Source organism: Bacillus rossius, chromosome 2 (genome assembly GCF_032445375.1).
Source record: "Bacillus rossius redtenbacheri isolate Brsri chromosome 2, Brsri_v3, whole genome shotgun sequence".
Taxonomy (NCBI): domain Eukaryota; kingdom Metazoa; phylum Arthropoda; class Insecta; order Phasmatodea; family Bacillidae; genus Bacillus; species Bacillus rossius.
In genome coordinates, this window is record NC_086331.1 from 129736079 (window position 1) to 129808167 (window position 72089).

The 72089-nt window shown below is 36.5% G+C and overlaps 2 protein-coding genes across 2 annotated transcripts in view; one reads left to right on the forward strand and one right to left on the reverse strand.

Moving 5' to 3' along the window:
- Nucleotides 1-6265: 6265 nt before the first annotated feature.
- Nucleotides 6266-32498, forward strand: LOC134528993 (uncharacterized). The gene is made up of 8 exons (XM_063362661.1): nt 6266-6269; nt 8428-8597; nt 9640-9891; nt 13172-13398; nt 18189-18280; nt 20157-20386; nt 25268-25472; nt 29969-32498. Exons 1-8 carry the CDS (start codon nt 6266-6268, stop codon nt 31087-31089), a joined length of 2301 nt encoding a protein of 766 aa, XP_063218731.1. The 3' UTR covers nt 31090-32498.
- A 29270-nt stretch (nt 32499-61768) lies between these two features.
- LOC134528827 (uncharacterized) overlaps nt 61769-72089 on the reverse strand; it is an 11992-nt gene continuing 1671 nt past the window's right edge. Inside the window, exons 2-3 of the mRNA XM_063362492.1 lie at nt 67664-68718; nt 61769-61990 (exon numbers count right to left, since the gene is read on the reverse strand). Of these exons, the coding sequence (XP_063218562.1) occupies nt 61979-61990; nt 67664-68689 (1038 nt within the window). The 5' untranslated portion in view covers nt 68690-68718 and the 3' untranslated portion in view covers nt 61769-61978. The remainder of the gene's footprint in view (nt 61991-67663; nt 68719-72089) is intronic.

Genomic DNA, 72089 nt, shown 5'->3' on the forward strand with positions numbered 1-72089 from the left:
GAGCTAGCGTGAGCACCATCTCACAACAGTTGTGCATTGGCACAATATACTGTTACACGTGGAAATCCAATGGTTGCTAGAAACTCACAGTAAAGCAGAAAGACTCCATCCTTGGAACGACGATGAAATTACTCTTATAATCGTTGTGGGTTGTTACAATGACTGTGGCCAAAATTTCTAACTAAAGTTTCAAAAGATAAAAAAAAAGGTTAAGTATTGACTGTATAGCTCCGACCACAGCCGTGAAATTCTCTCTTCCACTACATTATTATATTAATTGTGAGCCATCATCTGACCACGACCTTTCGGTTCCACAGTCACATGCTGACTAACTGAATGACGTGATCACCTCTGTCAACGATGGAGGGGGGTTGCTACATGTCCCCCATAACCAATCACACATAAGCTCTCTTGTTCTCCAGTTTCTCTAAAAAGGCCTCTCCAACAATGCTTACATCCACATCTGTTAGCTTATTAGGCAATCGATCAACAAGCTTTTGCCCGTTGAAAGGGCAAATCCCACATTTTTCAAAGCCAGAGACTATATTTTGTTTATTTTTCTCATTCAAGCCATTCATAAGTTCTTTCAGCAATAATGGAAATAGATCTTTTGGGATGGTAGGAAACAGAACTTGACTTGGATTCTTTCCATTTTCTTAAGATCTCCCGCCAAAGTCTTTTCATTGGCCCAAAAAATGCTACATCTAACGGCTGTGTTAGATGAGTTGTGTTTGGGGGTAGACAAACAAATCTGATGTTTTTGTCTTCACACAGCTGTAAAACTCTCATTTTAATGTGAGAGGACAGATTGTCACCAATCATGACAACCGGTCCATCTTCATGCCTTAATTCAGAGAGGAATTGTGATTCAAACCAATCTTCAAATGTAGTTCCATCGAACCACCCACTTTTGGTCCGATTATAACGGGCATTTTCTGGACCATCTTCAGTCCAAGTTGACCAAATGTGCTCAGCTTTGTAGACAGTGTACAGTGCCAAGGTTTTCCCCGCAACATTGCCACAAATCATGATAGACGTGGAGCTTTTACTAAAGTTGCATATGTTTTGAATATATTTAGCTCCTCGTTTGCAAATGACTTTCTTATTGCCTGGATCGTAATTTAAATTAGTTTCGTCGTAGTTCCAAATACGACTTGGTGGAAAATCCTTTATGGCACTGGCTAGATTATCCATATAATCGTGAATATCAGCTTCATTCACTTGTGCTCCGATTTTTTTTATGTTCGAACTCATTCAAACTGAGAGGGCAGGATGGCGTTTCAAAAATTTTTTTACCCACTCATATCCTGGAAGATTGCCTTTAAACATAGAAATAGTGACTCCCTTTTTGTCTAAATAACCTTTGACTGATAGACGGAAATATAATTGAGTGACTGGGAATCCAAAATCACACAATTTGATGAGATGATCTTCAAAAGCAAGTTCTTCTTCATTGGTAAACAACTGTGCATGACCTACCTTTGCTGTATGTTTGCCACCCAACTTATGTTTGACAGTAGATCTTGGAATTCCATCATGTGCTGCTGCAACACGTTGAGACATTTGTTTAGAACGAATAGCTTCTAAACATTCTTGTAATTTGTCATCATTGTAATTTGCATAAGATCTGGTTCCCAGTTTCCTCTTGTAAGTCCTGGGCATTATCCCTATGAAATACAAAAAACATATTTGCATTAGGCCACAGTTTTCGTTTATGTCTGCAATGATAAGTTTTCATACTACATTACAAACATAACATACCCAAAACATCCAATAACATAAACACCACTGAAGTTAACCTAAAAACACTTGGGCCAAAATTACCCATAACCTATAAGAAAAACACACCCAGATAAATACCAACATATTATAAAAAATGAAATTATACATCAAATATGTGTTAATTATTGTGTGTTTCTACTGTAATAAAGGAATAACAAGCAGTACTCACCAAACTTCTGGTATATTATTCACACTTTGCAGAATATTAAGTTGGAAGACCTTATATTTACACTAACAGCTGATCATTCAGAGAAACTAGTGCTGCTGTAGTAGCAGAATTATGAACTGATAAAAACATACCAATTATTTGACCTAGTGCTGCTATATATTTAATAACATATGTATAATCACATCTAATAAATATTTGGAAGAGTTGTAACATGGTTTAACATTTTTTTTGTCTTGGGCCAAAGTTAGCCTCAAAGGGCCAATGTTACCCCAACTGACGGTAACTGTTCAGAAAATTTCATACATTTTTGAGGTTAGGTTTCCAGATATGAATTTAGGATAATTTTTGTCCTGGAACTTGTACCTGAGGTTCACCTTTACATGGTGCTCACAAACAGTCCCACACTGTTTCCATAGAACAACACAAATTAATTTTCTCTGCTCAAAAAATGAATATTGGTTAATTTCTATGATGATGAAAATGTTATTAAAGCTCACATTAAATCACATCACGCAAAAAGTCAGGCAGTCGTTTAGTTTCGACTTTACAACCAAGGACAAATGTGTCCTTGGGATGGCAGCTCAAAGAACATTATTAAATCCCCATCATGGGCAGGTTTCTGACAATTGTGGTCACTGAAATTCTAGTAAATTCTCATTAAAAGGTTGTATATTCGGCCCTGCCCGGATCACAGCAGTAAAGTACTTCTCTTAATACATAATTATTTGGCTTGAGCTACTGTCCAATGTGACCTATCTCTTGCATATTGAGCAGAGGACTGTCAAGATATTGAAACTGCCTATCACCACACAGCGAGGAGGAAGCAGCCTGACCAGTGGCGTAGCCAGGATTTGCATATGGGGGGTGTTAAGAAGCATGGCCCCCCACCCCCGTATTAAAGCGGGGGGTCCGGGGGTCCTCCCCCGGGAAAATTTGGATTTTAAGGTGTAAAATAGTGCTATTTTAGCAGTTTTCGGTACTTAAATTTAAATATTGTAATGGTAAAAATTTTATTAATTTTAATATGAAATTTGTTTGAGTGATGAATAAGAAATTAATTAAAGATTTGGTGCTAAGGGGGGGGTTCGAACCCCTAAAACCCCCCCCTGGCTACGCCCCTGAGCCTGACCTCACCAACCAATCACAGCACAGATGCTCCGTACAAGGACACTACACTATACAAATTACAGCATATGTACATCTCAGCTTTTCTGTAAATAACACACACACATAACTAAAAAGTTTTTTTCTGATTGGCTGGCATGAAAACCTGATAAATCTAAAGTCTCCCACGGGAGCAAACACCTGCAGATTTTCCCATCAAAAGAAAACATATAGAAAGCACCAGAACATCTCTGTAACTGATAAAAAGTCTGGACAATTGGCATTGCTGTGTCACGCACCTTTCCTTTGGTCTTTCCTTTATCTAGACATTTTCAATGTTCTATAAATTCATTAAAATCCATGCAAGTGAATGAACTTGCAGAAATACAGTTATAGAAACATTTAAGTGAAATAAAATATAAAAATTAGATTGCACAAAGAGTAACCCAACAAACCATGTGGAAACCAATAAAAATGTAGTTAAATGGCTTTTCTAAATGAAATATCATCTAATATTAAAAATTAATTACAATAATACTAAGAATGATACAATACAAGTATGAAAAATTAGATCACTATGACCTTGAAGCTATATAACCAGAGCTGATCCATCTAAATGACAAACACCCTATATTTATTCATCTCAAAGAACTACTTATAAGTTAGAGTGGGCAGGGTCCTGCAATGCTACAAGGTGTGACCAGTGGCAGAAGTTATGGAAAAAAATATTGGTGAAGACGGTGAGAAGCCACGTCGCCTACAGCTTTTACTATGTGCCCATGTGTCGGTGTGTTTTCGTCAATAGTAATGTAATTTTTTTGAATACACATGTCCAATTTTTTACATTTTTTCTATTATTTTTTTTTAAATCTCCCCTTTTTCTCCGAAATAAATTCCTGTATCCGCAACTGGGTTTTGACTGCATTAAACTGTATTTTATTTCTCGGAAAGTTTGTTGAGCAGCATCATTCCTCTGAAATTTTCTGGTTGTTTACCTTAGATCAGAAAGTGGTGCTTTTATTGTTGCAATGTCTGTGATGAAAGCCAATTTAAACAACTGTTTTCTCGTGTGGGGTATCTCATAGTCAGGGTCGCAACTAGAGGGAGCATACGGGGCTTGTGCCCTGGCACCTCATTTTTTTGGTGGGAAGGGGGGGAGCGACTGGCTGAGTAATTTCTACTATAGATATTTACTTGAATATCATATTATAAGAACACCAAAAAAAAAATGTCGGAGGGCAGATGAATTGAGTTATTTGTATTAAAAGATACCTACACGTATATCATCAAATATTTAAAAACTGTACTATCCAACTTGCGATGTATTAAAAACGAAATGACTACAAATAAATCTATTTATTTACGATATCTAAGTTGATTTAAAATTATTTTAAATAGTAGATATAATATGTGGTGGCGATAAGAGGTGTTTTAGTTTGGTTGGTTTGATAAAAAGGGGGGGAATAAGGGGGGGGGGGGGGCAATATTATTTCTTGCCCTGGGTGGAAACTAGTCTAGTTACGTCCCTGCTCATAGTCATTAATTAGCTGCAACTGAGACTTCATATGGCAATTGCTTTCAGCTCTAATGACATGGCCCAGTAACCTCAGATTGTATTATACAGTCTGACATTTGTGGGTAGCACATGTAATTCCATGCATTGCCAGCTTTTCTAACTCCACTGACAAGTGGTGCACATGATGTTCCCAAGTGTTTGACCAAACTAACGCATCAGCAATATAAACTGTGGCAAAGCCTCTATGATAGCATACAAAACCCTTCAAATTAATATTTGAAATGTTTCAGGTGCACATTTCAGCAAAAATGGAATGGCACAAAATGGAAACTTACTGTGCAGAAAATGTGGTTTTCAGCCGGTCCCAGAGTTTTAGTGACACTTGCCAACAACCTGAACATAAATCCAACTAGTAGAAGATTCGTGTACTGCCAAGGATATCTTGTGTATCCTGGATGTTTGTGAGTGGAGTCCTAGTTGTCCAGGACAAAAGTCCACACAGAACATCCATAAGGCATTCTTTTTGGACACATCGTATTTGACTATGATAGGTTCTTTTACACCATCACGTAAAATTTTTATAAATTTTCTTGTTAATGATGTGGCACTCTATGAAGCCATACTGACGTAACTTTACGTAAATAAGCTGCTTATGTATGGTGGGAATGTAATGTGCCATCACTGTTGTCTGCTTCAAGGGGTGGCAATAACCTCTCTGTGTTCTAACAGTTATGCCCTAAACATGTCTAGATGCTCGGGGTTACTTCGTTATCTCCTTTACTGAATTGCATTCCTGGTAGCTCGCAGTCCTGTGCATATAGTACACCATAAACTGCACAACTTCCATTGTTTCCTAGGTGAATACGTCCAAGCCTCACATGTTTTATTTCGTTTTATAAAAAGAAGTTTAGTTGAGTGGGAAACCACAAGGAGTTTTAAAATTAAATTAGCTTCCATGTATTTACAATATTAAAAAAAATTGTGGAAAATTGAGCCAAAATAAAGGAGTGGATTAAAACACTTTTTTTTTTGTAAATTTAGCTATTGAAACTTTAAACTCATAAATTTCATTGAATTCTTTTAATTTATTTAAAAATGAAGAGATTTATGCAGTACATGATACAACTGGTAGGTAAGTTTAAAACCTCACAAAAGGAAAATGTTTAATTATTCATGTGTTTAAAAATATTTACTTAATTTAATTTAAAGTAAAAATGTGATGTCAGTATCCATCACATTTAAAAACAAAATTTAGAGTTTGATATAATTATGTCAAAATCCAAGAGGAATAAGCATTTAAAAACACTAATATAACCTTTTGGACTCTGATGCCAGAGAAATACACCTAATTCCGTTGTTTAAATTTCTTGCTATTGGGTTATTTTTATGTTACTAAAATATTTACTTTATTTGAAAAAATGTTATTGTAAATGAAATCTTAGGATATTTATAGTGACCATCTCAAATGTTATTAGATATGAGTTCCTCATATACCAACACCATTATGTTGATTTCTTGATAATATTTTTTATGTACATTGCCTTTCTTCCTGCATGAAATAACTTTTACCAACTTTTCACAATTCAAACATTTGACTTATTGCCTATGTGAATTTGGTTTTCCGTTTTCAGGCCTGTGCAGTCCAGCCAAATCCGAACAAATTACCGAAGCGAATTCTCACACTCGTTGGAGCCATGGGTGGGCAAAGCAGCGCCAGCCCAGCCTCAGCAACATCAGCAGAACATCGGGGACCTTGGCCCATCTGCAGGTAAACCTGCCAAAGGCTAACCAGATTGACTACTTACTGAAGAAACTTGTTTAAACATGCCTTTTTGACGTGACGTCTAATAAATCGATGAATGCCGGCTGCACGCACAAAAAAGTGTCCCGTTACGCACATTGTCCCGTTACACACATTGTCCCGTTACGCTGTGTCCCGTTATACTCATTGCACGCTTGCGCCGCATCTATCTCTCTTCCACTCGATTGGAACAACCATCGATTTGACATTTTCGAGGCACATTAAACTTGAAACACTCCCATTCGTTTCCTACTTTTCCTATCATCGTCCTATCCTTAACAGAATAACACAGATTGGAAGAATTTAAATAGCAAACATGTATAAAAGTTATAGTAAAAATAATCTCTTCGTTAAAGTAATAAACATATTTGAATTAATGAGTGCAAATAAAAGTAAATTTATCAATTAAATTGTAGATTTCATTTCACTCCTTTGTATCCATACAAAATAGTAATAATTCAATAAAAATGATTCAATTTTATCCATAAAAGTATGCAATCATTTCATCAATGTTTTGTTATGACGTTGTCACGTTAAACTATCGTCGGTAAACCGACTTTACAGACTACCAATTTTTTTTTATTTTTCAAAATAGTCTCACCTGTAATGAGCCCATCACTGTTTTCTAATACATTTTATTCTTCAATCTTACACAGTCATGCTCCCTACTCCATTGTTCTGATCTTCCCATACTCCAACACACACTACCAACCTTACCTCACTCCACATCCCCTACATGCAACTTAGCTTCCCTTCTTTGATGATTAATATTCTACCAATAGTTAGTTACAATACAGTATTACCACACAGACAACTACCCTTTAAAAGTATTTTGAGTTTTTTCATAAATTCAATCTCTCTTTCCTTTTCACTTCCCTACCACACTTAGTCTTCACTGTTGTCTTCCTTGGTTTACACACTTGAATCTCTATGTTTGGCTAACCCTTCTACCTGTCTTCTTCGTCCTTGTCTTTTCCTTGCACTGCACTACTACCTTCTTGTTCCCCATCTGTGCTCTGTTCTTTCTGTTCTGTGCTAGATTCATTGTCCTGGTTTGTTCTCTTCCTGCCCTGCAACCTATTCCTCTTCTTGTCTTTGGATACTCTTCTGCCAAGCCAGCTGATGGTTACTCTTCTGCCATGCCAGCTGATGGTTACTCTTCTGCCAAGCCAGCTGATGGTTACTCTCCTGCCATCATGCCTGATCATCTTCGGTAGAGTTGGAGAGCCCTCTCTTTGTTCTCTTTTTCTGCAGTGTTGTACCGTTTTATCTCTGCTTGACCTGTCTTTCAGACAATTGTCAAATAATGTTTATTTCTTTGGATCACTCTCCCATGTGAAGAGATAAGGTAGGATCTTGGGGTATCTGCTTCTGATACTATCACTTTGTAACATTGTAAATCTGTTATCCAAACCTTATCCTTTTGGAGGACGTGTGCTTACTCGGTGTTGTCTGTCAAAATTGGTATTTTGACAGCCTTTCACTTCTTGATGCATTTTAGCAAACTCGTGTCTGTCCACCGTGAATGGTTGCAAGTTCTTTTGCGACACTGACAATGTGTCTTAAGTGATCTACCAATCAGGGGTTGAGCCGGTCTGTATTTTAGCCCTGACAGAGGTGTCTAATTTAAGCTGTTTCGGTTCTGGAATCAATTAAGAAGGTTTTTAAAATCATATTTTAATTTTTTAGGTCATCATCTTTGCCATATAAAGATTTAATGGTGGTGAATTCATCCGTGTTGGTGGCTTCGAACTTGAAAACTTCAGTTGATTGTTGGTAGATCTTGGTTTCCTGTCGCTTTGGAATCTGTTTTCTTTGATGGAAACCGAAACATATTGAGATGAGCTTTTTTTTTCTTGTATTATCGGGGTATTTTAAACCCCATAAAAAATTTTGTTGATCCATCAGTGATGAATTAATAATGATTGCTTTGCAGAACACGCGTAAAGAATCAAACCCGAACGTTTGAAACACGTCTGTCTGGTTCGAATGCACGGCCGCAACTGAACGATAAAAAGCGACGAAGTATGTGATCGGAAGTGACGTTATCGGCAGGTGGGGGTGCGTTTGACGGCAGCCAGTCGCAGCAGGGCAGCCAGCCCGGGGGAACGGCACACGTTCACGCCCCTGCTTCCAGGAGGCAGCAGTCTGCGCTGCGAGCGAAGGCTCTCGAGGGAGAGGGCCCTTTCTCCAACCACTGCCGTAGCTTCGACTCCCAGTTGAAAGTGAGTGAGCAACGTCTGTCGACATCACAACCGAGTGCTTGTAACTATGGTGTACAGTTTTATATTTTAAAAAGTTTTTAAAAAGTAATTTTATTTCATTTTTGATCTATTTTTAATTTTCTTCATGGTTGTCTAGGATATGTTCAGACAAAAACAATTGATATCACAAGGTAAATGTATGAGCGGGATGTGGGTGCACAATAAATTATTTAATAATTTAAAATGTTTTTTTTTTTGGTATTATTACAAATTTGAAAAAACAATTGATGTCGTGGTGAAATATTTGAAACACTAGAATAGTTTTATTTAAAAAAAAATGTTTTTTTTTTTAATAACTAAACAATTTTTTATACTTTTTTTTAAATTTTTATAGTCAAAAAAGTGTATGGTCGAGTAAAATGATAAATAACATTTAGTTTTTTAAATATTGCGTGTGTATTTTTTTTTTTTTTCAATTTTCTTCACATTTTTGGATCTTCAATCTTCTATGAGTAGGCCAAACGTAAGTGCTGCCAAGATGGTTAGTTCAATGAGGTGGATTTAATACAGCAGTCATATAATCATAAATTAAGTGCATTAGAAATGCACATACGTGGAGTGCATACTTGAAACATCACTTTTTTCAAGCTGTAGCCCCTGGTGCTCTGACTACTCAAGTGGTTTTTCAAAGTAATCAGAATCACTATAACCTTGGTGGTTAAGTGATAAATTCATTCACCTCCCACTAAGATGATTTGGGTTCGATCCTGGCGGGATTAAACCCAAACATCTGCCAAGTGGGAAACATGGTGGATTTTGCCATTAGCTTATGGGTTTTCTCAGGGTACTCCTGTTTCCTTGACAAAAGCATTCTGACACTGCTTCGTGGACATCACTTCACCCCTCATCGTCGGTGACGGCCTTGATTATCGACGAGATTTTAAGCCTCAGTCAATTCTTTCATTGACTTTGTGACATAAAATTATTAAAGCAGATGTGATGAGTAACCATTGTTTGTAGTACGTATGATGAGTATTTGTGTAATCATAAAAATGATCAACAGGAACTCACTCAACAACTGAGCGGTGTGAAGGAACGCTTAGGAGAACTCCATCGTGACGTCACACTTCTACGGCGAGCACACACGCCTCCGCTTTTTGCTCGTTTCGATCAAGTCACGAGGGAATGTGCCGTTCTGGAAGAGCAGCTGGAGAGGCATCAAGTGGAACTGGAACGACTGAAGAATGTGTTTGACACACTGTGGGAAGAACAGCTGTGTAGAATTCATGTGGAGCAGGATATTTTTCAGTCTCAGGTAAGAGCGAAAAATTGTGATCTACACCCGCCCCTGATTTCTTCCAGGAAAACCAAGCTATAATCAAGTATGTTTTATTTTTTTTATAAGAGTGTATGTTAGTCCAAATAATTTGTTTCCCAACCAGGGAAGTGTGCTTTTTAACTACCATTTTAATCAAGAATCTCTTAATAGTACAAATTTTTTGTTGTATGTACAGTAAACTCTCGATTATCCGTGTTAATTGGGACCTTCCGATGCCCGGATAATTGAATGCCCATAAAAAAACCCGGATAATCCGTTTCACCACTTAAAAATGGTGTATTTACTGGCAAAAGTTGGTCTCTTCAGTAGAATTATATGAGTACAAACAAAGGCTTTGTATACCGCGTCCCAGCTTATTGGACCGTAAACAATACTGACACTGTGTTGCCACCATCCTTCTCCTGTCCCCTTTATTGCTTCGGGAGGGAGAGCGGCGGCAGTCCCAACTCAGCATCTCCCTCCACCCTTTTAACGACCTAAACCAAACATACAAAGCATTGTCAACATCTGCGTGGGTAGATGTTTTCATGCTTTTACGTTTAGAAGGCCCTGCCACACTGTCTGATCTACTAGCAAACTGCAAAAGTTTTTCTTCACTTTTATTAATGTCTCGCACGGTTTGGATTCCAATTTCATATTCCTGTGCTAATTTCGCGGCAGTTTCTCCTTTTTTTAACCTGTCCACAACTTCTAACTTCTCTGCTATTGTCAGCACTTTACGTTTCCTTTTACCAGACATCATTAAAAAAACAAATGTGCCTGGGAGAACTGATGTTAATAACTGCGTGAAAAATGCCTCTAAGGAGTGTGGAAAAGTAAAAGAGGTAGAGGGACCTTTTTTTTTTTAGCGTGCCGGTGCGCTGTGAAAAGAAAATTTAAAAGGGGGGGTGGGGGAGAGAGTTGAGCCGGAAGCAGCAGTCACGGCATTCCTTTTTGGTTTAAAGTGTGACAAATTGACGGGTGCGGGTGGCGGGGGAACGAGGGTCTGAAGGGTCAGGTAAAAGGCTTTCTGACACAGCAGTAAAAAAAAAAAAGCGTGGCGTAGCCACACCCGGTCTTTTTTTTTTACAACTTCATAAAAAAATCAAGCACGGATAACCCGAAAACCGGATAATCCAGGCCCGGATAATCGAGAGTTTACTGTACTATCATTTGATTATCCAATTTAATAATGTGATATATTTACAATATCTTTATTTGAAATAACACCTAAGACATATCTGACATCACAAACAATTTATGCATAAAAAATTAACTAAATATGAAATATTTCACACGTCTAGGTTTATTAAGAAGTTACACTCTCCCATATACATTGTCCTTTAAAAAGTTAAAAAGCCTGAGGCACGAATCAGTTTATGTTGCAGTGTGGTCCACACACGTGGCCACAAGAATTATGTAAGCATGATTAAATACTTGCGGAGGGTAATACGAATAATTATTTAACCAGCCAGCCAGCCGAGAGTAGCCCCGAGGAGAAACGTAAAGGATTTATTAAGACTTAAGAACATGAATGTGAAACTACCCACCAGTGAATACAAGCGGTGAGGTCCCCGGGGTACTGGTGTGTCTGCTCTCGGGTGATGACGAAGCACTGAGGCGAGCGAATGCTCTGCACTGGCAACATGGCATCTTCCGCAACAAACCAAACTACCATTACGCTATTATGACTGCGTGCCAAGGGTTATTAAAAACAAGAGACACAAAACACTCGTATAAATATTGTGCTGCGTTCTCGCAGCTAGAGTGATTAAAACATGTAGTATTTTAAAAGTTAATAGTTAGATAAAGTTTGGCTTCGGCCGGACTTGGGTCCGCCTCGGGAATGTCCGGTGCCATCTTTATGTTACGCAAAATTACATATAAGATTTATTAAACAAAACCCTCCCGGCCGATCTTCCGTGACACAAAACCTTGGGGATAAATAATAAAGCTTACAATTTAATTTATAACTACAGCCATAAAACTTTTTTTTCTTATGATTGGCTCTTGCTGTTTCAAAAGAGGCAATGTAATCACTCTACTGACAGAACGTGGCACCAGAAAAGCTGTTAGTAAATATAATATAAATTAATTCAAATAAGTTTAAATTTCTTTGTGTTCTAATTGTGATTTTACACCCTAAATTATTTTTCATAAACTTACAACTTCAGATTCACATTATTTTTTAGGTAAATATGGTAATTCATTAAAGTGGAATTATATTACAATTCTTGTTTTCTAAAGTGTAGTATCTTTGTCCAATAATGCATTATGCAGGAATTTATTTTTTCTGTTGAGTGGTATGCAATCTTTTTTTGTGACGTAATTTTAATCTGGTATTGTAAAGGTATCCGCAAGGGACTTATTTTCAGGAAAAAATTGTCATCTTCTAGATGGTCAGAATTTTTAGAGCCAGTATCAAAATACAGGGAGTAGTCTAATGGACCAAGAAAATTGCCTTAAATATTGTTTCCAGAAAGTGTTGTTGTTGGTTTTTTTTTTTTTTTTTTTTTTTTTTTTTTTTTTTTTTTTTTTTTTTTTGAGAAATTGAACGAACGTCTTTGTCCATCCAGTTACAGTTAACATGTGTGTGTACTCGTAAACTGTTTGACAAGCTGTGGTTGCGTGAAGAGACCAGGGCCGGATTTAGGCGAGGGCAACCGGGGCAAAAGCCCCGGGGCCCCCACAAACGGAGGGCCCCCACAAACGGACTCATACAAAAAGGACTATGGAAAAGACCAATCTCCGGAACTATTTTACTACCAAATTCTCGCAGATCAAAAAATTTCAGAGCTACATTTTGAAACCTTGAAATTGCATTGAGAATGTATTTGGTTTTGATGGTTTCAAATTGCACTGGAGACCGCTCATTTTCAAAAATGAAAATTATAAAAAATAGGCTCCGAACCACGATGGGACAAAACCTTTTATCGAAGCTTTCTCTCCTGAGCATCGAAAGCAATTTACTCTGGGAATTGGATTTCAGCGAAATCATCAACGATTTTTCGGCGAAAAAACCTCGGAAGGTTCTGTTCATTAACACTAAAATTTAATTTGTCTCCGATTATATTTATGTATGTTTTTTTAAATACTAAGAGAATCTACTTGATTTCACAATAAATTATTTATTGGAAAACTCGACTGAAAAAAATTGTTCATTTTATTTGTAAAATAATTTGGGGCAAGGGGGCCTCCGCTCCTCTGTTACCCCGAGGCCTCCAGACCTCTAAATCCGGCCCTGGAAGAGACCCAGAAAACGTCTTCCTTGTTCCAGATGACTAACATTTTGACTCTGCGGTCGGAAGTGAAGCATCTGAGCGCGATAGCGCACCAGTTGGAGCCGTACGTGAAGTCTCTGTCTTCTTCCGACCGCGTGATGACTCAGCTGTCCGGAGAGCGGGCTGCCCAAGTAAGCGAGCCAGGCACTCAGGAAACCTCTCACCAACAACTGCAGTCGCTTCTCGAACATATCAGTTTGCTGCAAATGGACGCCGCAGCCTCGTACGTACAGAGTCATTCCAATAAGCCATTCTGATTGCAACCAATACCTGACTGTTGAATAGTGGATTAGCATGCATTATATGAAATTATTACATCTACACATTGTTTTATTATGATTCACTCTAGCAAGCTAACTAAACTGTGGGTTATTTTATTTACTTGCTCAAAATAATTTGGCCTTCCTAATATGCATCAGAAAATTTCCACAATGATTAATGATAATCGATCTTCCAGGATGGCACTGTAGCCATTTACTATCCTCTTCTGATTAATAATGACTTAGCAGTCTCATGACATACACTTCAAAATGCTGCAAATGGTATGTGTGCAATGTGGGGGAAAAAATAAAGAAATGACATAGTTATTGTATGCAATTTTAATGCCCTCAATGTAATTTTTTGTGTGTGACATGTTTATACAATAACAGTAAAATGGGTTTATCTTTGTTTAAAATGCTAATCAATGCTGGGAACCAAACCAAATATTATTTGACGTTATTGCTATAACTAGAAAAAGAGGATGTTGAATATAGTGCTTTCAAAGAAAAAATGAACACAACATAGGTTTAATTTTAGTTGTGAACTAAATGTGATATAAGATGAAGCCCACATTTTATATGTTAATATAATTTTGTATGAATATATTTTTTTTTAATTGGTGTGGGGTAAAATTTATAATACACCTGCAGTGAAAAAAGTATTATTAATTTTTCCCTGAACTATAGCACTCCTACATGTAAAAAACGTTCAATTATTTGATGTTTTCTATTTCCTTTGTGCACACAATGAATATCACCACACATCACTACTGCCAGACCTCAATAATGCAAATAAGGTGGTGTTAGTGGAAACAGCCATAAATCCTTCAGAGGAAATATTTCACTGGTTACGCTTAACACAACTGTTTCTTTCCACTCTATAAAAAAAACACATACTTATTGTTCGTTTAGAAATTAGTTATTCTATTAAGTTTTCCAAGAAACTAATCTACATGGCTCCAGCTTGGGGACGCACAACAAAGCCGAAATGCTAAATTGACCACAACACAGACAGCTAGAAAACTGCTGTGTACCACAACGCCGAAATACACTAATGCCGAAAAATGTCATTGCAGTACTGCCACAAAGGTTAGGTTAGGTTAGACTAGGTTAGGTTAGACTAGGTTAGGCTAGGTTAGGTTAGGTTAGGATAGGCTAGGTTAGGCTAGGTTAAGTTATGTTAGGTTATATTACACTAGGTTAGGTAAGGTTAGGTTTGATTGTGGTATTTCGGCGTTAAGGTACATTTAAGAAACACACACAAATTTATTCAGTTGTTATTTCGGCGTTGTGGTACACGGCAGTTTTCTAGCTGTCGGCGTTGTGGTCAATTTTGACATTCGGCGTTATGGTATTTCGGCGTTGTGGTAACGACCCCTCCAGCTTCTATCTTAAACATGAAACACCCAAAGCATTCCTACAGCAGTAGGTACCATTCTAAGTTGGTAAAAATCTACTATCCAGTAGACTTTATGACCAATTGACAATTTATATGTGGTATTGGAAATTACTCTTTGTAGTATTCTTTCCCAAAAATAAATATATTTTTTAATACTATGCAGAGAGCTGTGTTGTTCATATTATGTATTGAAGAAATACTGAGTGTATGTGTTGGTGTCAATGGAACCAGTGAACTCATTCAAACCATATGTTTGGAAGATTTTGAACACAAAATAATTACAGATAAGTTATACGAAGGAGAGAACAAATGTGAAGGAATGGTGTTGGCTAGAAGGCATCATAATTAGTTCATCAAAATACAAATATTTTTAGTTTTAATACTATGCATATGTTATATTTGTGAATTAATTTTCACAAAAAGTATCATCACCTGTCTTAGCCATCCTCAGATGTGGCACAGCCATGCCGGTTCTGGAAACTACCTCCAAGATGGCTGCTTTTATAAGAAATAAATGTGTTAGAAAAGATGGGAAATAAGATGGAATGCTAGGGCTAGAGAATTGGGAAATCTGAGTGGAATGTTGTAGAGGAAGGAGAATATAGATCAGAGGTGGAAGAATGAAAGAGTTTGGATGAAAGATAGTAGTGACATGAAAGATAAAAGTCATGGTCATTTCAAAAGTATTTTGAGATTATAATGAATCTTGATAAATATATCTTTAAGAATTTTTATCAAAGGCGTGTTATATCCAGTAGAATCAATGCATTACATTATAAGTATCGGTGTGATATTTTTTGTTCTGCTTGTTTGTTGAGTCCCAAATTGTTTAAAATGTAACTGTGCAAAAAAAATATGAAATGAATTTTTTAATATAATGAAAATTTTACTATCCAATGATTCTAAATTTAAAAAAAGCATTAAATTTAATAATATTTAGGAATGGATAAAGTTATCTTGTGTCAAAAAATAGCTTAATTTTTAAAACCATTATTTGCCATGGAACCGGTATGTAAAACATACAGTATTTTCCTCCTGAAAATTTATAGCTGATGTTTGCTGTGTATCTTGGGGAATTTTTAGAGTATGGTTGGGTACATTAATATGTGCCAAAGTGTTTGCGTAAAGTAACATGAACGGAAATACCAGAAACCATGTTTTCATGCTTGGGTTTAAACCTTTGATACCATTCAAATTTGTTTTTACAAAGTCATTACTATTAACTGTTATTACTTAATTAGAAATTATTTAATACCAAGCAGTAGTTATTAAAGTTCAAAAAACATTACTTGTGAATTTTTTGCAGGACTAAAATAGTTTGACATCATCCGAGGCTTCGCCCTGACAAAGCCTGATATGCCTTCACCTCTTACCCCTCCTATCCCCACGGAAATCTAAACCTCCTGCAAACGAGTGCATGTATACGTGCGTGTGTGTTGGAGTTAGTGCCACACATCCCTAATTACTTCATTCCATTAATTGTCTTTTTTATATTTATTATTTCAATCCCCCCAAGTGTACGTGTTTTCAGGTATGCTGTAAGGTCGGAGCCATGCCATGCGTAACCTTTCAGAACTCACCCTCACGCAGGCAGTTTCCATTTGAACGTAAATAATAAATATTTGAAATTATAAGTAAGCACTTAAAGGGATGAACTATATTATAACTATAAAACTCCGCTGCCTCCTGGCACCATGACGCCCGGATCACTGGCCAGTCTCTCGTGACCGCCACCCGGAGTAGGAGGACTTCACCGCTTGCATTCCTGGTCTCCTAACATTGACCACCCGAAAGTTATTTCTAAACATTTTTTTGTCCTCTTCGAGGCATATTCCGGAGGGGTTGACTGTTTTACATAATAATTTAAGCTCTTTTAAGGGCATTTTGTATCAACCACCGAGACTTTATTTTAGACCAGGTCATGCAGTGCCCTGGTCCACACGTAAGCCTGGGGAATTGCAGTTGGCGTGTTTTTTTTACAGTTGGCATGTTTTTTTTTACAGTTTTATTACATTTAGTGTTTGTGTAAATTGTTCTCTTGGGTAACAACCTGCAAATAAAACCTTTACCATGTAACGTTGCAAGACCCCTGCCCTCCTAGCTAAATATTTTTCTTTTAAACTATTTAAATGAATGTAAACATTTCTTAAAAAGTTTTGCTAAGAATATTTTTACAGTTTTTTATGTATTTTAGGGTTTATATTTGCACTTAGTGTGTTTTAAGAGTGTACTTTGTATTTTAACAAAAATTTTAAATCATTACTATTTTTTATGTAATTGTTCAAAAATAAGTCGTTGTACTGGATATTTACCTATTTTGGCCTACTTTTTCAGGTTTGTTTCTAAATAAGTTAAATTTTGTCAAGTAATTTGTATTATTATTGCTGTTAGCTAATGTTCTAGAACAACGGACTTGGTGTGGGATGTATTAGAAAGAGGCAGGTATATGAGACCTATGAGTGCGAGTTAGATAGAAACGGTGATTCCCCACCAAGAGAGAGACAGAATCGATGTATTGTCTCTGCGTGGGAACTGGAGGAGAACTACTCTCCCACAGTGTCGGAGAGAGAAGGAGAAAGTGAATCCCCTGTTTCTATGTGTGGAAATGGTTTTCAGTGTATATGTTCTGTATTCTGATTGGCTTGTAATTGTTAGTGTGAATGAAGAGTGTATGTGATTGGTCTGTGAGGTCATGTGACTGACCTTCCTGCGTGGAGGAACCAGTGCCATGTTCTCACCAGTCGTCTGCCGATCGCCGCACCAGGAGGGCGCGTTCGGTGGCTTCTCACAAGATATGTAGTTTTGAAAGTGATTGGATTCGTCTGTGCAGTTTTCTATTTTGAAAAATAAAACAAAAACTTCAATTGGCGCGTAACATCTTTTTATTTTTTGTATATAACGAACCGTTATAACCAGAGGCCGCTCGTACTTTGTTCGTGGTCCAATTGTGCTCTCTATTTAGGGACCGAGGCATTGGGACGCCCAGCGAGGCCACGGCATTGTAATAACATTTGCGCCGCTCAGAGCGGGCTGGTAGGGTGGGTTTCAAATCATAATGGGAAATCGAGCCTAGCTCCCACACGGGCGACATCACGACCCAGGACAGTCACAAGTCCATGTCGTGGCGCCTAAGAAGTTTGTGAACTATTGTGCTCTTAACTAACCATGCAAATTCCCTCCAAGTTTATTTTAATTTCTGACTTTTTTCAGATAGAGAACAGCGATTAGTTTATGTTTAAAACTCTATGAAAAAATTTTCCATGTGACAGATTAAGATGAGTTTGCTAGATTTAAATGATGTGATACTTATGAATCTTAGTGAAAATAACTTAATAAATGTAAGCGTGATATTAGTTACAGGATGGATGGCTCGCAGAAAGGAGAGTGCCGAATGCATCCCGGCCAAGCGGTCACTTCGCCTATAGAGAGCATGCTGTATGTGAAAGGTAGGCTATCTAATCATATCAAACTAAGGCAAATGTGCTTTGTTTACGAAATAGTTGTGTGCCTTTCACATGTGGCAAACATTGTGGTTACGAACACACAGTACGTTGAGATGAATCTCTCGAAAAGTTAGTTTTTTTGGTCATTTTTTCCCCCTCACATTTTAACAGAAGTCTCACCTAAAGTAATATAAGTTGTGTGAAAGGATTTTGAGCATCTGCACATTTTTTTCCTTGGATTGGTAGTTGATGGTGGTGACTAGGTCCCATTTGCTGAAACTTTCGCATCTAAATATGTAACACATAAAATCACACAACATATTCATGAATGACTAACACAATAGATTATACAATATTTGGTACAATGGAAAAAAATATTGATAGGAGTCATAATTAGGGACCTGAAAAATTCGCGGTTTCAATGACCTTCAGGATAGTCTACACAGTTCTCTGTACATTCGGGCAAATAACGCCAGTTCGTTGGCTGCTTACTTGTGAGACATCTCAACTGGTTTGTCCGTAATTAGATACTTCTTTGGTGGAGGGTTTCTCATTGGCCCAGAGTCGCCCAGACGAACCGTGAGCCAATAGCAAAAGCAGCTTGGAGGTATATGCATAGGAATTTCAGACTATCGCGAAATGAATCTGCGAATTTTTCCGGTCTCTAGTCATAATGTGTTCTCACGTCAGAACTGGATGTCCATATTGTCCCTGAGCTTGGTTCAATTAGCAGTCACTTTTGAAAGACCCTCGGCGAGCAAACTTGGAATCTCTACGCTAAAATTTCAAACAGTTTTATTTATTAGCAGACACAATCCTATGTTCACCTTTTGGTGTACAACAGCAATAGCAAAAATAATCAGAGAGAAAAGTCAGATTCACAATACCTGTGAATGCAGTGTGAACAGGAATGCCAAGCTATCTGGAGCAAGATGAGACTCGGTAGTAGCATTCACAACAAAACACTGTTGCAATATCAGTATACTTTTCTGTAAGTCTGAAAGGTCACTGTATCCAGGTTGATGCAAAGAGCTCCCAAATTGCACATCACTAGATAACAATTATGTTCAAAACATTCGCCTCTGTTCTACTACAGAGACATAGTGGGCAGGGGTGTTTCAGTTACCTACGTGTGCAATATAAGTAAGTATTAAAAGAAAATAATTAATTGTAAAATAACATTCGAAGGCAAACTTCGGAGCATTGATTAAGAAACATCATTAAGATCAGGGTCGTAACAACAGGGGGGGGGGGGGGGGCAAGCATATTTTTTCCCCCTCTGAAACCTTGAAGTGGGGGCAAACGGGGGCAAAGAAATTGCTGTGTAATCAATTTTTAGATAATAAAAGTGCTTAAATAGCACCATTTTCCACCTTGAAATACAAATTTTCCCGGGGGAGGACCCCCGGACCCCCCGCTTCAATAGGGGGGATCGATGATTCTTTATAAAAAGGTATATTGCCCCCCCTTTGGAAATTTAATTCTTGCGCCCCTGATTAAGATAATCATAGTTCAAGCTTTCAACAGACATGAGACAAACTTATATGTCTGACGTGAACTTACACAATTCTTATGGGCAAAATTATTAAAGATACCCAACATTAATAATGTACAAATAATTGGCAGTGAAGAAAAAAAATATATTTATATATATAAATATATTAGAAAACTTAAAATTACATAATGTTAACGCATTTTGCTAGCGTGACAAATTACCTCACAAATAGTACTTGAGCAAACAGGGCTTTATAAACCAAAAGACAATATTTAAAAGTGCTATTACACCAAACCTGTTTACGTATAAACATGTCCTAACTGTAAAATAAATGTAGGTTGATTGATATTGCAGCGGAACTAAGCGTGTGATTGTTATCAGTAGACGCGAAGGAGCCTCCGGTTCGAGAAGGCCCGCGGTCTCGTGTGAGTCGTGACCAGGTGTCGGCGTTGCTGGACGCCAGTGGCAACATTGTCTACACGTCGCGCCAGCAACAAACGCAACAGCAGCACTCCCACCAACAGCAGCAACAGACCATCGTTACTCAAAGTTTGCAACATGTGGAATCTGGTCGTGATGGAAAAAGAGGTGTCCTCAGTCAACTGATTGAGAAGGTACTGTTATATTCAAGGCATGTTTCAATGTGATGTTGATGTCTGGCAGGAACTTTAAAATCGGCTTAACAACTCGCTAAAATTTAAAATTTACGGCTATTTGGTACAAAAGGTGTAGCAAAAACGGGTTGTAAGGCAATCAAGTCAATATTTTACTTTCTGCTGCATTAGTACAATGATAAATAAGGGCTTAACGTAATGTCAAGGTCGTGGTCATTAGAGATAGTGACACGTTTTTGTGAACTGAAACGTAGCCATGTGCAACATTACTGTGTCCTGATGCGAGTACATCTTGGGTTATTAGTGGAAATGAAACAAAATGGTGTTCGAAACTACATAAACATAAATTAACACTTTATAGCATTTGAAAGTTAGCTGTGGAAAAGAATACAGTAGAACCTCTATTATCCTTTACATGATTAACCGGGCATTCGGTTAACCGGGTTCTCAATTTAAAATTAAATTTTTTTTGGCTAACTGTAACTCATTAGTAAAGGGACAAGAAAGGAGTAAAACTAAAAATTTACGTATTAACAAAAGTAGAAACAAACGGACAAAGAAGCGGACTAGAATTGCCTGAGTATAAATTACGTACAAATTTTTGCTATATTGTATAACCTAAATACAGTAAACTCTCGATTATCCGTGTTAATTGGGACCTTCCGATGCCCGGATAATTGAATTCCCATAAAAAAAACCCGGATAATCCGTTTCACCACTTAAAAATTGTGTATTTACTGGCAAAAGAGGGTCTCTTCAGTAGAATTCTATGAGTACAAGCAAAGGCTTTGTATACAGTGTCCCAGCTTATTGGACCGTAAACAATACTGACACTGTGTTGCCACCATCCTTCTCCTGTCCCCTTTATTGCTAGGGGAGGGAGAGGGCGGCAGTCCCAACTCAGCATCTCCCTCCACCCTTTTAACGACCTAAACCAAACATACAAAGCATTGTCAACATCTGCGTGGGTAGATGTTTTCATGCTTTTACATTTAGAAGGCCCTGCCACACTGTCTGATCTACTAGCAAACTGCAAAAGTTTTTCTTCACTTTTATTAATGTCTCGCACGGTATGGATTCCAATTTCATATTCCTGTGCTAATTTCGCGGCAGTTTCTCCTTTTTTTTTAACCTGTCCACAACTTCTAACTTCTCTGCTATTGTCAGCACTTTACGTTTCCTTTTACCAGACATGATTACAAAAACAAATGTGCCTGGGAGAACTGATGTAAATAACTGCGTTAAAAATGCCGCTTCCCGCCGTCAGGAGTGTGGGAAGGTAAAAGAGGTAGAGGGACCTTTTTTTTTTCTTCTTCTTTTTTTAGCGTGGCGGGGTGCTGTGAAAAGGACGCTTGAAAAGAAAATGAAAAAAAAAAGGGGGGGGGGGGGGGTTGAGCCGGAAGCAGCAATCAAGGCATTCATTCCTTTTTGGTTTAAAGTGTGACAAATTGACGGGTGCGGGTGGCGGGGGAACGAGGGTCTGAAGGGTCAGGTAAATAGCTTTCTGACATAGCAGTAAAAAAAAAAAAAAAAGCGCAGCGCAGTCGTAGCTACACCCCATCATTTTTTTACAACTTCATAAAAAAATCAAGCACGGATAACCCGAAAACCGGATAATCCAGGCCCGGATAATTGAGAGTTTACTGTACATTTGAATTTGATTATCCATTATTTTCGCTTATCCGTGTTGACCTTCCCTCCCCCGCGAGTGTTGCACCAAGGTGAAACCATCTTTGTCGATGCGTATTTTACTCTTGCTACTGACATTGATTGGGTGAATCGCGCTGTGTTGAAAGTGGTCACTGGTCGGGCGTGGTTGCCAGAGATACACTATGTTTCGTCACGGTCTGCTTTCTTGTTATTAGAGGCTCTTTTTAGCACTTCACTATATGAGCTATCATAATCTCTCATGATATTTAGACTTTGTTCGATTTGAAGCAGCTTACTTTTGATTTTGGTGGTTTCGGTTCGAGATTCCATGAGTAAGGTTTTTAAAACCATATTCTTGTTCTTCAAGTCACATAGCGATTTTACAGTTTTGATTAGTCCATCCTCGTTTGATTCTTCCAAATTAAAAACTTCACTGGATGATTTTTCCTGGTTTCCCCCAACTTTAGAAACTTTTTTTTTTGCGCTCTCAACATGTTCAGGTTCGTGTCTTGTTCTAATTCCCTAATAGTTGCATCATTAAGGGATAATGAAAACCTCAGTAAAACCGGTTGGACTATCAACACGGAATTAATGATGGTTAATTAACAATTTTTGCGATAAAAATCAAGGAGGTACACATAAATACCAAGGAGCATGTGCTTACACGTTTGTCGGCTTCAGACACTTGGCAAGCACTGATGAGATAATATATATGTATATATCTAAGATAATATATAATATATATAATATTTATATGTAATACAAGATAATATGCATCTGTGCATAGCCAGATTATATAAATGGGGAACCTGACTTTGTGTTTTGGATGCTGTTGTTGTATCTTCTTTAAAGTATGAAACCACCTTTGCTAAAAATTCCTGCTCGAAGACATCCATTATAAAAGTTTTACATTAATTTATTAAAACTCAACTTGTAAGTAATGCAACATCAACCTTACCTGCACAATGTAGACAAACACTAGCACACTTTAGGAACAAACACCAAACATGAATATGTAAATCACTAGCAGACTAAAACATGTTGTCAGCCTACAGCAGATAACAAATAGATGTTTGCAAAAAAAACCCTTCATCAACATACTATATGACTCCAAGAAAAAAATCATATAAACGGCTGGTTAATCTATCAATGGTTTTACTCCAATTAAACTATAGTTGTGCGTTCTTATCTTTGTTATAAACACATTCTGTGAAAATTTATCTATGTTCAACACTAATTATAGTTTAGATTGAATTACTGACCAATTAGAATTTCTAGTATTACTGATGAATATCTTGAATGTTAGTAAGATGTCATAGAGTCAAAACATACAACTTAAATACCAATCTTTATTAAAAAAAGTAGCTTAGGAAAAACACACGAGAATCTATTATTATAACAGACCGTTATTTTACAGGACTACTTGTTAGCTAGTTAATCATAATCAAACATCAAAATATTTAAAATTAGATTAATGCCATGATGATTAATTGCTACGATGATTAATTGCCATTAATATTGTCAACACATAAAATACTTCAAAGGTCAAATTAAAATTGGTAGTCACATTCCTACAACTAACAAATTACAAACAATACCAACACGTACAACTGGACTAATGCCTTAATTTTGTCAAAAGTTGTCGTCATCAGTTGTCCATCGTCAACTTACAACTATCATAGTCAGTGCAGGATCCTTGCAGGACATCAATTCTTAGATGGAATAGAAAAAAATTGGTTGTCTGTAAAGTCGGTTTACGGACAATAGTTTAACGTAACAACGTCATAACAAAACATTGATGAAATTATTGAATCATTTTTATTGAATTATCACTATTTGGTATGGATACAAAGAAGGAGTGAAATGAAATCTACAATTTAATTGATAAATTTACTTTTATTTGCACTCATTAATTCAAATATGTTTATTACTTTAACGAAGAGATTATTTTAACTATAACTATAATTTTTTACATGTTTGCTATTTAACTTCTTCCAATCTGTGTTATTCTGTTAAGGATAGGACGATGATAGGAGAAGTAGGAAACGAATGGGAGTGTTTCAAGTTTAACGTGCCTCGAAAAAGTCAAATCGATGGTTGTTCCAATCGAGTGGAAGAGAGATAGATGCGGCGCAAGCATACAATGAGCGTAACGGGTCACAGCGCAACGGGACAATGTGCGTAATGGGACACTTTTTCGTGCGTTCAGCCGGCGTTCATCGATTTATTAGACGTTGTCACATCAATAAACCGTGTTATTAGGGCACCTCAATCCAGTTTGCTGGAAACACATACCCTTGGGGATCAAATGGAAGACATAACACTTTACTTAATTACAAAAGGGGATGAAGCACTGCATAACCGGATGTCGTCTGCAGCTGTGGAGCACTGTTCGAACATACACACACTAATGTACTACGGAGGTACCAATGCCCGAAAAAGATTGGCGAAGGTCAGGAAAGGAACGGAGTCTTACCAAACACATGGGGGTGAAGCCCCGGTCTACGTCAACAATTATAAACACAGATTATAGTGTAGTACTCTGAGCAATTAAAACCAAAGAATAATTTTGACATCATTATCTATACAAAAGTGAAATTAAATAAAAAATTAATTAATTAAAATCTGTAACCACACAATAGTCACAAAAAGAAATAATCACAAATTTTGAAATACGTTATAATCCTGGGATTTTAATCTTGATAACTCAATATTTTCCACGCAATTTTATTTTGTCTGTTTAGCTCTATGGTTAAATTCTTGGTTTCAGACTTCAAGATCCCATTTTCAGTTCTTGTCAAAGGATAATATTTTTTTACTGTTTCTTACAAAACTTTTAATTGCATTTTAACACTATAGTTTAAGAAAATTAAATTATTACTTGTTATTAGTTTAATTTATTTTAATACCTTTAATACATAGGTTAGTTTGTTGGTTTGGTTATTTTACACTAACTAGGCATATGAAGTTTTATTCTTATTTATATTAAATTTAATCTTATAAACACAAACTAACTATTGGCAGCTATTTTTTTAATCATACTTTGCTAATGAATTGGTATGTAAATCAAATAATATGTCAAGAAGCTCTTATGTTGGATGCTTCTGGATGCTTTTTATAATTTCTTATATCTGAAAATCTTTTAGAATCACTTTAATTTAAAAATGGTTCTATTGAAATAGGTTGATTCTTTTGCCTGACACATTTATATTCTTACAATGTTGACTCTAGGTACGAACGAAAGAAGATCGGAAGAAATCTCCAGTTCAGGAAGAAGCTAGACTTATAATAGGTCGAGAGAGAAGTAAGTCAGATGGTCGCCCTTCAACCAGTGGATCAGATGTTACCCGAGTCAAAATTTCGAGTTCTCAGCAGTCAGATGACGGTAAACAAGCAACAGCTGTAACAGGAAGTAAATCTAGTGTATTTAGATCAGGTAAGTAACATTACAAATATATTTGCAATCATGTAGGTGTATTTAAATGAAACCTAAATTATCCCTTAATTTTTGACAAGCCGGATTACAATTGACTTTATATCTTATAATCATATTTTTTGATGTATGATATATTTTGGGTGTAAAAGGTGTTTTATTAAACCAATGTGCTGCATTGAAAACAATGAATCCAAATGAATTTATAAAATGAATATTGCAAAACCTAAATTGCATTATTCATCATGAGCTTGAAAACATACTATAGTCAGCAAGGTACCCTGATCTTGATATAAAAGAGATTTAATGTTGAACAGGTTATAAATATTATTTTAAACTATGATGTATGTGATCCAAGGAAGCTAAAGGTTTTCTCTTTGTCTTTCTCTCTCTTTCATTGTCTTTGTTTTCAATCTCCCCCCCCCCCCCCTCCTAGGGTCTGTTTTTTTAATAATTCTAGCATAGGTTTTATTTGTCATATTTAGTTCAAAAACAACTCATGTGACTCCTTATTCACGTGAAAATGCAGCAAAGCATGCTGCAACATCACAAAGTAATTGCTTCAACCCGGAAGCCTCAATACTATACTGTGTTACACGTTGTCCTATTTATTTTTTGTCTGCAAAAAATCAAGAGCTGAATAGGACTTAACAAATATCATGCAATTTCCATCAGTTTGCGGTAAAGTGTACATTATAACATTTTTGTGGTAAAACCTTAAAAATTTATAATTAGATAATGATTTAGACCATGTTCTAACTGGTTTGGCCCTTGGTATTTGTAATTTGTGTTTTGTATTTCATGACCTACCATTTTTTTAGTGCTCAGAAATAGTTTTATAGCACTAGCATGGGTTAGAGTCTTGTATGGAGTACGAAAGTAGTACCTGTCTCTCTTTCACTAAGCCTTCTTTCTCTAAATGTTCCAGACATTTGTAGGCAAATTTACATACCATTTCAATCATTGGCCATATTAAGGTCAATTTATGCCTACTAACCAAAAATAAAGGTAACCTATTAGCATTTGTATCCAGAGAGGTTCTGCAACTCAATATCACAAGATACGATACTTTCACACATGCCTCTTCAATTAAACTAGTTACGATAGCATACCCAGAAAACATTATTGCATGTTTATTTGCAGAGTGTTCCCAAGTCAATGTCTACTGATTGTAACAGCGTTTCTGTGAAGAGAGACATATATAAGTGATTTTTGATGTGTACACTTCATAGCTCGCGGTGTACAGCATTTGGTAGGAGTAATTTTGTGAAAATTAAACGGTGGTCGATAAACGTAAATGTGACACAAAGATGGTGCACCCACAGGTATTGATATAAACCAGTATATAGAAACTCTCATAAACATTAGGGTACATACCAAACCTATTGGTGTACCAAATAAAACTTTATGATAGTGAAATTACCCTGGAATATATTTGGTAAAATAAAATAGTCATAGTAAAAAGTAATCTCAAGTTTTAAAATACCTAAGAAAACTGGCATTACTATGATTATAATATATATTTTCCTTCTAAATTCTTAATTGGCTTAATAGCACAGCGGTTTTGCATGCGGTTGTTAACCTCAAAGGACGTGGTTTGAATTTTATCACTGAATTATTATTATTATTTTTACCTTTTTAATAACATTATAATATAATAATATTATATAATAATAATGCTGAATCAGCTCAGGTTAAAGTTTGTTTGTAGGAAATATTTACAGACTGATTTCAATCATTTAAGCAAAAACAAATATACAAACATATAAGCCTACTTACAGTTGTGTTTTAAAATGTTTCAGGTTAATATTTTAGTAATGCGATAGAAGTTTTTACGTCTGACGTTTGCGGAAACTTTATAATATTACTGTTCAGTAAGTTTTAACAAGATGGGCAGTATTTTAATAATAGGCGCCTGTATGTCATAGTTAAGCGGAATATGAGCTAGATTATATAAAATACGTATTTCATTCAGTCAGTAAAAATTTCTTCATAATTATGCAAATAATTTAGGTGCTCGGATCAAATTATATATAATTACATATGCAACTGTGACAAATATTATTTTTCCTTTGGAATGAAAAAAAAAAAGGGAACATTACAGTGCCAGTGTTAAAATCTCGCCATAATTATTTTGGCTGTAATAATTTTTTAGTCACTCTTTGCAATTGGAATATTGAATGATTGAAGAAACACCTTCATGCCCAATAACGGATAATGTTAATCATCTATATAATCAGTTATTCAATCTTTTCCATAATTTCCATAACTATTACCTATTGGAAAATAAAAATTTCTATCATCTCTAGCTGCTATCTGCGTTTAATGATGGCAAGCAATAATCACGATTTAGGCAGCGATTTCTAGTGGTGCGTGCAGAAAGTATGTGTGTGAATTGATACATAAATTTTGGTATTTGGAAAGCGAATATTTTATTTATCAGTTTATTTACTGCACTCAGTAGTGGCGTGAGCCACGGGCTTAGGGAGGGCGTAGCCCTGGTCAACGTCAATATTTTCACCAAAACCTTATTTCTTAACATATCTAACAGAGAATACAAGTATTGCTGTACCCCAATATTATTTCTAAAAAAATATATTTTAGGTTATGGAAAAACTGTGTACGCAAAGGGTACAATTGGCAAGACTGGACGATAATGATGGTGGCAGCTCAGCTCAGTTTTTCTCATTAATAAATTAATATTTTGTGACTTTTCATTGTGACATTATGAACACACATGTGATTGCATTATTACTTATCCTTATTGAGTGATAAATCGCACAGTAACTTCAAAGGCGCACCAGTTTTGGTGTACAGTGGCATAGTTTTAGTTGTAACAATAGCAATTGCAGCACATTTTCAGAAACACTGCTGATATACTTTGATTTTCTGACACTAGCAGAGTGATAGTTACAGTCAAAATCATTTTTATTTTACTATTATTAAGACAATTTATGTTGTTTTTTTTTGCCCAACAGTAGGCTTTACACTGACGTATAACCTGAAATATAAGTAATCATACTTTTATTCAATCCAAAGTTTATTATTCCAGTATTTTCATTGCACGAGGAGCATTAAAAAAGTTATATAAAAAAAGACACATCTTTTTTTAAACAGAAGAGAGACTAAATTACTTGTAATTTACTGCTTCTTAATGCTGGACACAATTTTGCTTGTTTTTTTTTCCATTAATTAAAGCTCTTAGAAGATAATAAATATGCAGCCATTTTGACCCTGACTTCGGCATTGATGGTCAGTGGATAGTTTTAAGGCTAACAGGGTACATTTGGTCCAAAAAAGCACCCCTTCTCCCATAACAGGCACCCTTAGAAATATATCCTGTTGTCACAGCTCGGTCAGAACTAGACTGAAGTCATACGTGGGCCTGCTTTCCTTACAACTTCTATCAACAAACATCTGCCCAAAAACTGTAACAACTGCATCCTAAAGTGTAATACTTTCTTATTTGAATAATTTTTTGCTATTTTCAACTAATAATTATAACAAAGAGAAAATTAGGTATTATTTAAGTATAATTTAATATTTTCCACAATATTTTTGGCAGTTCTTGCCTCTTTAATAAAGCAGAAGAGTGTTTCACACAGGTTGTTTACATTCTGGAAAGTCAGGGACGTTGGAATTTCTTCTAGGGGAAAGTCAAGAAATTTATTTGAAATCCTGGAAGAGTCATGGAAATTTCCCAATTATAATAATTTTAGGGGGGAATGCCATGCTCCAGTCTTCTGCCACCAACCAAATTGCGATAGCATTTTTTTTTCATTTGGTGTTTCATAGGTTATTTATGCATTGTATCAGGACCATTTTGACCCTTCACTTGCTTTTGTTTAACAAAAAATGTGATATATATATATATATATATATATATATATATATATATATATATATATATATATATATATATATATATATAAGAGCTGCATTTGCATGGCCCTTAGGATATTTATTAGGAAAAAAAGTCTGTTTATATATCCAGTTTTGGAACTTTTTCATATAGTTAGGTATACCATGATGAACATGTGTGTCAAACTAACAATAATTAAATCCAATGTTTTCACCTAAAGTTAGTCTTAAATAATTTGATTAGCCATGCACAAGCGTACTAGATCCTTTTAAATTGCATCCCAAATATGCGGAGATTAGATCAATGTATACAGCAATTTTTACTTAGGTGTTTTTTTTTTTAATTTCGTACATTTCCTACAATATCAGAAAGTAAAATGTTTTTTGTATTCAATTTATTCTTCAGCTGAATCTGTAGTGAAATGATCACCTAACTGGAATTCAAGCCTTACAATTGTTGGTTGGGCATTTGCGTAGTTAGTATTTGTTAATTTGCAAGCCGTCACCCAATAAGTTTTAATTTTTGGTTGAAAGTTTATTTTACTACTAAATTTAATACAGATTCTGCTGAACTTGATTGTAACAATTTTGTTCTCATAAAATAGAACTAAAATTGTGGGATTGTTTACATTTTTCAGGTAAAATTGATTCATCAGGTTCTCGATACACTTCGACTCGAGAGACCTCTTCGAAAGTTGCTTCACTGTATCACACGATCAGTGGCAAAGTGCTTGGTTCAAGAGATGTAGACCGATCTGAAACTTCGAGTTCTGGCATCGATGTAACCACTCAGGTTTCTGCTTCGAGTCACAGCCATCATCACATCCCCCCACCCCCTCCTCCCTCGATCATCCGTCGTCCCCAGTCGCACCACGAGAACTTGGCGTCCACAGCGGAACTCATCAGCTCTGCTGGCTGCATGGATGTTCGGGAGAGACTGGAGAACCACCTTAAAGAGAAGCTCCATGACATGATGGCTAGATCAGCGCTCGCTGGAAGAGTGATCAGGCCAACACCTGCCGCTGAGAAGGGAGATGAAAGCGGGATGGATGAAAGCGAATACCAGAGAATTTCGGAAGCGACTACGTCGCCAGTCGGCGATGGGTCGGCAGGTGCCCCCACCAAACAAGCAGTACGGGCTATGGTGCATCACGATCCGAACACTGTAGCAAGCACTCCAACGTCACCACATCGGCACAGAGACCAGTCTGGCAAAGTTGTCCGATTGTATCCTGCTTCAGATACAGAAGACAGTGTGTTTTATGCAAACAATGAGAGACCAACTGAGTCAGAAAAAACTAGGAAACAAAATAATTCATGTGAGAGTTTGACACTTAGTTCTGTTTCTGTTAATAGTAGAAGATCCTCGGTGGATTTAGGGGACAGAAAAACACTTGTGTTTGTAATTGGTTCTGGCAGTAAAGGAGCAAAATCTAAGTTAATGCAAAAACAAAGGTCGTGGGAAACTTTTCCTCCAAAAAAACGTGGTACTACTGAGGATCACAGAGACACCTATGGAAAATTTTGTCGCGACCCTGAATCATTTAGAGGGGGTTTCGATGTTCACACCAAATCTGATGGCGAAGGAGCCGAGGAAACGGCAGGGATATGCTCGGAAACAGGAACTCTGAAGAAAGCCGACAGCTTTGAGGGCCATGAGGAGGCAGTTCGGACTTTGGTAGCAGCGGTACAAGAAACCAGGTCGCAGCATTTACAGCAACAAAGAAAGCAGTCCCATTCTAAAGCAGGGCCAAGCTAAAGGCATAAATTAATAATAGGATGATATAGATTTTTCATCTATGATAAAATTATTAGATAGGCATTTTGACCGCAAATTAAAATTGTATGCAACAGAATAACTGCTTAACAGGTATGATTTTATTTATTTTATTCTTAGTGTTAATTATAATTTTTCTGGGGGAAAATCATTTAAATAGTACTTGTGGTACTATTCTGAGATAAATAACCATAGATGGTATTGAAATGGTTTGAATATTGCAAAATAGCTAAGTAACCTTTTGATGCAAAAGGAATTAGTTGGTTTTGCATGCTTGCCTCTAACTGCTGTGGCTCAAGTGAAGTTTTAACCAGATCCAACATGACGAATGTGGAAATGTTCTGATCAGTTTCCTCGAATAAACTCACAACTGACAAAACAGTTGTTTTCTTGATAGTTAATAAGCAGGCTAACACAGATGCACCTGTAGAGCTTTGACCGATAGATTGTTCTTAAGAACATCTCTTTTTTGTCCAAGGACTTCATATTAAAATGGTTTTTGAGCACCATTTTATATTTACTCTGGCAAACCACATCCAAAACATATGTTTTGAATGTGTTTATTTATTTGAGAAAATGTCAAAAATTTGTATTTAAGACTGGTTTTTTTTTACGCATATTCAGTTTGAGAGACGAAATATTCTAAGTAAATCTAGATTAACAATGATAATTTTTTTTAATAATAAAACTTTATTTTCACCACTCTTAGTTTCAAAGGAAAAATATTCCCTGGACTTCTGTGTTGTCCTGTTATAAAGCCTAGTGAGCAATACGCACGAGAAAATGTCGACCTCACCATTTTTCTTCACTCACACAAAAATACCTTTGACTAGGCAGGCTCCTTAAAGGTCCTTCTTTTGAATGCGATCGCATCCATGCAAGGCTGCAGTTTAAGAAAGAAAATTTTAGTTGTTTTTGTTTTCTTAATATTTTCTTTGGACTCTTGATTTTTTTCCCTACGTTTAAATGAACACTTTTGAATGGCCTGCTTCAAAATCATTGTGCAACCATCCACTTCAAGTAAAATTTAATTATGTTTTCATAATTTTGATAACTGAAATTTGTGTATCCATTCCATGAAACTGGTAAAATCTTAAGCATGGTATCATTACCGGAGTTATTTCTGAAATTAATGTGAAACAAAATAAACTGTTGTCCCACTGATCACCAATGTAAGCTTTGCATTGCGTTAAGACTTGAAAATAATTATTTCTTCTCGTTGCCAACCTCAGTGAATGTTTTAGTTGAATTAAATCATCTTATGGGAAGTATTTTATCTTAGGAGGGTTGCAAAAGTATTTTCAGTATTGCAAATCCACAATGAGAGATATTATTATTATTATGTAAGTTTCAGTAAATAAAAATCTTCCTGTGCATATTTATCAATCAAATAATATAACATTGATATTTTTTGGTGAGTTAAGTTTATTCAGAATGTATTCTTTGTACCTGAAGATTTTTTAGAAATTTTCTAAGGTATTTATTTTCAAGAAGTAATAATGGTATGTGCTTGAAGTATTTTAAGTATAGTTACTCATGGTTTAACCATTTATAAGTTTAGGATGGCAAGAGTTATGCATTTTTTTAGTGGACTTATACAGTAAACTCTCGCAAATCCGTGGGTGTCGGGGATTTATGACCTTCGGATTTTTGAAAACTTCGGATTTTTGAAAAATTTTCATTAAAATACAAAAAAAAATTCTAAAAGATAAGATGGTAGTCAATGAACATGTAATACTACCACAGGACGTCATAATAAACAAGACACTTGAGAAGTTAACAGAATGGTACGTAAGCAATACCAGTATAGTCCATTCATAGTAAATGAAGCACCCGAGAAATTTTTTTTCCTGAAAATTTACAGCCTGGCCTGATTAAATTTAACACACCCATTTGTTCAAGTTGGTAGTAAATTGTGTAAAAAGTAATTTAAAGTCATCTTAAATTAAATTAATGGCACCCGAAGTCGCACTTTGATGTGAAAGAGCTAGGCGTAGCAATGTGGCGTGCGCTGAAACGGGAAGCCCCTTGATAAGGGGAAGTGAATTTAGGAGGGGCGGGAGAGAGAAGCGATACGTAGCTGGCAAGAGACTCAAGGCCACTCCCTCACAGACACACGGCCAGTCCAGTTAAACTAAAGAGAAACGGGAGAAATAAAAAAAAAATCATTAGTTAATTGTACACTAGAACCATCAAAAAATCTGAAATTTTGGCACAAAACAAAAATAATCGGGGAAAAAATGGTAAAACTCACAATAAAAGCTTATACAAAGCTATTATTTAACATGCAGCATATATTTTGTGTTGGTTTATAGTGCACTTACTAATGTTCGTATAAGAAGAGAAAAAAAATTGGACAGTCCGTTTAAAAACACGGCAGCAGTAGCTTGTGCGACGTAAGTGGGAGTGCGAGAATCTCGTCTAGACAGGCTGGCGGCTGCAAAGGCAGCGGATGCATGACGTCATACGGCTTACCTCTCCCTCCCAGACAACAAACCATCTCTCTCCCTCTCTCCAGCCCTCTAGCCATTTTCTGCGTGTGAAACTGTCAACATCCTTCCTCCCCTACTCCACACTGCATGCGACGAAAGCCAGGTTGTATAGTCCATTCCCGGTAAAATGAACATTTTTTTAAGGCCCCCCACGGCAGCCATTTACCGTTAATTTTTTGATACAATTTGTTTGTTAGTTACAGAACATTATTTCTGCTGGAAAATCTCTGAAACTTCAAAATTTCTTTAATGGAAAAATTTAGCAGGGCGGTTAGAGTATTTATTTTTACCGCAAATGAACTATACTCACCTTCCCTCCGGCCAGCATTCCCGGCGTGTGACGCATGACAACTACAGTCGTGTGCCGCGCACAGCTAGGAAACTTGTCACTGGCAACATGTTTCACACACTGACACACGGTGCCCAGAGCTTCAGGAAAACCTACGCGATTTCCAACCTACTCTAAATATCCGACTGGAGTCTGTTTACGAAAAGCATTTAAGAATTTGCTAATGCCCAACTGTTTTTTTTATATCGGATTAAGAGGAGTTAAAATGGCTAAAAGGCATGGTTTTGAAGTTTTAGGTGTAAAAAACCGTTAAAAAATTTCTTGAAAGCACCAGAGGAAAAGGCATTACACCTTTATCTTTATTTTCCCGCCATATAATGTTACGGTCACCGCTCAAATTTCACAGTTATCTGACGGGAACGAGATGACTGCGCGCCAGTTCAGAGCCTTTTACCGCGCTATAAATATCAGTGAGCGTCGCTCTTATCATCCACTGAGAATAGTGATACATACATCTAAACAGTAACGATCATGTCACTTCGGAAATACCCCGGATTTCTGAGAACTTCGGATTCTCGGGCCACGGACTGGCGAGAGTTTACTGTAGTAAGATAAAACAATGTTTTGTTTGGACTTCAACTTTAATGATGTAAGAAATGGGGCCTTTAAAAATCATCCAGGTGTTATATAAAAACTTAATTTATTGAAATTATGTAACTTTTAGAAAGTAATAGATATTTAACATTTCATGAGTGGTTTACAGGTTCTAACTGGTGGTTTAAATACTTAATTAAAAAGTGTGACAGTTACATTGATTTTGCAAGTTGACAGTTTGAACTAGTGGTTCAAATATTACTTTAATTATATTATTCTTTCTTGGCCGATGTCATGCAATGTAGACACAGTATTCGTACAGTTAAACAACTCACGGTAGTTACCAGCTGCAAAGAAATATTAAAGACAGATTCTTTTAAATAGTTTTGTATTATGGTAACAAACTTGCGAACTACTATAGATATGTTTTGTCTTGGGTGAAATTCACTTATTTCCCAAACATTCACGATTGATACAACAATGTTCATAAGTCGATATAAGTATCTCAAGTATACATTGTCGTGGACTTGAGCATTGAACTATTTACAGTACAGTTGCGATGTAAGGGTTTTATAGGCCTGTGAAACAATAATTTTGTTTTTATAAAGAAAGGCGGAATTTGGATGCAATCACACACATGCCTCTAAAAACAGCTTAAAAATGCTTGGTCAGTACTTTTTTTTTTTGTGGTTCGTTAGTGGTTATAATTGTTTTTAGTTCAGTGGCATTTGTATCTGTGAATTTATTTTGAGAAACCCTTTGCAAAATGGCGTTCATAATACGTATGATATTTTCTTTGTAGGTTTCAAAACTTCTTAGAAAATTGAATGGAGTGACTTAAAAACTGTTGGTGATTTAATTAGACCCTAATTAATTTTATTGAAAATATTAAAAATAACTATGTACAACATGTACACTAAAATTATAAAAAATTCAAGTAATCAGTTCTCAATAAGGCAAGGGTCAAAATCAGTTTGCTGGTAGGTATACGAAATGATAATACCATAATAGTTTAAATATGCAATTATATAAAAGTCTTTGATAGGTAACACTTAGGGTGATATTCCAATGAGTGTGAAGTGAATAAGCACTGTAATGTTGGGTTGCATCGTGTCTCAACCAAATCCCAATAAGGTAACAAATTGGCAGCTTTTTTAATAAACGGGGCCCTGTGCGAGGCTAGATCGCAGAACAAGCACGCTACTCGATGTGCCTCTACACTTCATTTGTTAACGTTTACCTGAGCATAATGGAGGACAAAAAAAATAAGCATATCTGGTTTACATCTCATAGAAAATCGGTTTTAATTCATATCAAAATTTGGTAATACAATTTTTGTTATCAGAAAATATTTCATGGCAGAGAGGTTATAGAATTAAATATTTATATAGATATACTATCAATTCTATAGTTTTTACATGATAATTTTTTATATTAAGTAAAAAACCAAGGGTCACAGGCATACCTTGATATGAAATAAGATAACCAAACCAATGGACAGTTACTATAAAAGAAATTTAAAAAATTTATCTTTAATTTATATTTCATGAATTATGGTGTTCATAATGCAACAATAAGTTTTATAAAAAATTACAAATATTGAGTGACTGGTTTTTGAACTTGTTACAGTGCATTGCTTCGAATTCTACGCATTTTACCACTCTGCTGTAGAGAACCAATAGTATTTTCTAAAGAAACTATGGATTTTGAAGGCATCCATTCTAATTTTCTCAAGTATTTTTTGAGTAGCGATTATTTCGTATTATGACCATTAAAATGTACAAAATGTATTCCGGGATAGTTTCACTAACTTGAAGTTTCATTTGACATGCTTGATGCGTTTGGTATTTTCCCCATTGCTCACAAAAGCGAATATGTACGAGTTCACGGCACCAGACACGGATCCACCATCCGGATGAAATCACCGAAAAAGTGAGCTTTGCACATGTGCAGTAGTTCGGCACAGATCAGTTATGGATAAGATACCAAAATCTGTTCCCTAAAATTAAGGGACTGGCCGTGACTTATCTAAGGAAGTTGGAGTTGTTTTGGGCTCTAGGAATACGGTAAGGTTACAGGTATAGCAGATTGAACACCAAATCCTAATTTTTGCGTCTTGGAATACCACTCTTAATATTGTATGATTTGGAGAGGTGTTATTTGTCAAGAAAAATAGATGCTTAAACATTACTTTCTAAGTATCATTTCAGAAATTTACTGAAGTGATTTTAGGATACTGAAAATTATTTTTTTTAATAATCTTACCATTTTTGCTGCTATATATATATATATATATATATATATATATATATATATATATATATATATATATATATATATATATATATATATTTTTTTTTTTTTGTGGTGTGTATCTTGGTTAACAGACTGCCTGAATAGTCACTATTGGTAGAGTTGCAAAATAAATAACACTTAGCAATCTTTAAATAAATATATAAAAATATTCATATCCATCACCTGAAGCTGTAAGTGCAGATTAAGCCTGGGTGGAATTTATTTGTAAAGTACTCTAATAGTACTGCTTGATCAATTCATAATGGCTTTAAGTGCTCCAGTGTCTCTCTCACGATATAAATATATATATATACACACACACACATATATATACATACATATATATATACACACACACACACTGTGTGACCCATTACTAATGTTTTATTTATAGCAAAATCACTAAGTAATGCATTAATAACTGTAGTTTTAATCTTTAAAATATTCTCACAGTAAAACTTTTCTTGAAGATGTAATCATGTTTTCAAGTAAGCAAATTCCAGTCAATTATTTTGATGTTTGTGTATATGGAAGATAAAAAATCATTATGGTGGACTTCGGTTCATAAAATCTCACTGGTATATATCATATACAGCACCCTCATTTGGTAGCTTTCCCATGTGAACAAGTACTGTCTGTAATATGGTGTGGTCAGGGCAGCAGATATAGCTGTAAAATAAACTCATTTGAAGAGGGTGGTTTTCGATGCTGTTGCACACACAGTGAAAGAATACTGGAGCAGGGACAAAAAACCACTTTCACAAAATCTTAAACAATAAGGATATAATGATTGATTTTGACACAATCTATGACCAAGTGTGAGTAAATCAATACCTAGTATATAAATGTTTTTCGAGTCCTGTATCCCAGATGATTTGAAGAGATGTTGACGGCACATCTTGAACCATGTAACCTTGGCCACAATGGTGATCAATCTTGTCCTTAACTAATGACCATATCCGTGGCCTTGGGATGTGACCTTGATCTTCATGAGTTTAAATATTATCTTGAAACAAAAGCAAAATCAATGGTCATAAGCAACCAATATCGTGGATAGAAATATTTTCCTACAGTACTGGATAATATAAGCTTTATATCCACCATTTATTTCCATGCACCATCTTATAATAACAGATAATTTCTTCGTATTTTTTTTGTTACTGCACTTATGTTGAGAACCCATGACAGTAGAATTGATAATGTAACTAAAGTATTATTGTATAGGTAAAAAATAAACATTAACATAATTCACAAACAGGGAATCTTTCTAAAAGGCATGGCCGAAAATATAGTTCTTAAGTGAGTCAGTTTAATAGGGCACTTTCCTTTCATGCACTAAAATGTCCGTTGCAAAGTCACCAAATTTTATGTGCATACAAAGTATGATTTCTTTTCTTGAATGCAAAGTAATGTCACGTACAAGCAGGTACAAAAATACATTCACCAAAGAAAAAGTCAAACTTCGAAAAAGGAGCAAGCACTCAAAATCCTCAACTGGGCCGAGCACACTAAAATACTACTGGAGCTGATTTTACCTTTTTCATCACCGCGCAGAAGTTTTTGTAGCTTAGGAACACTAAAAGAAAAATGTTGCTGTAAGTAAAGGTTGCACCACACAGTTTAGCTTCGCCCCGTCACTGCTGCTCAGTCGCAGAACATGGTTATCCTACTCCAGCCCTTGGCATACGCAAAGATTTTCCGTCAGTGGTCAGACTATCAGTCCCCACTCGCCACTCACGTCAGCGACTAAACAGCCGCAAGTGTGATATAATTCCGCAGATTTTAACACCTATGTATTGTAAGATTTTAAGAAAATATATTTATAACTAAGTGCCATAAGTGTTACCATAAATATGCAAAGCTATACATTTTACAAAAACTGCTATTGAAATAAAAAGAACAAAATCCCTAGCTTAACAAAGAACTTTAAAGACAATTACCAACTTTGACAAAAACTTACCAGTTATGGAAAATTTAGTACAGAGGCTTTCCCTCTTTTTCTTTTAAAATTCTGTTTCTTGTAATAAAAGTCATATATAATTAAAATGGCAAGAAGCTGGCACTGGCCGCTTTGTGGCTTCTAACTCAGACTGATAGCTGATACTGGAATCACTTATTCAATCAATATTTTCATAAGCTGCTTATCCCACATTGGCTGTCTCTAATTCTAGCTTAATCTCAACCACACCCAACAACACACGACCATGTTGTTCACATGAGACGGATCCAGAAGATACTACTTCCGTCACCGAACTCAAACTAACTATCTTCAGCACCACCTAGCAGCTTGTATAAAGTTAATGTTTGCTGTAGGGAAATGACTATGTTATTCGGTAATGTAGCATTTAATACTTTATGATATTACAATTGGTTAACTAAATACATTGGTTTGTTAAAAGTTTCGGCTTCTTCTCGACTGTGGGGGCGAGAGACCGCAACCTTGACACATGACTGGGAGTTTCGTAAACACCAAAGACAATTCGTGCAAAACTATTAAAAATCTTATTAAAAAATTCTCTGCAAAAAACCCCCATCTCGTGGTGTCAAGAAACAAAAGTAGTTGCTTAAGTTTACCAAATTATGCAAATTATGAAGGAACAAATATCAAGCAAGTAGAAGAAATATTCAAATTACCATGACCTGTAAAAATTAACTAAAATTATTTTCTGCAATCCTTCTTAGCTACAGCGAACTCAGTGCATACAAAATCCACACAAAGATGTTCCAGCTATTTTTTATTGTCAACAGGCATTTATTATCTATCATTTGGATGAATATATTGGGCTTATTTTCATCAGTAACTTACAGTAAGAACAGGTGGTTCCAAAAAGAATCTTAAATTAATCCCAATATTGTCAGTCATAAGCACACACTATTTTTAAGACTCTGACATGACATTATTTTATAATCCAAAACTGAAATATCAACCCTTTAGTCGATTAAAAATTATTTCTCATAGTCGCTGATTCTTTTTTGCATTGCTACAATGAGAGAATTTAACATGTTTTAAATGAAGTTGAAACCTAACAAAAAGAGTAAAACAATTAAAAGAATAACCAAGAACTACTTAAAACTTCAAGCAAAAAGCAGTACCTAAAAAAATTTAATTTTCAAATCTTTACCATTGAGCAATGGTTACAGAGTTCACATTTTTTTTAATTTTCAAAATGCTGGCTACTTTTATTTCAAGTACTTATAAAACACTATCAATATTTTGACTGAGATTACTAAGATGTTTTCAAATTTTAAACCTTGCAATGCAGATGCATTATAGTAACTGAAGTAGCTGGTTAATACTATTCCAGTTTCAAGTAAAAATATGTCATACAAGCATTATAATAGCTTAGTGTAAATTATTTCTTATTCTGGGGTTACTGTGCTTATGCAATAAAAATGCTTTACTACAAGTAGAGCACTAAGAACGTGAAAGTGAGAACTTGTACCACAGTGACGATGGTTTCCTTCTTCATTTCGTAACTAGAGTACGTGACGTCTTCATCGTAGTTCCTGTCTTTGTATTATTGCTTGCATTATTGCTTTGAGAAGTTGGAAAAAAATCTTAATTGTCACATTTTCACGTTATACAGTACAGAACACTGCAATCATGCAGCGCAAAGTTCCTATTTCCAATTATTTTCCCATTATTTATTCTGATTAAATTTGGCCTTTTGCCAAAAGTTTTGCCTGTTATTTGAATGCCATTGCAACAAATGTATTTTTTCCCTTGTTTCAGCTCCGAATTGTAGAGATAAATAGTGATCGTGTGTGTGCATGATCACAGCTTTCTAACATTAATGCGATGAATATTTCACCATTGCTCGTAAACATACTATATAAATAAGGAAAATGTATAGATAACATAATAATATTACAAATCTTAGAAAAATGTAGTGGGAAAAAAATTGCAGTGAGTGTTTAATGATAACATTTGGCATTTATGTAGTAAAGAAAACTGTTTTAAACTTACCCTGTAAATGTTCTTACAAAACATCTTTGTATACCATGTTAAGATTTCCATATGTGTAAGGTACAGACAAGTAAGTGGCATTTACTGCCATGCATATGTGTGAAAGTTTTTCATAGGTCACATGTGCAAAAACATACTATATTCCACTTCTTTACCTCTCCAATATCCAAACTTAAAACTACCTCTGAAACTTAGAAATATGTGTTGTTAATGCACTATGTGTTGCTAAATTCTTTCCAGCTGTTTTTTATATGTAAAACTGTTATTTCATTTATAATGTATGTGGCATGAAACTACACCTGATTAGTTTCATTTGTTCATGTTCAACCATGTTTCCAAGGTTGAAAAAAATATATATTTTAATAAATGAAGTTTTATGTTTGACATAATTGCAATTTTTTTGTAAAATAGTGAGAAAATTAGCTCTGTTATTCACAAAGTTAACACTTCTACTAAAGAATAATTTCTTAGTTACAGTATTGATATTATTGGTTGATGTCCAAAATATATTAATTTAAATGTGAATGTAACTCAATTAACACATTTCATGAGAATTGTTTTATTTTAGGATTTTTGGTGCCAAATAAAGCATTTATACATATTAGATTGTCAGTCACCAGATTCAATATAGAATATGGCAATACAACTTGAATTTTTATGATGCCTTAGTACGTGTTACTTTTTTTTAAATAAATTTTAAATGCATAAAAACTAAATGTACATTTAAAGGGTTACATTCAGTTCATAAATACAGTTGCAGGCTTCACAAAATATTTCTTTCCTTAAATGTATTTGTTTTGGTCTAATTCATCATTCCACCAGAAGTGTATAGATTGGGTTTTAATTTTATTTATAATTTTATCTATCTTTTACAAGTATTTATCCTCATGACAATATATTGCCAAACTATTCCATTGATTTTGACCATTAAAAAATTGATTTATTAGTTTACTTTAAATATATTTTATGTGTTAATTATGTGTGTGGCTCTTTTATAGTTACACCAGATATGGGAATGAACGCAAATATTTGAAATCGGGTGTGAGATTACAATAATGTACCATTTTCTTCTTAGGCTAGAAAACTGTATAATAGTATTAAATTATTGCAAATAAATCCTTTCTACAAAGAAATTGCTAAATATTTAGCCAGTCAAGCTAAAATATTGTTAATAATTATATTTTGACTACGTTTAAGTGATGTTATATACAGATGTTGTACAAATGGTTAATATGTACAGTGATATATATGGTTATAAGGTATGACACCAATGTTATGTAGAGAGACAATTTCTTTTTATGTATTAGAGTAATCAAAAATTGCAATTTGTTGTTTGTTCTTAAATTTAATGTTTGTATGTACACAATTCTATAAGACTTTAGTGCTTTTGAAGCCATGTTACAAACCCTTACTAAACACATTTACTAGAATAGCATTTAGCATTAGTGTTTGAGAAAATAATGTAGGTAGTCAGTGTATAGATAAATTTGTAAAAACTTACTTCTCATATGATCTTAAAATAAGATGTTTATAAATTTATTTAATCTTAGGAATTTTCTTGCTTTTCTAATTCATTAAAACCTTTCTTTATGATTAAATGTTTTTTTTTTGTTTTTTTTTTTGCTTTAAAATTGCACTCTTTTAAATTGATTGGATATTTAAGAAACAGTGATATTTACTGTATCTGGTTTTCAGTTTGAACTAGAAAGATCAGTTTTAAAAATAATACATTTCATACAAATATCAAGTATATAATTCTTTTTATTTGTTTTCAGATCTTAACCTTTGTATTAATTTAATTGCAGGATGAAAATTAAATTTTCCTAGTGAATATACTGGAGATTCAGGGTGTAAGAATTAATTTTGTATTCTGTCTTCATAATTACCTTAAAAATTAAATATTTATTTTAACATTCAACTACTTGGAGTGACGACACTTAAAAAAGTAATAAATGCATTATAATTTAAATTACTTTGTGCGAACGTAAAATAAATATTTAATTAATATAGTAAAAAATCATTTTAATATACTTATGATAATGTTTTGGCAATTATTGAAATTTTAATAAGAACAAAAAAAAAATTTTCTTTTCTACATGATGTCATTTGCAATTTGATGTACTGTATTTCTTGTACAAAGTTGGTTTGAGACAATCAAAAGTGAGCATTAATACAGTATTTCATGATAACCAACACTGAAATATTTCAAAAAATAGTTTTTAATTACAGAATAAAACTTCAAACCATTAAATTATAACAGTTATACTTAATGTGAATAAATTACATTTTATAGTTTTACATCAAGTAGCAAAAAATCTGAAATTTAAACTTTTATAGATAAGAATTTAACTCTTTCGAGACATTCTTCGTTGAGATTTTTTTTAACTTTGGAAACTTTGTTATTGTGAAAAGTTTTCTATTAGAATTACAAATGACACACTTATTAATTTTTTTTTTTAAATTATGTATTTTCTTAAATTACGACAATTTAATTAATTGCTGGAAAGCTCATTCCCCTTACCAATACTCCAAATGCATTTTATAGTTCTTAGTTTACAAAAATATATATATTTTATAACCTACTCAATTTAATTTTTTTTTGCTATCACCTTTCAGATAGTATAATTTTAAAACAAAAGGAGAAGTTATTTATGTGAATGAAACACCAAAAATAGTTTAAAAGACTACACAACTATTTCTACAATGAAATGAAACACCAAAAATAGTTTAAAAGACTACATAACTATTTCTACAACTCGTTCTGTGAACAAAAGATAAAAGATGGCACTATGAAAATCAGCTCATAAGCAGCAATAACTCTTATCAAATGTTCATATTAAGCCTGACATCTAGCCCACAACCTATTGCACAGTTGTTGCAAACTTTAATTGTGTTGCATGTAAGTCAAAATCATCATCAGAATATTGTAACTGATGAATTCTTCATAACATGAGTAAAATGTTTATGATACAAGTTATCATAATTGTACTGAAATAATCGCTTACCAATTATCAGTGTAGAGGAAGACAAATAATGTTGATAAACAAACCTTTGAGTGTATTTATATCTCTGTTAAATGCTGTTGCTTATAATAAATAATACTAATGTTCAAATATATAATTGGATAGATGTCAATATATTGAGTTTGGTAGTTTGGATACTTCATGAGCAGCAATTTTTGTGTGTAAAATGCTACCATTTGTCATTGTTTAAGAACAACTTACAACTAAGTGTATGCTACCCCACTTCTCTCAATTGCATTCAAACCAATTACGCTTAATGAACTCGCAGATGTGCGGTATTTTCCATGTACTGTAGAAAGACATACTGCATTCAATACGTACAAACCAACATGATGCAAGTGTTTTGCTGTAATCCGTGAGGTTAGTGAGCCACTATATATTAAATTAATGTTACCAAAGCGTAAAAACCTACTGAGCAACTGATGTGTTCATCAAAAGGAGTAAAAATGGAATTTAGTTACGCTGGCAACTAAAACATTTTTTTTATATATTTTATATTTTGCTTATTTCCATTTCAATATTTGGATGACTTGTTTGATGATTATTTTAATTAAAATTGCAGTTCAAAATTTTGAGTTGTCATTGTGGTTAATCCTGTACAGTTCTGAGGCAAACATTCAACCATAGATTTACAAAATTAAATACTGTAGACCTGTGTATCTGATTACATTAACAGTCCATAACTTAAATACCTATGTAGTTCATGTTAAAGTTCAGTTTTGTTTATTTGGCTATGGAGACAAGAAAATTGTACATAAGTCAAAAATTAGTAGAAAACAATTAACAGCCATCAACCAGTATGTCATGTAAATAAATTGGCTAAAGGAAAAAATAACCAATCGCGATTCATGAAACATAAACTTTGATGTATATTTTTTCTACAGCTTAAATTGAGAGTACAAATAATAACAACTGCCATAGTTATGTAAATTTCATCTCGTAATGTAGCAGATACACAAAACTTCAGGGTGAATCTGATGATGTTTGATTATACGTATGCATATAATCAAACATACTCATTTACCTCATTTGACCCATTATTTTTCTTATAGGATACATTCAGACTTCCAGAAATCAACTTCTTCGCTCTGGCACTTAAAAATTAACAATATTTTAATCAATACTTATTCTACTGAGTGAAGTCTGCCAGAACTTTAAGCTAGCTCAATACTGGGTGTAACCACCAACTGCTTTTGTTTTAATGGCATGTCCATTGTTGATAGTAATAAATGTGAACCATTCTCTCTTCTGTTCTGCATGAATATACATTTTTAGTGTGATCCAAATAGCACCAAAATGCTGATCAAAATAACACTGCAATGTAGATTTTTAGTTATGTTGACCAAGGTGAAAATTTAAGTGAGCATTTAGAAAACAGAATAACTTGAGCAACTAAGTCTAAGTACAAGTTAAAGTTTTTGACTTTAACTGCCAGGCCTAATTTCCATATTTATTATTATTATAAAACAAATCTTTAATGATGTAATTTGCCTTGGCATTGTTTATTTTACTCACCAATGCCAACATATTTAGTGAAATTTTCTCTTGAACTGAATTCAGTGGCTCATAAGGGGCCCGCCTCGTCAAGGGTGTATGTGTGTCAGTGAGGCGGGATGATAAGTGCGACGCTCGCTGGTGCTTCTAGCGCGGTGTCTCCTCTGGACTGGCGCGCAGTCTTCTCCCAGTGCATATGAGCGGTGACCGTAACATTATATAGCTGAGAAATGAAGATAAAGACTTGATGTAAGTTTTTGGACATAAGCCATTGCTAAGAACTTTTTCTGTTGAAGAAAAAATAAAAAATAAATAAATAAATAAATAAAAATACCCAACAAAAGACAAAAAAACACAAAATTAAGCAAAAAATTGCTGTTGTCAACAAGGATATAAACACCACAAAATATTCCGTAACAGGAATATGGTCAACAAACAAAGAAAAACAAAGAAAAATGTACTAAGACAACGAAAAAAAAACCCACAAATGATGACGTAGATTTTTCTTTGTTTGTTGACCATATTTCTGTTACGGAATATTTTGTGGTGTTTATATACTTGTTGACAACAGCAATTTTTTGCTTAATTTTGTGTTTTTTTGTCTTTTTTTGGGTATTTTTATTTATTTATTTATTTATTTTTTATTTTTTAGTTTTTCTTCAACAGAAAAAGTTCTTAGCAATGGCGTATGTCCAAAAACTTACATCAAGTCATGCACTCCCATTGCACAAATCTTTCAAAGATAACAATGAAGATAAAGGTGTAATGCAAACCCCCTAATTGCTTTCAATAATCTATACTGTTGTACATCTGCCTTGCTCGTGATGGTTGGCATCACTGATAACAGGTGAATGTCAGTTCCGGTTATGGCGCCTGTATATGTACCACGGTAAACGGACAATAAAGAATATTAAGTGCTAACTACATGCACTTGCTTATCTACAACTTAAAACCTATGATCTCAAGTAAAACATGGCGCAGTCGTGTGGAATTGTGTTCATATTTCAGTTCGTCCATGTTCGTTGGATTTGTGTGCTATAGGTGATATAACCTGTAGGTGTGCGTTTGTTTGTCGACACGTGTTTGTCGGACGTCGGTGGTTAATAGTGAATATCGAACAATGTTGTTGACAGACTGAATCGTATAGTTTTTTTCTGTTTGTGCCATGGCAGGCCTCAATCTTGTAAAGCTCCCTGACTGTCGACTTGGAGAGTCCCACGGCCCGAAAAGACTGGGAAGTGTTTGAAGGAGATTTTGAAAATTATTTAATCGCAACGGGCCAGGATGAGGGCCCAGATAAGGTTAAGATCGCCCTACTCAAAAACATGTTAGGCTCCCAAGGACGAGCCCTTTTCGAAACTTTCGACATCCCACCGGAGGACAAGCTTGTGTATTCTAAAGTAAAGGAAGCGTATCGCGTGTTCGTGGCACCAAAAACAAATCCTTTGTATGAACGGTTTGTTTTTAACCAGCGTGTGCAACTTGAGGGTGAGACTTTTGATCATTTCTTGACTGATTGCCGCCGCCTGATTAAAACATGTGGCTATGAGCGCCCAGTTTCGCAGGAAGAGAATATGCTGGTTGACCGCATCGTACAGGGCATCAGAGATTCGTCCGTTCGGGAGTCTCTGCTGAGGTTAGACAATGCTACTCTTACTAAAGTTGCTGCACACTGCCGTCTGATGGAACAAAGTCAACAACAAGCAAAGGAGATTCAAGCTCGGAGTTCTACTCACGATAGTGTAAGTTGTGACTTTGTGTCCACTAAGGATAGGAAGTCGTCACGCCCAAGACAAAACAGCAAGTTTGGTGATAACGGTGAGTACAACTGCTCAAGGTGCCAGACACAGCACAAGGCCAGACAATGCCCAGCATATGGAAAAAAATGTGCCAAATGTGGCATTATGAATCACTTTGCTGCCTCGTGCAGAGTTCGGAAAGTTCGGGAGGTAAAAGCAAAGCATTCTTCTAGTGAGAGTCTATACTGTGATGCGGTGACAGTCAATTCTGTGTATCCTAGAGGGACTAGAACAACCCACATCAATGAGTGGAGGGAGCGTATACTGATTGAGGACAAAGCAGTGAACATAAAATTGGATCCCGGTTCTGAAATAAATATTTTGCCACTCAGTTTTTTCAGGATGGTTGACAAACAGTTCAAGGTCAGGCCAACATCCCTAAAAATTGAGGTTTGGGGTGGGACCATTCTTGCAGCAAAAGGAGTAGTTAATTTGTGTTGTTCTGTCAAAGGCCAAGAGTCTTATGTTGAATTTGTTATAGTTGACTCTGACAGCACTCCTTTGTTAGGGCTACAGTCTTGTGTTGACTTCAATCTTGTGAAAAGGGTTCACTCAGCTTGCCACGAGGCAAAGGACAGATTCATTAAAGAACACAATGAAGTATTCACTGGTTTTGGCTGTTTCCCCCAAGTATGTAGAATTAACATTCGCGACCATAGCAACCCTGTTTGTAAGCCTCCAAGAAGGGTCCCTAGAGCAATCAGACCTGCGTTAAAACAAGAACTGGACAGACTCGAACAGAAAGGCATTATATGTAAAGTTGACAAGCTCAGTGCTAGCGCTTGGGTGAGCAACCTAGTTGTTGTGGAAAAGTCAAGTGGGAAGTTGAGGTTATGTCTTGATCCGACTGACCTCAATAAGGTGGTGATTCGAGACTACCATGAAATACCGACATTGGAAGAAATGTCCGAGAAGCTCACAGGGAAAAAATTTTATTCAGTGTTTGATCTTAAGGAAGGGTTCCACCAAGTGCAACTAGATGAAGACTCGTCTCACAAGTGCTGCTTCTCGACACCATTTGGGTGCTATCGCTATCTACGCATGCCATACGGCATTGCCAATGCCCCAGAAAATTTCCAGAAGTTTATCGAAGAGAACTTTGCCTCTATTCCTGGAGTGGTGACATTCTTCGATGACATCCTCTGCACAGGCGAAACAGAAGGTGACCATGATACGTGTGCTCAGCAAGTGGTGGAGCGTGCAGCCAGCCTTGGCATCAAGTTCAACCCAGATAAGCTTCAATATAAGGTTTCCGAAGTAAGGTATGTGGGCCAGATCTTCTCCGTCGCAGGCATGTCACCTGATCCTGAGCGAATCCGAGCTCTAACTAGTCTACAGGCTCCCAGCAATCGCAAAGAACTTCAACGTACTTTGGGGATGTTCAATTTTGTTCGCTGTTATATTCCAGGTATGTCTAGTGTGTGTTCCCCATTGTATGAACTTCTTAAAGCAGATGTAGACTGGTTGTGGCTCCCGTGTCATGAAGAGGCTTTTTGTAAACTCAAGTCGCTCATCACTAGTGCCCCTGTTCTGGCAACTTTTGATCCCACAAACCAACTTGTTATACAGTGTGATGCATCACAGAGTGGGCTTGGTGCTACTTTGTTTCAGGAGGGCCCAAAGGGTCTCCACCCTGTGCACATTGCCTCCAGGTCCCTTACAGCAGCAGAAAAGAGCTACTCCCAGATTGAGAAGGAGCTCTTAGCAGTTTCTTTTGCCTCAGCTAAATTTCACTACTATATTTATGGTAAGCAGGTCCTAGTGCAATCTGATCATAAGCCACTTGTGAATGTTATGGTCAAACCAGTTCATCATATAGGCTCAGCACGCCTTCAGAGGTTACGTCTTAAACTGTTGAAGTATGACCTAAACGTTACTTACCTACCTGGTAAACTCATGTATTTCGCAGACCACCTGTCGCGGTCATATCTTGCAGACAAGGTATTCGACGATCCTGCAATGGTTGAGGTAGTACATTCCGTCAGTAAGCACTTGCCTATGTCAAACAAACGCTTGCTTCAGTTCCAGTTGGAAACAACTAAGGACGCGGCTCTCTGTCAAGTGTCCCAATTTTGTCAGTCAGATTGGCCCCCCTACAGTAGAGTTCCTCAAGTATGCAAACCTTATTACAAAATGCGGGATGACTTGTGTGCTGAAAGTGGTTTAGTCTTCCTCGGCGATAAGGTTGTTGTTCCTGAGGCTCTAAGACCATATGTTCTACAGCTGCTTCATGAAGGCCACTGTGGAGAATCGAAGACCAAGTCCAAGGGCCGTCAGTTGTTTTACTGGCCATCTATGTCAGTTGATATTGTGCAGTTCATTCAAAAATGCTCTGTGTGTGAGAAGTTTCGCCCAGCCAACTACAGACAGCCCCTCTGCCCACATCCCATTCCAAAGCTGCCATATGACACAGTAGGTGCAGACATTTTTGACTTCGCTGGGAAAGATTATTTGGTTCTTGTGGACAAATATTCCAAATGGATAGATGTGTGTGAACTTCCCAAAAAGACTTCCTCTGCCATCATCAGTGCCATGCAACAAGTATTCAGCACTCATGGCCTCCCACGAGTGCTGATGGCTGATAACATGCCATTCAATTCTCATGAATGCCGTCAGTATTATGCCCTGAGTGAAATTGAGCTACGAACTAGTAGTCCTCATTATCCACGCAGTAATGGGTTGGCAGAAATGGCAGTAAAGATTAGCAAAATGCTGCTACGCATAAGTCAGGGCACTGATTTCAGAAACTTACTTCGTGAATATAGAAACACCCCTCTTCCTGGCTTAGACTGGTCCCCCTCTCAGTTACTATTTAATAGGAGACTTCGGAGTAAACTGCCTGTCTCATATAACACCCTCAGACCTAGAGTCATCTCCCCAGAACACGTGGTGAGAGCATTAATGTCAAAGGAGAAGCAGATGAGAGACGTATACAACAAAACGGCCAGGCGACAGGAGATAACATTCGTTAAGGGGGAAACTGTGGTTGTCAAAACCCACAAACATGACAAGTGGGAGCCGGGAGTCATTGTGGGCAAACACTCATCACCTCGCTCCTATTGGGTGCGAGGATCAGGTGATAGGATAGTGCGTCGCAATGTGATCCATCTGAGAAAAACCACTACCTCGCAGAAGCCCCACCAGTCAGCTCCACGCCTGCTCGAGGTTCCCAACACCAAGACTGATGGCGAGGAGAGTAACCGCCTGAAGCAGACTCCACGCACCTCATCATTGGAGCCTGACTTCCGGGGGTTTGAGCCTCAAACTTCGACGAATGCAGTGACTGATGTGTCTACTGTGCAGGGTGATAAATCTCAAGAAGCAACAGACAGCAGTGGCCATACCTTGGCTACCAAAAGTGGAAGGGAGGTGAAGCCTGTGAAGCGCTTAAATTTGTAATGTTGTCTGCTTGTCAATTAGTGTGTTGTAAGTGAGTTGTGAATTGCACATGTGTGTTTCATGCAGTATACTTGTTTTCTGAATTATAGTGTGTACTGTTAATAAGCAATTGCACAACTTTGTATGTAAGTTTGGTCTCAACAAGTAAACCTTAGAACCCTAGCAAGTGGTCACATGTCTCGCAGTATAAAGGGGAAGGTGTTGTACATCTGCCTTGCTCGTGATGGTTGGCATCACTGATAACAGGTGAATGTCAGTTCCGGTTATGGCGCCTGTATATGTACCACGGTAAACGGACAATAAAGAATATTAAGTGCTAACTACATGCACTTGCTTATCTACAACTTAAAACCTATGATCTCAAGTAAAACATATACTGAATGTTTTATGCCTAAAAATTACTCTGAAAACTAGCCGTTTTAGCCATTTTAACTCTTCTAAAATTACAGTTTAAAAAAACTTCACTCTGAAACCAAACTACTTATCGGCCCTCAGTGAATTCTTAAATGCTTTTCATAAACAGACCCCACTCGTATATCTTGAGTAGTTTTCAAATCACGTTTTTCTTGAAGCTCTGCGCACCGCATGTATGCCCAGGAAAGCAGGGCCCTTAACAGGGAGAGATAGGAATTAAAAGTGCCATATTTTAACAGTTTAACAGTAATTTGTAACAGGTTATTATTGAAAATGTACCCTCATTCAAGCAGAGATCACACTTTTAAGATATTTACAAAGACCATAAAATTGTGTCTATTAGCAGTTCTAGTCATTTCTAAAAAATAAATTAAATACTAAACGCCAGTGACTTCACAGTGTAAACGATTTGTAGCAGCAAGTCACTAGTAACTTCAGACATTTCACTAAATTAAATACTTACCAAAGCCAAATTTTAAAAATCAAAGAATAGAAAATTGTCACGGCCAAAAATTTGTTGAAACAAGATGACTTCTTCTGGTTTCCTTCCCTTCCCCGTAATACACAACTGATGAATAAGATTGTGATTCGCTACTTGATCAGACAGTCCCATTCGTAATCTAGCCCAGACACCGAGGCGGACTGGAGTCGAAAATATGGATTGAAGGTTTACATAAACCACTCAGGATCATACTGGGAGTGAAACAAAAATGAAAGTTACAATTTTTAAAGTATCTAGTGTAAACAAGCAATAGGAAGTTGTCAGTAAAAATGGTTAAAAAATGACCAAAGGCATTTGAATAAACCATTGGCGAAAGGTGTAAAACTTGTCGAAATATTAAAATTTGATGATTCTTTACTCACCATTGTGAACTCTTATTCCGGATAACTGCGATAAAATAAAACGTAGCCTTTATCTGATTTTAAGTCTAGATTTTCCGCAACTGCGCTCTTGTTTACATTTAAAAATTAACAATCAAACACAGTTCAGTTCGTGTTGAATCAACTCCAAGTTTGGTTCACCACAAAATGTTATAATAAAAAATATATATGAGTATCCAAACAATCGAAAGAGTTTGGTTTTTTTGTGTGATAGTAGTAGTACTCTTGAGGCATAAGCAACCTATGTACCTTGTGCCAGTCCTGGAGCAGTATGGTTTTTAGAGTAAGATTTTAAATCATTATTCTGCAGTCAACTCCGAGTCAATCTGGATTGAAGTGTTACCATTAACAAAATGCCATTCTGTTCGCCACAAGAGAATAACAATTTAATCTGTACAGAGATAGAAAATCACACAATGGCAAACATTATATCTCGTGTTAATACTTTAAACAACTACACTTATTACATAATGCAACAGCAAATGAAAAAAGTGTAGGTGTTCTGTAATAAACAATTTTTTCTACCCTTTACCTATTTTTTAACATGCCATACCAGGCTAAAATGAACACCAGTGACCCTTCCAACCTCTCATTTTATTCATTCAAAATTTGAAGAATATAATGTTATTCAAATTTAATTACGTGTGGGATTTTTAATTTTATTTCTGTGCAGAAAACTAAGCAACAATGAAGGAACTTACATTACGTGATTTCAGGAGCAGCTGAAATTGTAGGTGTTTCATTTTCAAATAACAATTGTATTTCACCAGTACATGCTGATTTTTTTTTCCTTAAGTTATGTTTATAGTTCAAGTCACTGAATTAAAAAAAGCAATATTATGTGATTGATATTGAATTTTTAATATTTTGGTGTGCAAGCATCAGGGGCTAAGGTTAGTTTTAAAATTTTGGAAACAAACATTTAATTTATCAAAATTTGTGTGCCAGTAAATGCTCTTTAAACTGTAAGATACATAAGTTAATGGTTTTTAAATTATTATCCTTCTAAATAATCTTTTATCAATAAACATTAACTGTGCAAAAGTCTAATTATTACAATCAAGCATAGAAGTACTTTTTGAATGTTGTGTAATATGTGCATATACATACACACAATCATACACAAAAACACACACGGAGACACACAACTAAGCTGTATTCAAATTTAAAACCTTGCATTGAAGATGCATTATAGTAACTGAAGTAGCTGGTTAATACTATTCCAGTTTCAAGTAAAAAAATGTCATACAAGCATTATAATAACTTAGTGTAAATTAGTTTTTATTCTGGGGTTACTGTGCCCATGCAATAAAAAATTGGTTGTCTGTAAAGTCGGTTTACGGACGATAGTTTAACGTGACGTCATAACAAAACATTGATGAAATGATTGCATACTTTTATGAATAAAATTGAATCATTTTTATTGAATTATCACTATTTTGTATGGACACAAAGAAGGAGTGAAATGAAATCTACAATTTAATTGATAAATTTACTTTTATTTGCACTCATTAATTCAAATATGTTTATTACTTTAACGAAGAAATTATTTTAACTATAACTTTTATAAATGTTTGCTATTTAACTTCTTCCAATCTGTGTTATTCTGTTAAGGATAGGACGATGATAGGAAAAGTAGGAAACTAATGGGAGTGTTTCAAGTTAAATGCGCCTCGAAAAAGTCAAATCGATGGTTGTTCCAATCGAGTGGAAGAGAGATAGATGTGGCGCATGCGTACAATGAGCGTAACGGGACACGGTGTAACGGGACAATGTGCGTAACGGGACACTTTTTCGTGTGTGCAGCCGGCGTTCATCGATTTATTAGACGTCACGTCAAAAATGCTTTACTACAAGTAGCACTAAGAATTCCGTTGGAAGGATTTGGTCAAAAAAATATATCGTGGCACAGACGAACAAAGTGGGCTGACAACAAGGAGATGGTTGTAAAGAGAACAGAAAAAACAAACAACCCCCTTGGACAAAACAGATGGTTCCAATGATGATACAAAAACCTTATAGGGACATCACAGCGATGCACAGGCAAACACAGTAGGCTTTTTTTTTGTCCATTCTTGTGGTTTCTCTATACCAGTAGTGGCATATGTCCATAAAAATGTTTTAATCATAAATGTCTGAAGTTAGTCTTCAATGTAAAATAAATTCAAAACGTTTAGAGAGAAAATTTTCGAACACAACTCCACAGCTTTGTCTTTGTCTAGAGACTTATATTTTTTTTCCTCCTGTCCGCATGCACTGTTTCCCTTCTCTGCCACTCAATGTTTTCTTACCAGCTTTCCCTTCACTCCTTCAATTGCCTTGGTTCCCTTGCAGAGTGTAACTGGCATAGAACTACCAAGGAACGAGTTTATATTTTTATCTACATTTAAACAATCTGTTTTGCTTGCGTATTGAGGATATTAAAGATGTTTGCTTAAATTAGTTATTATAAAGTCAGTGCTTTTTACCAAATACCGTTATTTCACAATGTCTTGAATTGTAATGTGCACACGTTTATTGTAAGTGTGAAAGAAGCAGAGCAAAGATAGTCGAGCTCTGGGTCTTAGGGTAAGAAGCAGACAACAGACACTTTATTGCAACATTAAACAGAAGATTGAAGAATGTTGTCTCATAAATTTAGAGCATTTGTTTGAAATTTGTCTGCGATACTGAAGTAATGTATTTGAACAACACATTCAGAATCTGATTAAATAGGCTTTTTATCCTATCTTGAAAATAGAGGAACAGATGGTTTCCTTGGTCCCATGGAATATTCGCCCCTTCGTTTGGATTTACTTATTTCAATTAATTAAACACAATGAAGTTGTAATACTTGTAATTAAATTATTAAAAAAAAATTCCTTAATCCTGTACTGCTTAATGTTACATTTGATATTTTTGACTTATCACAGATTTAAACAATGCTGTATGCTATTCTTATTATATGTTAAAGAAACATGTTAATTGAATATTTTAGTGGGTACAGAGCATTGCTAATGAAAAAAGTCAAATTGTTTAAAAAGCTTGTAATTACCATTACCTAACATGGGCAAAAGCAGTTGGCTCACCAGAACATAGGAATTATTAGGAAGTACTAAAATGTCTTAAATGTTTCATGAATGTAAAACATCAATGAATGAATAAGTAAGTGTTGGGTTGGTAATGGGCATTTTCTTCATGCATTTATAAGTTAATGAAACTTATAAATTAAAACTGATGTAAGTATTATTTGTTAAAAATGTAACTAGATTGTTAATATATGTTGAATATATATAACTATAGTGTTAATATATGTTGAATATATATGACTAGATTGTTAATATATGTTGAATATAAAATCCTGTGTTTGAGGTAACACTGTTGTAGAATTTTTATGTTAAGATGTTATACTATTTTCCTTGTATTTTAATTTTAATTTTATAGAAGAGGAGAAAAATTGTCACTGCCACAATGAATCAAGATATTAGAACAGTATTGTTAAATGACTATTAATATACTTCATAGCATACAAGTAATAATATAAGAATATCTGTAACATAGTAGAGACTAAATAGTATTTACTGTATACAAAGCAGTCAAAAGATTGTTAGGAAAAAATAGTGAATATTTGTTTTATGTTAAAGTATAATAATGCCACAATCAAATAAAACTTAAGTGAACAGCAAAAGACAATTTTATTGTTTGGTTTTGCATTATAGATCAGAGAGAAACATTTTGATGTTCTTGTATTCAATGCCTTTTAATGGCTGAGCTGAAGATCTGAAGGAATCTCACTCTTGCTAGTAACTTGATGCTGATCATGTTTACATGAAGCTGTAACCGACCATGTTATGTACGATGTTACTATGCAAGAAAATGTATGAAACAGATATGGTTTTTAGATGTGGCAGTGGAGATTCAATAAAATAATGGATTTGAAGACTTTTTTCGTGGTGTATTAGTATTATTGTATTGGTGTATTATTATTATGCAAATATAATTTAACACACACTTAAACTTTGCTTCTCACATTGGTTCCAACAGTGGTGGCTCTAGACTTTGCAGGGCCCTAATATTTTGTAATATCCCCGAGGGTAAAGAGGGGCGTGAAGACTCTCCCTGGAAGATTAGAAAAATAAACTCCATTAAAAAATGGTTTTAATCCAATCAGGAACTTTAATCCCGATGATGGTTCTGCTCATTTATCTCGAGAAATGTTGATACTATAGGTGTGTTGGTAATAAAGATGTTATAGCATCCATTTTCTACTTATTTAATAAAATTAATTTGCCAGCACTTTAAAGAGCTAGAAAATTTTTTTTTTTTTTCCAAAATATTTTTAAATATACATGCCTAAGAGAGATTTCTACAATTGAATTCTAATGCAATTTAATTTATTGTGTTAAACGAATGTCCACAGTGCGTTGCATGTTATCCTCGACATCTTGACCCTCCATCAGCAAACTATTTTATACTGTGACGTGACTTAACAGTTGATAGCCACGAGCCGATACAGTAATCCTGGAATCCTTTAGGCTGTGCACACACACACAGATGTATGATGTGTTCTGGGCCCCGGGCACAATATTTCAAACCACAAACAAAAGAGATTTTATACAAAGAATATGTTCGCTGACAGGGGCGCAACAAATAAATTTCCAAAGGGGGGGTAATATACCTGTTTTTATAAAGAATCATCGATCCCCCCTATTGAAGCGGGGGGTCCGGGGGTCCTACCCAGGGAAAATTTGTATTTCAAGGTGGAAAATGGTGCTATTTAAGCAGTTATACTATCTAAAAATTAATTACACAGCACTTTCTTTGCCCCCGTTTGCCCACACTTCAAGGTTTCAGAAGGGGGGGGGGGGGAAATACTTTTGCCCCCCCTGTTGTTGCGCCCCTGTTCGCTGAGTAAATGCCAGTAAGTGCAAACGCAATTGGTAATTGGCATCGACAGTTTCACCTGGCGCACTGCGATCGCTGGTTTCCGGGGCCTGTTTTCAGTGACACCGTCCGTGCTGTGGACACTGGTTTTCTCGTGCCGGCGAAGCAGTGCTCCGCAGGGAACCAGCACCAAGTACAATGCAACTTCAACTCCGGTTCCGTGCTGAATTCCTGTTTCCTTGTTTCAAGCACTGCCCAAAACCTGATACCACTGGCGTCTGATAGTATGTATGTTTTGTTCAAGTTATCTGTATTCACATTATTGGGTGTAGAACCTCACGGGAGAGAGGTAGATAAAAGGGTTCTGGCTATCCCGGGAATTAAATGGCCCCTGACAACGCAGAACAATCGTACTGCAGGAAAATTGGGCGAGGACTATTTGAAAAAATACAATACTCTACTTGATTTTAATTACAGTAAAACCTTTTTGTTGCAACCCCATTTATTGCGACCACCTCTCTATTACAACCCGATTCCGAGGAACCGTGAAAAAATTGCCGAAAATCCGAAGAAAATCGGACAGAAAATAAGTTTCTTGTGGTGAGTACAGTAGAATCCCGCTGATGGGACCCCTCACGGTTTCCGGGAAAACGGACTTAAAAACGAAATGGTCGCAATAGAGTATTCGGGCCAAATTTTACCCCACCCCCAAATATATCCAAATACATAAATACTTACGCTAAATCAATTCGCGTCACGCGAGTTCGGCTATGCTAGCCGGCTGGTGGTTATTTTCGTTCAAAACGTGGCGAAGGAACTTGTGTGGATCAGGTAGAAAACATTCGGCTATAAACGAAAGATATAAGAACAATGCTATCCTGAAATGCTGTGACATGTTTTTGGAGTAGATAATCACAGCGACAGACTGACAGGATGCGCTCCTGCCCTTGCCGTCAGCGATGTTTATTTTGACAGCTCAAGCAATTATCTTTCCCACGTCCCTTCGCAGTGTAAAAAAGAGAAGAATAAAACACGTCGGAATGCAGATGGAAAAGTAACTATGGAGTAAAATAAATATATTTACGGCCCTGCTAAATTTTTCTATTCAATAAAATTCGAGGTATTAGTGATTTTTCAGCAGAAACTGCTGTGTGGCTAATAAACCAATTGTATCATAATAACTTAAACTTATAAAGTATTTATTAACGGCGAAGGACAGTCGTATAAGCCCATAAAAATATTTATTTTACCGAGAAGTGACTATACAACCTGGCTTTTGTCGCACGCGGTGTGGGAGGGGAGGAGGATGCTGACAGTTTCTCACGCAGAAGGTTGAAATAAGGGAGGGAATGTGTTGAAATTTTAGTTTTTAAGGGGGGGGGGGGTGTTTTTACATGGTTTGTGGCTCTGGGAGGGATGAGCGATGAGTCTTGAAGAATTAGCAGGGGATGGAGAGGTAAGCGTCACGTCAAGTTTGACGTCAAGCCGCCGCTACCGCCAGCCTGACCGGACGAGTTTCTTAAGCTCTCGCAGAAGCTACCACAGTGGCTTTTCGAGGGGGGGGGGGGGGGGGGGGGGAGAAATAACATGACAGCTGAGACTGCTTTTCGTGCGATAGTGGATGCGCCGAGCTCGGCTAGACACTGCCGCGTGGATAGCCTAGAGGGGTGGTATCTAATTTTAGCAGTCTTTTGTATGCCTGCCTGCTTACCAGGGACTGGAAGTAACGCGCTACTAGTAACGACGTTATTTGTAACAGTTACTTTTTTTGGTAACGATCGTGGTAACGCAATATATTAAGTTTTCAGTAACTGTAACTGTAGCTGAATTACATTTTTCTGCCTTAAAGTAACGATACATTTTGCGTTACATTTTTTAGTGTATTTCTTATTGAACGAACAACAATTTGTTGATTTTTTCAATCCCAGAACGAAAATCCCGACAAACATATTATTTGCGATGGTATTTCTTGTACCTACTTGTAAAACTGCTCTTGGCTAGCCTGCGCTCGTATTTTGATTGTCATTTATTTAATATTTGTGACATGCGGGTTTATTGCTGTGCTGTTTAGTTAATTAACCTACCTGTGCACATGCGCGAAAGCAATGACAGAATCTAATGAAGCGAGAAGCCGAGAAAGCAGTTCAGAATTTTCGTTGCCGTGGCCTTCATATTCTAATTTTTTCGAAGTTCGATCGAGTGATAAAAATAACCTTATTGTGAAGTGCTTGTTGTGTGGTGCTGCAAACAATTTTGTAGTGTGAACTAATTACTCAAAGTAATTTAAGACCTATTTAAAAATTTTCAGTTTAAATAAACATATATCTTTACTAAACACAATATGTTTTATTAGCTTTTAATTATAACAATATTACGTAGCCTATCCCGTTTTTAGTTTTCCACAAAGTAACTGTTAAAGTAACTTACAGTTACTTTTCTCAGAACTGTAACTGTAACTGGTTTATTTTCAGTAGTGTAAATTGTAGTTGTAACAGGGTTACATTTCCAATGGAGTATTTGTAACTGTATCTAAGTTACTTTTTAAAAGTAACTTTCCGGTCCCTGCTGCTTACAGTACAGCTCCCGCCAAGATAAACGTGAACACATAGCGCCCAACAAAATGTAACAGACTTGTTTTTCAGCCGATTTTACTCAAATTTTCGACTTTCTCTGCTTAAATTTTTCACGGTTTCTCAAAAAACGGTCGTATAAACGGAATGGATGCATCAGAGGGGGGTCGCATCAGCGGGATTCTACTGTAGCGTGTTACTGCGTTTCTCTTGCCCAGTGCTGTACTGCCGTAGCCAGCGCATATCTAAAAATAGATACCACTTCCTGTTGACCGCTGTCAGCGCTTGACAAGCCCCATTCCATGTCTCTTTCCCAGCAGGGTGCAGATAAAGGTTTTTGTGGCAACGTGTTTACGATTAGCTTTTTGCGAGTGTCTAGTGTGGTACGCAGTTAAGGCAAAGCTACCTGCTGGATTTCTCTTGATTTTGATTACTATCGGTTGACAATACACAGCGACCGACTGGATGCACGCCCGCCTCGACTCGTTTTAACTGCCGCAGCGATGTTTATTTTGACAGCTCAAGCAATTATCTTTTCCCGTGAGTTGATAGAAAAAGGTCGCTTCACCCAGCATAAAAAAAGGCTACGCCACTTATTCCCCACGCAGGAAACACACTGGCTGCCGTCTGTCTCCCCCGCATTTATCTTTCTTATAACATTCCATGTCTCACCTCTTGTGCGAGCAATAACGAAGCGACCACGCATTGGACCGTTTTATGCTTTGTTTGGTGACAGCAGTTTGATTTTATTCGGTATATTCCTTTTCATAGGACCCTTGCTATTAAAATACATTTATATTTAAGTTTGAAAGCTTGTAAATTCCTTGCCAGAGATGACTAAACTCGAACTTGGTGTGAAAAGTGACATATTTTGACCCCTCCCTCACCGCTTTAGTACCCCATTCATAATAGCCCAATTTTATGGGAGAAGGGAGGGTGAAGTGAGCATTTTCAAAGGGGAGCGAAGTTGGGGTGTTATAAGGGAGGACACTAGATGGTTTGTGTGTCTGGGAGGGATGAGCTAGCCTTGAAGAATGTTACCAAGGGGAGGGAGGGTGAGCTTATGTGTTATGCGTCATGATGCAGCTGCCGCCAGCCAGCCGGGCGAGCTTAGTGTGCGCCCACTCACGTTGCAGAACCTACAGCTGCCATATTTTTACAGGAAATGTCCCATTACTTTTTTGTTATTCTTACATGAACATTTTTGGAGGTATTAAAGCTGACACAAAAATACACTGTTTTTTTTAAATAAATAGATTTAAGGATCTTTTATTTCTTTTTTTTTTAATTTTTTTTTCTGATTTTTACATTATGGTCAAAATGTCCAATTTTTTGACGGTTCCCGAGAATGTATTCGTAAAATCGCTGCTTCGTTAAATCCGGGGTTCGCGAAATCAGGGTTCTAGTGTATTTAACTACGGCAAGCAGAAAACGTACATGTAAACTAACCAGTAAAAATAAACTGTGTTTTGACATATTTTCTTTAGAGTGGCCTGTTGGGCGACGGACTTGTCATGAAGGTTGAAGTGGATTTAAAGCAAAGCCGTCTAGCATTGTGAGTGACAGCATCCTGCCATTGTACGGCTGGTTTCTTAGCGAGTAGCGGTTTGGGAAAAAAAAAGGGAGGGGGGGGGGGTTCAAATGAACTGAAAATTTCGGAAAACATCTATTTTACGACCCCCCCTCTATTACGACCCTATTTCTGGGAACCGTGAGGGGTCGTTTCAGAGAGGTTTGACTGTATATATATTAAAAATAACTCTGTGATTTTAGGAAATTATCTCACTATTTCAATTGGGGTAATAGTTGCATTAGCCTAATTACTTCTATAAGAAAAAAACACCCTAACTGTTAATGGAGTGTCTGTACCTAAACAGAAAATCCAAAAAAATGTGCCACTTCCAATCCCTCTCCATATTCCTTAAGAATCATAAACAAAACTGCATTCGCAGACAGTACAAAACGCACATGTAGAGACTTTTCAAATCCGTTACGAACAAAAACTCCAATTTATAAGTCTTCTTGTAGGTAGCTTTGTATTACTTTGACATTTTGTATACTACTGTTTTAATAAACACTGTTACTAGTGAACATGCCTGAACACCATGAAGGAAGCAATTTTACTAGTGAACTACACAATTAAAAAAGTAGACAATGCAACAAGACCTATTTACATTGATCAACCATGAGTGTATATAACATAATCTATTGCAAAAACCAGTCACTCAACCAGCGATCACAGCCTTGTGGTGTGTACAAATTTTTTTTATATGAGAATTTATAAATCTCAGGTATGTAAAAAAGTGCATAGTATAAGAACCAGTGTGATAAAATCCCTCTTTTATGTCTTATTATAAAAAAAATTGTCTGGTCTAAGCATCAAAATGCAAACATAAATAACTTTGTATGGATTACAAATTACTGCAGTTTTTAACTATCTGCAGAATGTAAACACAAACAATCATTTAAGCAAAAAATTCAATCATAAATATATTGTCTTGATTGTTCATGCCCTTTCTTGGTATTTCAATACATGCTTTGTTTAGTGGGAAAAAGGTTAACTAAATGCATTATCATGTTTCAACTTTTTAATTCAAAACAACTTTAATTACAGCTCAATATATTACATTATTTAAAATAGGTCCTAAAACCCAAAAAAACAGCACTACTAACTTCCATTGCTTAGTAATTATCCACACAGGTACATTTTGTTACAAAAATTTACTTAAATACTTGGCTTTATTCAAAAATCTTCTTCCTTCAGTCTTCTTTTTCAGTCTTCAAGGAAGATCAACATAGGATCTATAACAAAAACACATTGATCCATGGAGGTGAGTTACTGTTCTTAAGTTATCTAGGCACACATGGATTACATTAAAAAGCATCATCTGGTAATTGCTCTCCCACATTTCAACTACCCCGAGTCCTGAAATCACAACAGTGGTCCATCCCCACTACTGCATCTCCTGCCATCACCATCACTGCCGCCATCACCACCGCCAACACTGCCTCCATATCACCACCGCCACTGCCATCACCACCGCCATAAAACCTGGACAAACCTCAAAGACAGCACATCACCCAACAAGGGCTTCAGGCCTGGACTGGACGAGGATTCTTTCCGCAGCATTCTTGTCCGACAATTCCGAGCTTCTTAACGGCTCCTACATAAGGAACTAAAAAAAATAGAAGTTTCAGTTGAGAAGACTTATTATTATTAAAGTAAAAATTGCCTAGATTTTAAGGAACTTACGCAGTATTATTTTTACATTTCTGAAAAAAAAAACTTCTAAAATATAGTCTTAAAATATTGATGAATCCATGCTTGAACCCAATTAAAATGGTACGATGATTATATTAGACGTAAATCTTTCCCATGCCGCTGTGTGTTCAGCTTATGTTTATGTTACACAGTCCCACAAGTCAGCAGCAGCTCTGGTGAGAAAGGCCAGAAGTTTTCAGCGCAAATTTACCTCGCACCTACCGAGCTTCTCTAGTACCAGGCAAAGTGGTGTAGTTCGCTGACATGCAATTAGTAAGTTAAATAACCTTTCTTGTTCAAAGAAAATATAAGTTTATGTTTCTTTAATCTTGCTATACAGTAGTATCTATGTTAAAAGGATAGGAAAGGACACATCATACACAAATTATGAGAATATATAACAATAATAGAAGATGAACAACTTGGCAGAATTCAATGGAGTTTGTTTTGTCAGATAAATATTTTTATTACAGAGACCTGAATGTACAGAAGCAGACATTAACATACTTGAATGGTTGGATAACTCATTATTTTGATTTACAGATTCTCTGCATGGGAAAAATGTATTTAATTAGTGCTCTGATCCTGGAACAGATGTTATTTCGAGGGACGGGTGTCTATAATTGTTGTAAGTAAAATTGTACTGGTAATTGTTTTTGCATTCTTTACACTATGAATTTCGAGGCCAGCCATTGCTTAAACCCTCATCTACTTATATAAATTCATCAACATAACGTTAATGCAAGATACATTACAAGTTTTACATGTATTTACTTAAATGTGTACACTATATGGAGTATATAACCCATGTTATGTCTTTTCAATCTAAATATTTATTGAATAAAAAAATCTGTTAATGAATAATTTCTTACTTTCTTAGAAACTCTAAAGATATATAGGGTACCAGTGACTTCACATTGTCGCCTACCTCAAGAGAATCCTTGGTAGGGACACCATTTGTTCTTATCTCCGTCGCAGGTTCTGCAGCTTCCTTTGATGGGGATACGCCATTGTACGCTTCAAATTATTTTAATGTAATTCTCATATGCCTTATTTTGAATTAAAGGACCTTGCCTGCACTACATAGACTGTGAAAAATAACTTGAACCGGAAATTTTATGAAAGTGTATTAGAGTTAAATAATTTTAGGTTATACATGTCCAATAACTTAAAGTCAAGCTGAGAACAACTAATAGGCCAGTAAAATAAGATTCAAAATCTAAAAACAAAAATTCAAAAAGTGTCGTAGCTTTTGAGCTATACACATTTTTTGAAAAGTTCAGGAATTTCCACACAACTTCAAATTATATGATGACATGTTAAAAAATTTTTGCTAGACAAAACTTATGTAACTGAATCAAACAACTAAAATTTAAGAAGTTCGGTAGGTTTTGAGTCATAGGCATTTTTTAAAAAGTTTTTAAATCTTCATCCTACACCAAATTATTAGATACTGTGACAAAAACATTTTGTTACACAATTATAAATAACAGTACTATTGATGATTCAAAATAAAATCAAAAACCATGGAAATGATTACCCTCTGTGTCACCACGACATATTTCCAGTTCAAGGATATTTTCTACAAACAGTTTGATGGCATGGCAATGGGCTTTTCTCTTTCACCATTTATGGCCAATATATTTACGGAAAACTTTGAGCAAGAAGCACTTAGCAAAAGTAATAGCCCTCCTAAAATCTGGCTCCGTTACGTAGACGACACCTTCACTGTCTGGCAACATGGACTTGAAACTTTGGAGGAATTTGTGAACCACCTTAACTCTCTGAGGCCATCAATAAAGTTCACCTATGAAAAAGAAACCAATGGTAGCATTCCTTTCCTGGATGTACTAGTCAGCAGAAAAAACAACAGTCTGGAAACCAAAGTATACAGGAAACCTACGCACACAGGCCAATACCTTAATTTTGCATCCAACCATCCCAAAACAAAAAAAAACTGGCATAATTCACACACTAACCAACCGAGCTGAGATTATTTGTTCTGATGAGAAATCTATTGTGGTTGAACACAATCATATAAAAAAGGAATTCATAGCCAATGGTTACCCTGCTAACACCATCAAACAGCATATGAAATCCAACAAAACACTCAAACCCACAGAAACCGATAAACCGGCAGGAACTCTAGTCATTCCGTATGTTCAAGGGCTTTCAGAAAAAATAAGACGCCTGGGAAACAAATATGGACTCAAAACAGCATTCCGTTCTAAATCTACTATTAAAAGCATTGTTACAAAGGTGAAACCAGCCACAGAAAAATTACAAACCCACAACTGTGTGTATCAGATCCCCTGTGAATGTGGCCACGTGTACATATGTGAAACTGGCAGAGCTCTATCCACCCGAATCAAAGAACACAAAAACAACTGCAAGAAGGGTGAAACCCTAAAATCCAGACTTGCTGAACATACATGGGAAAATAGCCACAAAATTCTCTGGGAAGACTCCACACCACTCATACAGGAACCCGATAAAATAAAAAGGAAAATCAAAGAATCAGCTTTCATTATTAGCAATAAAAATATTTTCAGCCAGCAGAGCATTGAATTAAAAAATATGTGGATCCCTTTGATTAAGAGAGAAACATCCCTGCGGCACAAAACAATAACCATAACCAATCCGCTTTAACTCCATGGTGCACAGCCAATGGGGAGTCAGCTTGTCTGCCATTGGCTGAGCAAGATGTAGTCCATTCTCTGACAAATACCCTCATTTTTCCAGGTGCGTCTCTGCCTGAGGACGGGAGCAGATAGCAGTTCCCGAAACGTTGCTTGTTTCTGTTTCAGAAAACTGTTGTGTTTGTTTCGTCTTTTCGTTTAGTCGTGTTTTTGTCTCGTTCCAACTATTGTGCTGAATTTTTTGGGTTCGGTATTTTTGTGCTGTCATCATTTGTGGGCGTTTTTTCGTTCTGTTAGTCCATTTTTCTTTGTTTTTCTTTGTTTGTTGACCCTATTCCTGTTGTGGAGTATTGTTTGGTGTTAATATCCTGACAACAGCAATTTTTTACTTCATTTGTGTTTTTTTGTATTTTTCTTCTACAGACATACATGTGCTTAGCAATGGCATATGTCCAAAAGCTTACATCAAATCAAAATCAAAAACCATTTACTTTATGGGAAAAAAAAATTGTTTGCACGACTTATGCAGCAACAATTTTTAATCATTGTAACTTAGACTATTCACATGAAAAAAAATTACTTTGCTAACTTGGCAAGTTATTTAATTTAATATGCCTCTTTAAATAACTTCCCAAGTTAGAAAAGTAATTTTTTTACATGTGAATAGTCAAAGTTACGATGATTAAAAATTGTTGCAACATTAAGTAGTGCAAAGAATTTTTTTTCCTCAAAAGTATAGCATGTTTGATTTTATTCTGCTTATTCTCAATAGTAGGGTTGTGTATGATTCCATAGCAAAAATTATTAGTCACAGTCTCTAATAATTTGGTGCAGGGTGAAGTTTAAAAACTTTTGAAAAAACACTTAATGCTAAAACTACAAAATGTTTTGAATTTTAGTTTTTCTGATTCAGATCTGTAATTTACAGGCCTATCAACTGTTAGGGTAGCTAGAATTTTTTCTCACTGATTCTAATAATTTGTGCAGGGTGAATATTTAAATACTTTCAAAAAAATATGCATAGCACTTTGAAACCAAAACCGTTTTTAAATTTTGGTTTTTTGATTAAAAACCATAATTTACTGGCCTATCAACTGTTCTCAGCTTAACGTTGAGTAATGGGACTTCTTGTATACAGATAAAACTAGAGTAGTGCGAATGTCAAATACAATATTGTTACGATTTACAGGGTTCGTAGAGGATAGCCCAATTGAAGATTTTTATCACTACACAGTTTTATTGATGGACACTACTTATGTCACTTACAAATAATCTTCTGAAATGGCAAAAAAATCAATTGCACTTAAAAATGTTTATTCACCAGTCACTCGTTTTCACACACCGCACACCTCGCTGGGCCGCACCTCTGGCGCAACTCTCGCCGCAGCACCCCTAGCAAACCTCCGTCGCCGTCGCACCTCCCTTCGTCGAGGACAGACTCGACGCTTCGCCCGAAACTCCGCCGCGCCCGCGACACTATCGCCCGGAACTGAATTCTCCGCCCTGGAACCTTCGTCCAGGGACTTCGCTGCTCTATCGCCCGGAAAATCCGCCGCGGGAAAACTCCCGACTCCACTGAACTCACTCCCTGCCCTGGAACCTTCGTCCAAGAACTTCGGCATTCTGCCGCACCCGCGGCACTATCGCCCCGGAAACTCCCGCCTGAACTCTCACTCCCTGAGGCCGGCATCCTCGTCTTATATATCAGCCTAGGCGCCTTCCAGAAATCACGAGCGCGGCCGGGGCCAGTCGCGTCATTCCGTGCCGACCCGACGGCAGAAATCTCTCGAAACACGTGTCGGCGGCTCGCGTAACTCCACAGCTGGCAGGTTTCGGATGTCAAACCAACAGCGCCGCGCGGGGAGCGGAGGGCTGGAGGGAGGGGAAGCGGCGACCCAGGTGCGCGCGGAACGTCCCATGTTGCGCGGCCACATGATGTCAGCCTGCTGTTCACCTGCACGTGTCGCGGCCTTGCTCACATTCGTAACAATATTTAAAAAATATCACAAATGCAGAAAAACAGTTATTGACTGCCTACATTGCATACCTTGAAATTTGTGATCAACATTACCCATTCATAATTTTAACAATACCAATATTAGCAATACATCACCACTTTTGTTTGTTTTCGCACCAATATGGCTTCAACGTATCATAAAGATACTAAACGGGTGATATTGCAACAAAAGAATTCCGTTAAAAACAGAAAGAAAAAACACAGACCAGTCAGAAACCGAAAACGAAACTTAAAGTTTAAAGTAAACACAAACTGTTTCAAAGGAACATGGTGTAACAGAAATAAGCTAGCAAATCATAAATATACCACTTCACTTGTGCATGCGCAATGAATCAATATGGCATGTTTCCAAACAAAGCATTTTATAGGCACAACAATAAACAGTTATTATTTAAAAAATTAACATTATTCCACAACAAAATTTAGTAATATGCTAATTAATAAAATTACCTGTATCAATTACAGTTACTGACTTTAACTACTCCCTACTTTAAAACAGGATTTTAAAAATGTTTATTTCCTACTGCATGCAGGAAACACCAGGTATGTTAGCTCACCTCAAACGGGACCACCACGCCCGTGGCCACGTGGACGACCACGACCACCGCGTCCACGAAAAAGACCAAGGGCACGGCCGCGTCCAAGGCCACCATCATCACCAGATGCCCACGGAATATGCACTTGTTCATGAAAATGAGCACCGAACACAGGGGGGTTGTCCAGGATGTGTGGCCACAGCGGAACAACTGGGTCGTTGACCGGTCCACCTGCAGCAGCCTGCGGTTGGCCGTCCACCTGTTGAGCGCCTGGACCACCCTGCGGTTGGCCTGCTGCCGGTTGAGCGCCTGGACCACCCTGCGGTTGGCCTGCTGCCGGTTGAGCGCCCGGGCCACCCTGCGGTTGACCGTCCACCTGTTGAGCGCCTGGACCACCCTGCGGTTGGCCCGCTGCCGGTTGAGCGCCTGGACCACCCTGCGGTTGGCCCGCCGCCGGTTGAGCGCCTGGACCACCCTGCGGTTGGCCCGCTGCCGGTTGAGCGCCTGGACCACCCTGCGGTTGGCCCGCCGCCGGTTGAGCGCCTGGACCACCCTGCGGTTGGCCCGCCGCCGGTTGAGCGCCTGCGCCACCCTGCGGTTGGCCCGCAGCCGGTTGAGCGCCTGGACCACCCTGCGGTTGGCCCGCCGCCGGTTGAGCGCCTGGACCACCCTGCGGTTGGCCCGCCGCCGGTTGAGCGCCTGGACCACCCTGCGGTTGGCCCGCCGCCGGTTGAGCGCCTGGACCACCCTGCGGTTGGCCCGCCGCCGGTTGAGCGCCTGCGCCAACCTGGGGTTGGCCCGCCGCCGGTTGAGCGCCTGGACCACCCTGCGGTTGGCCCGCCGCCGGTTGAGCACCTGGACCACCCTGCGGTTGGCCCGCTGCCGGTTGAGCGCCTGGACCACCCTGCGGTAGGCCCGCCGCCGGTTGAGCGCCTGGGCCACCCTGTGGTTGACCCTGCACCTGTTGAGCGCCCGGGCCATCCTGCGGTTGACCAGCAACCGGTTGAGCGCCCGGAGCATGACCTGGCTCTTGGACAACTTCCACATGTCCAGGGTTGATCAGTTGATCACCTTGTCTGTAAGAAACCCAGAAAATGCATTTAAATTCACAATAATTGTTAATGATATGAGGTAAAAAAATTTCCATTCACAAAGGTCCGTCTTTCCTAAAAATTTGAGTGAGAAAAATATACTTCAAAGTCATTATCAATGAAAACTTTGCAGTAGAATTTTGGTTACCTAGTGACTATAATGTAACAGGTGAATGTTAAAGAGTATAACTTTAAGGTAGTTAGCTGCATTTTAGTAACAGTCAAACGAAGGCAAAATTTCAGAAGATGAAAAATGAATAGGCTTTATACTGTAATAACTTGGTAATATCCCATTGGTTTGAGTAGAAATAATAAGTTCATAATAGTAAATGCAAAAACATGTTTGCCAATCATTTTAATTTACTTACTATAGAAAAAATAAAAGCCACAAAATCATCCAAAAAATTTAGGTTATGAATTATATTAAAATAATATATTTCTCCAAGGTTTTTATCTGGTAACATATTTTAACAATTGGGTTAATTCACAAACTTAACTAAAAATAATTCTAATATTATGTTTTTAAGATCTAACAATGTTGTTTTATCATCACAAAGCATAATTTTCTAAATGGATTCCATTATGTGAAAATATTACATGATTAACATGCAGCTATTTTCTTACATTTTTCTTGTAAGAAAACCTGACAGTGAAAGCAAGCCAAAGATACTAATGTGGGACAGCCTATAAAGAAAGAAGTAATTGTGAGGTAAAGTATAAAAAACAGTAATTGTAGGGTTAGAAACTTTTCTAGAAAAATTAATATAAAATCACAAAAAAAAATAGTTTAGGTGTTGACAATCTTTCTTAATCACGAAATGGAAAATCAACCCATTTCTAAATCCAACAATTTTTTTTTTCTACATTTTTCAAATCTCCAAACAACACACACTGATTCTCAAAGCAAGAGTGGAGAGATTGTGAGGGCATATTCAACTACTTGCAGCAGCAAATAATTTGTTAAAAAAAAAAAAAAAAAAAAAAAAAAACTAACCAAACAACAAGAAATAATATGCAGCAGTTAGATGGGTGTGTCCTTTGCACTCACTCTACATGTGCTTCAAGAAGCAGTTTTGAAATTAAAATGGGAAAAAGTTTCAGCATGAGTTTGAAAATGTGCTTTTGCTGTATAATTAAAAAAGAATCTGCATAATACAAAAACCATTGTTTTCAGAATTTATTCTACATTTTCAAAAAATTCCAATCAACAGAACACCACTTGGAACTAAAACACTAAACTAACAAAACCAATGACCTGAAGCACCATCACTGGCACATGATATTAAAATAACACAAAAAACACAAGTGTTCCAACTGTTGAAAACAATAAGTGAGCATAACCTAACCAACTCAGTTGCCAGCCACAGTAATACAAGTTCACAAACTAAATAAACTTCTTAGATGTCCAACAATGTACTTAACATATTATGTTACACCAAAATGTTCATGAACATAATTTATTTCTGCCCAATAATGTATTTTGATCACAGAAGTTGAAAAAAAATTAATTAATTAAAAAAAAAAGACATTTTGAGAAATACTTAATTGTCTTCATAATGTTATGTGGCATTCTGCTAGTGCAGAAATTGCAATTTATTATAGAAAACACAACTGTAAGTGGTTACAAATCTAATGCTAAACACAACTACTGAAAGAGAGACATTATCACATTGTTACGAGGTTGCTAGCCGGATTACTAGGGAACCCCTCCCCCAGAGCAAGTGTGACACAGGTACAAGGACCTTGTATTAGTAGCTGCTATAAACTAGTAAGAATAGCTGGGTAGGTTAAGTTAGGTACATTTGGACTTGAGTGATTTGTGATAATTGTGTCAATGTACGGTTAGGTTTGGATAACTGCATTAAAAACCTATAAAATAGTAACAATAGTTAAATTTTAAATTGATAATTCTCAACCAACTATTCAAAAGATTTTACAGTAATTTTAATGTAGCTAACCTAACTAACTGTTCCCATAATTTCACAGTATTTTAAATTAAGCTAACCTAACCTAACCCAACACCAACGATTCTCACAATATCTCAGTATTTTTTGTTCTATATAAAGACAAAAAACACACACATACACTAGGCGCAATATAACTCCGAGCTTGAGCTACGTCACACATGAGGAGTGTTGACTGCAACACGTGTGGGGGGTCGGGTGGATGAGGAGGGGGTATAAGCAGATACGGCGACCTTTCACAGCAGGTAGAGAAAAGCAGAAAACATTGACCACTTACCATTGACGTTCCAAGCACTACCTCAGTTCTTCAACGCCACTGACTGTTCCATCCGAAGAGTCTGATGTGTAAACGTCACTGCTGTCACTGTTTGCATCAGCTAACTGAACAATCACTTTATCAATTTCAATGTCAAAACGCACATCCTTATTACAGTATTCGTTCTCGAGTGTCTTGACGTGATTGCAAATCGGTATCCAATCTTCTGGACCCATTCGGTTCAATATCTCCTCGCAAAGTTTTTTTACATTTGCCAAATTGCAAGTAACATTTCTTGAAGCGACTTCTCCTTTAACTTTAGCCCATATGCTTTCTATCGGATTCAAATCCGGAATATAAGGGGGCAGACAAAGTAATGTGTGGCCACTATTTACCAATAGTCTGTCTGCCGAGTACTGCACTTGCGAAGGTTTGTGCTTCTTTATGAGGTTATACAAGTTTGGTTTGAGCATGTCCCTAGTAAAGGAAATATTCTCTTTACTTAACCACTGCTGCATTTCCGATTTTGTCGAGCTTGAAGTAGGCGTTTTATTTATTTTTACATTGTGATAGGGAGCATTATCTATCACAACAACACTGTTTGGTGGAAGATTTGGTATTAATTGTTCGGTGAGCCATTTTTCATAATTATCTTTATTCATGTTTTTGTGATAATCCCCTGTTGCCTGGTGCGACTTCCACATTGCAAGAGCACTTGGGATAAAACCTTTTTCGCCACCTGCGTGAATCATTACTAATCTTTGATCCTTCACGACAGGCACTAGTAAACCATTTGAGGACATGTCACTCCACATTTTATTTTTTACATGAGACGACAATATGTACAACTCATCCATGTATATAATTGTGTGTTCATCGTTTCTATATTGACGCATACTCTTGAGATATTCTATACGTTCTTGCCGAATATCTGATTTTTCTATTAAAAGTAAGCGCTGCGATTTGGATTTCTGCCACCTGAATCCTAGCTTCTTCAAAGTCGTCCTTAAGGTTGTATTGCTACCTTGGTAATTTATGTCATTCTTTAGTTTACGTCGTACAGTTTCAACAGTCAGCACACATTTTTCAAGTAAGTAAAAATTGTACACAGTACGTCGTACCACAGCTTCATCAAA

Excerpts from the sequence above, each read along its gene's own strand:
- LOC134528993 (XM_063362661.1), top strand. Across the intron at positions 18,281-20,156 it reads GAGCATGCTGTATGTGAAAG|ACGCGAAGGAGCCTCCGGTT; the intron begins GTAGGCTATCTA and ends TGTTATCAGTAG. Across the intron at positions 20,387-25,267 it reads TCAGTCAACTGATTGAGAAG|GTACGAACGAAAGAAGATCG; the intron begins GTACTGTTATAT and ends TGTTGACTCTAG.